The 71620-nt window shown below is 35.1% G+C and overlaps 5 protein-coding genes across 12 annotated transcripts in view; 3 read left to right on the top strand and 2 right to left on the bottom strand.

The window, feature by feature from the left end:
- LOC108333696 (uncharacterized) overlaps positions 1–2330 on the top strand; it is a 2589-nt gene extending 259 nt beyond the window's left edge. Inside the window, exons 2-5 of the mRNA XM_017569177.2 lie at positions 1–175; positions 933–1139; positions 1616–1807; positions 1894–2330. The exon at positions 1–175 is cut by the window's left edge and continues 12 nt beyond it. Coding sequence (XP_017424666.1) covers positions 1–175; positions 933–1139; positions 1616–1807; positions 1894–2037 — 718 coding nt within the window. The 3' untranslated portion in view covers positions 2038–2330. The remainder of the gene's footprint in view (positions 176–932; positions 1140–1615; positions 1808–1893) is intronic.
- A 10026-nt stretch (positions 2331–12356) lies between these two features.
- On the top strand, positions 12357–52232 carry LOC108342583 (peroxisome biogenesis protein 1). Of its 6 annotated transcripts, none has more exons than XM_052871989.1 (18): positions 12358–12652; positions 12737–12910; positions 14134–14233; positions 18348–18830; positions 19338–20072; positions 20670–20761; positions 21639–21712; positions 21822–22041; positions 29546–29639; positions 29776–29930; positions 30627–30857; positions 31433–31633; positions 31944–32069; positions 32145–32206; positions 32882–32999; positions 42999–43283; positions 51459–51534; positions 51956–52232. In XM_052871989.1, exons 1-17 carry the CDS (start codon positions 12461–12463, stop codon positions 51495–51497), a joined length of 3381 nt encoding a protein of 1126 aa, XP_052727949.1. In that variant the 5' UTR covers positions 12358–12460; the 3' UTR covers positions 51498–51534; positions 51956–52232. The 6 variants fall into 6 exon arrangements, 5 of the variants coding, with proteins under 5 accessions (XP_052727949.1, XP_052727948.1, XP_017435866.1 ...); XM_052871988.1 differs by lacking the exon at positions 51956–52232 and adding an exon at positions 51730–51863; XM_017580377.2 differs by lacking the exon at positions 51956–52232 and having other exon boundaries at positions 51459–51686.
- LOC128195039 (secreted RxLR effector protein 161-like) lies at positions 35555–36897 on the bottom strand. Its single transcript, XM_052871991.1, has one exon. The coding sequence runs from the start codon at positions 36706–36708 to the stop codon at positions 35977–35979; it is 732 nt and encodes a 243-aa protein (XP_052727951.1). The 5' UTR covers positions 36709–36897; the 3' UTR covers positions 35555–35976.
- Positions 52233–57122: 4890 nt separating the features above from the next.
- On the top strand, positions 57123–64990 carry LOC108345437 (cyclin-T1-4). 2 transcript variants are annotated; one of them, XM_017584040.2, is made up of 7 exons: positions 57123–57290; positions 60533–60776; positions 61245–61326; positions 62507–62641; positions 63177–63352; positions 63437–63588; positions 63853–64990. In XM_017584040.2, exons 2-7 carry the CDS (start codon positions 60547–60549, stop codon positions 64794–64796), a joined length of 1719 nt encoding a protein of 572 aa, XP_017439529.2. In that variant the 5' UTR covers positions 57123–57290; positions 60533–60546; the 3' UTR covers positions 64797–64990. The 2 variants fall into 2 exon arrangements, with proteins under 2 accessions (XP_017439529.2, XP_017439525.2); XM_017584036.2 differs by having other exon boundaries at positions 60478–60776.
- Positions 64991–66918: 1928 nt separating this feature from the next.
- On the bottom strand, positions 66919–69927 carry LOC108345456 (LOB domain-containing protein 4). Of its 2 annotated transcripts, XM_052874708.1 has the most exons (3): positions 69617–69927; positions 68520–68591; positions 66919–67788 (listed from the first exon to the last, which is right to left on the bottom strand). In XM_052874708.1, the coding sequence occupies exons 1-3, from the start codon at positions 69791–69793 to the stop codon at positions 67462–67464; spliced, it is 576 nt and encodes a 191-aa protein (XP_052730668.1). In that variant the 5' UTR covers positions 69794–69927; the 3' UTR covers positions 66919–67461. The 2 variants fall into 2 exon arrangements, with proteins under 2 accessions (XP_052730668.1, XP_052730671.1); XM_052874711.1 differs by lacking the exon at positions 68520–68591.
- Between the last annotated feature and the right edge of the window lie 1693 nt (positions 69928–71620).

Genomic DNA, 71620 nt, shown 5'->3' with positions numbered 1-71620 from the left:
CTTGGCATGGTGGTGGGGAGAGGAAACGATATTGGGTGGTAAGGATGGGCTCGGCGGTGGAACGTGGTTGGGTTCGACGAGAAATGGCAGGATCGCGTTTCTCACTAATTTTAGGGAAGTTGGGACCCTTCCACACCCCAAAACTAGAGGAGAATTGCCCCTTCTTTTCCTTCAGGTAAACGCTCGCATCTCACACCGTCTGTTTGTCCCTTTAACTAGCTTTCACTCAAACAATATCTTCATTGAATAAAGGCAAACGATGTTCTGAAAGATAAGGCCAAAGAGTTTATAGTGGGGGCAGTTGTCACTTTAGAAGTAGGATGTGAGGAAGTGTTAGGATTAAATTCTTGTTACCAGAGCCTATGGGGACCTTCCATAAATATATAATCTTAAGCTGTCACTTTACAATACTGTTATTTGAGGGTGAGTTATTTAGGATTCCAATTTGGGTCCCACATTGATGATAAATGGGCTTCAAATGTAGTATAGAAATTCCACACACTTATTGTATTTTAAGGTTTTGGGGTTGTAAATGCTCTCTGTAGAAATGAGAAATGAGCATGAAGAGCAGTATATAAGAAAAAAAGACTCAGACACTTTTTGTTTTAAGGTTTTGGGAGGGAGATCCACATACCTTTTGTCTTTAAGGTTTTAGGTTGAAATAGTGCCTAGGTTTTCTTTTGTGAAATGTCAATGGTTCATTGGTGCTCTGACGTTTCCCAAAGCTAAAAACCCAACAAGTTAGTCTTAAAGTCGTTCATGATGGAAAAAATGATTTGTTGAATATAAATGTAGAATAGCTAACTGAATAGAAAATTAAACTAGCTTATCTGCTATTGTTATTTGTCATGCTTCTTTTTCGTTTCTCTTTTGTTACTGTGCAGGGTGATGTTGCACTGGTTTAATCATAACGTGTGAATAAAATGCAACAGAGCAATAAGAGTCCCCAGGAGTTTGCAGAGGAAGTTGTGAGAGAGGCACATCAGTACAATGGGTTTAACCTTGTGGTGGCCGATATTTCCACCTCCACCATGGTTTATGTGTTCAATAGACCAGATCGAGATAACCCTTCTTTTTCTCTAGTGACCCCGGGAATTCACGTGTTGGCTAATGCATCTCTGGATGCTCCTTGGGCAAAGGTAACAGAACAACCCTGTTATTGTTTCCAGATTATTTTTAGTTTCTATGTGGGTTGGTTCATTTTATATCGGCTTAGTCCTCTTGTTTTATTGCCCTTGTAGCTATTCCTGTCAGTATGATTTATTTCATACTCAGAATCATATAATGATATGATTACATATGCAACAATTTGTAGCAACCAATATTTTTCGACTTAACCCACCCTGATAAGTAAATTAAAAGAGAAAAGGTCTTACTTGGAAAATACAATAATTCGTGTAATATCTCTATATAAAATAAAGATGGTTTTTTTATATATATATATTTTGTATTAAGCGTACGCAATTGTTCTTTTAATGTAAAAGGGGAAAAAAAAATGCTATTTTGACAAAATTAAAAAGGGATTGCTGTAGTTTAATTCTAAAATTTTACATTTCTTCTGAAAGAGACAACATGTATGCAAGCATTAACACCAACTTTGACAAAACCTTTTCAGGCTAAACGGATGCGCCAAAGTTTCGAAGAATTGATTGAGGAATATGGTGAAAGTGATCTTCCCATCAAAGAAATGGTTGAGAAACTAATGACAAACAGAGTGAAAGATGAAGAGTGGATGCTACCTGGAGTTCAGCCTCGTGAACGAGAACATCCTTTGAGTGCTATATTTGTTGAAACAGAATTGCCATCGGTAACCAACACATTCATTCCACTTGTCTACTTATCTGTTTAACCCTGCTTTTACATGCTTAAACTAAAAACTCGTTTTATGGTTAGGGACTTTATGGAACTAGAAGCTCTTCTGCCTTGTTGGTGAAATCAAACCAAGAAGTCACCTTCTATGAAAAATATCTGGACCTGAACCAGGACCCGAAGCAATGGAAAGATAAAATGGTGACCTATAAGATCAACGAGAGATGATAAAAGGCAGGGATATTATTGATTTATTTCGGCTGTTCTGCTTCAAACATTAAAATGGATGCAATACAAGCACAACTTACAAAAAGGGGAGTAAATGTTTAATGACTTCTGGTAGTGTGGTTTAGCCACCACTAGCACCGTTGTCCATCTGCATATTTACTTTTGCCAAACCAATCTATAACCTCAGTTACCTATTTCTTTTGTCGCTTTCAATATACTACTTGGACATTTATATTTTATTATTGTTGTATAGGTACATAAAAATATCTATTTACAGAGCAGTAATAGTAGGAGACCTTTAAGTTATAGCGTATCCTAATGATGACTTGTTTTCAAAAACTTTTATCCATTTAATTTTGAATTAATATATTACATAAAACTGAATAATCATGTGAATATAATTCTTACATGTAAAATGTGAACAATTTAAATTTTACAATATTAATTAAAAGGTTTAGTCAAATTTTAAATATTTATGCGGTAAAAAAGTTAACTTTGTTTGTAATGGCTTTTTTGTTATTGGTTCAAAAACTCTTTAAAAGTTAAAGTCTACAAAGGAAAAAAATTACTTTCACAATCCGCCTTTTCTCTTATATTGATTTAATAACTCTATATAATAATAAAAGTTTTAATTAAGATATTTAATTAAAATATTAATTAAATGATTAAATAAGAATAATGAAAATGGTTGGTAATATAAATTTTGAAAGGTGTCAAAATATCATATTCCCACATTCCTTCTAGAGATGCTTTATTTCAACTAGGTGAAAGGTACGTGATGCCAACGGTTTAGAGGTGCATGTCGTAGCCAGCTATTACTTGTCCTATATATTAGTTTGTTCATCAAAGTAAATATATTTGTAATCTCTTAATTTTAATATAAAATTGATTTTTTTTTTAAATTTTAATATAATTTGAGTTTCAAACTTTAAAAATGAATAGATATCAATTCAATCTTTTCATGCCAAAAGGATTGGAAATGAAAACTTGCATGAATTGTCGGAGTGTTTCTTCAAACTTTAACATTCGTTCATATTAAAAGGGTTGTTCTTGTTTTGGTGTTATTAAGGTGACCTATTTGAAGGTCTGACTTGTCTCATACTTGGATAAGACTTTTATCCTTAATTATAATTCATGTAATTTCCTAGTTGATCTTGATTCTCTATGTATTTTGCCTTCTTCTGAGGATGGCTTTGCATAGCACACTGACCATTAGCATGATCTCCACCACACAACATATAACTATGTACTGACTGGTGGTGTTGGGTTTGAGAGACATTTTGGAGTTCTTGTGGAAGTGCTGATAATGTCTTCATAGGAGCTTCCATTGTTAAGTCATCAATTTGTTTCGAGTTAACAACACATCTTGAGTTTGTAGCTCCAATACACATTTTTCCTACACTTGAGTTCTCTCGTTCTGCACTTCAAAGTCGTTGGATGTTATATTCTTCATCAATGCATTGTCCTCCTTAAGTGTATTTGACTTGATCATGTCTCTAACTAAGGAATTTAGCATCAATTTTTAATGTGCTCTCAATCCTCCCAAGAAGATGTTGATTTGTGCGGGTTCATCAAATCAACAAATAAGATTCTTCCTAAGCAATCCTTTGAATGTATCTAATGCTTGACTTAATGTTTCATCAAAATCTTGGTTGAATGAAAAAAATCTTTTGTTGTTTCCCTTGTTTCACCTTTTACTAAGGGAAAAATTTGTGAAGAAATTTTGTAATAATATCATCCCTAACAATCATACTATTCTCAAGGAAAGAATGCAATCGGACCTTTGCATTACCTGCCAATGAAAAATGAAACAAACTAAGACGAATCACTTCATCAGTCACCTAGTTAATATTAAATGTGTTGCGGATCTCAAGAATGTGGCCAAGTGAGTGTATGGGTTCTCATGAGGTAACCCATTAAATTGGTTACTCTGCACCAAATGAATAAGAGAAAGTTTCATCTCCATGTTAGTTGCATTCACCATCGGCCTAATAATACTATTTAAATTCAATGGTCTTATGAATGTTAAATTCTCTCCCATAGTACATTGTTTGTGATCTTGTCCAACCATATCTATGTCAAAGCGGCTGTAGCGGGATGGTTAGCGTGGAATAACAAACCAAAAGGGTTTTTAATACGAACGTGTGCCTTTTAATTTCTACTCAATTAAACTTACTTAGCAATTAATAATAACAATTAAATAGAGTAAGGTTGAGAGAAATTTGCACAGATGATTTTATCCTGGTTCGGATCTTACCAATCCTACGTCCAGTCGCTTATCTCAAAACAAGATAAACAATTTACTAATCACAAAACAATTACAAACTACAATCACAAAGATACAATTTGTAAGAGTTTAGAAACCACCTCTCTTGATACCACAAGAGATGAACCTACACCTCCTTTGAGTCTTCACAAAGGATGAACACCTCCTCCGAATACTTCACGAAGGATGAACACCTCCTCCGAATACTTCACGAAGGATGATTCTCTTCCGAACACCTCCTTAGACACACCAAGGATGAACCGGCTATTTCCTCTGTCACCGTAGCAGCACTTCACCAGCTCCACAGACACGAGTTTCACAAGCCGAACAAGAACACACAAGTCTCAAGAATTTCTGAGTATTTGAGCACAAGGGAAGAGTTTCTGTGTTTTTGGTTATTCTCTTGAGAGGAAATGAGAGTCTATTTATAGACTCATCCAAAGGCTCTTCCATTCTTCTAAAATAAGCCATCTGACTGTTTTAATCGATTAAACCAAGTATTAATCGATTAAACTGAGTACAACGGTTAGTTTTTCAAATCTGAAACCCCCAACGGCTAGTGTTAATCGATTATTCTCAGGTTTAATCGATTAACTAATCGATTATTTTAGGCTTTAATCGATTATTCCAGTGCAACAGCTAGTCTTCAACTCTGGAACCTCCAACGGCTCTATTTAATCGATTATTCTCAGGATTAATCGATTATGTAATCGATTAAAACAAGCTTTAATCGATTATTCCAGAGGCTATTTGGTTTTCAGTGTCAGCCTCGTTTTAATCGATTAATACTCATTTTAATCGATTAAAACAGTGCACTTTGGACTCTGGTTTTTGATTATATAGTATGGAATTACATGGAATCAAAAACACTAAATGTCTAAGTCCTAGACACTAAATTACAATTATTACAAAAGCTTTCCATAGTAATACAAGTCTTCATAACATCTTGAATCTTGATTTCTTCTTGACTTGATTTGGACATCATCAAAACTTCATCTTCATCATTTTGCTAACAATCTACCTCTTCTTTTTTATTTGACGGTTGAAAGTGAGAGACATTTGAGAAATCTGATACACTAAGTGCTTCTCTTCATGAGACTTCATGTGCTTTTTTTAAAAGTTTCTAACGTATATTGTTATTCCTCCAAGGTGTTTGTTTGTAAAGTAATTGATCCTCTAAAATCTTGTTTCTCATAAAAAAAACAAGGAAACACTAGAAGGAATGACTTAGTATTAACTATGTATTTTTATATAAAAAAGTTAATTATACACAAAAAGTAGAAAGAGAAATGTATAAACAAATTATAAACAATTTAAACCAAAAATGGTAAATAAAATACAATTTACTTAACAAAACACAAATCCCCAACAAACTTGTTAGAATATTAACAAGTATACCAAATCCTACAAGTAATAAAGTGAATAAGTTTAGATATCATTTTTCCAATAGATTTTTGTTGTTTAGAAAAAAACTATGATTACTTATTGATTAAGGCTTAAGAACTTTAAACTATTAAAAAATGTTTAATTTTTAATAAGATAATTCTAAATTCTAGAAATTAATTAAATTTATAAAGTAAAATATGCAATAGAGACTTCACATAGGGTAAATTTCATGTATTAAATACATATGAAAACATTAAACACTATAATTTTTACTTTCGCATTTACATCACATGTTATCAAACCCTAGTTTCTTATCGACAAGTCAGAACCTTAATAATAAAAACTCTAATCTCTTATTTATTTTACCAAAAGTTCACATTAAATTTAAACATTTAGATGTTTATAATGACTAATTGATTACACTTTATGTTTAAAGGTAAACTATGAGTTGTTCTATCTCAATCAAGGTTTAAATTATTTTTCAACAATTAGACACAAAAAATTATGCAATAAATAATCATCTTGTTAAAAACAAGAATAGAACACAAGAGTAAAGGAAAAGAAGTATATTGAATAACAAAAATCACAAAGAATGAAGATATATTACGTCCAATCCCAATGAATAAAGGAGTTAGTTATTACTATAAATTATGAACACCAAAAGTATATGATGATAATGGATTACTCCAACCTCTGGAATGCGTCTTTGTCATCTCTCTCTTAGGGTTAATTCCTTATTCCCCTAAAGGATTATTTAAAATTTTGTAAATTCTTCTACTTAAAGATTTCTATAATGCATAGTACGTTGGGCAACTAAAACTCTCCTCATTGGGTGAATTGGCTTAAAAATTATAAAATAAAACCTTAATTATATAAAAAGTAATAAATAAAATATTAATAAAGGATAAAAAATAAACATAATAAAACACATAATAATGTCAATTATCAAGATAGTCTCTTTTATCCATATTACCTTAGCCATCTCACCCTTATAACAATCTTCATGATGAAAATCATATATATTAAATGGTCTTCGATTGGACTTGCTATATTCTGTCGATAGAATTAAGATGAATCCAACGTTGAAGTCTTGATAATTTGAGTTTATACCCCGAGCGTGAGTGATCAAAGTTTAAAAAAAAATTGGTTGGGCTAGCTTTGGTTGCCTTGCTTGAAAACTTTATTGTCTTGCACACTTGCCTCTAGAAAGGCTTATTATGTCTCTTAATCCAGTGGCCCCTTCCTAGGGTAAACTGTGTAACATCCCGATTATATAATAACCAATATTATATAATAAAGACGTTTAACATCCAAATATAGAGAACAGTCGGAGTATGACGTGTAATTAAATATGAAATTACAGTCATTCAGGAATAACAGAAACTGAAAATTTAAACTTGAACAGTTGAAAGGATTAAACACTACAATTGTTTAATCAGGAGACTCTAAGAAGACTACTCCGCAACATCAGCAACCTCCAATTCTTGCTCCAAGGGAAACTCCACGACAAGATCTGCTCCCATCCAAGTGGATGATCATCGCTAAAGAAACATACCCAAACAGCACATAACGAAAACAATGCAAGGGTGAGCTAGATATAAAAAGCATGTTATACATATATCACAGTTAATCCATATCATCATACATAAATACATATAAAGGAACAATTAAAACTTACTCATTAAACCACAACTCACACATCTTTACACTCGCATAGTCTGCTGACACTTCCCAACATTATCCAAAGTAAATCCACACACGACTCATTTTATACTCGCATAGTTCAGCTGGCACTCCCCAACACAATGCAAGGTAAATCCACACACATGACTCATCCGGATTTGTATAACTGTCGAACTATCAGTCGTCTTTGCACTTGCATAGTTCAGCTGGTCTTTCTCCAACACTAGCAAGGTAAATCCCCCAATCTGTCTATGTCTAAATTCAAAGACTATAGACGAAGACCTCCCTCTACTCTCACCACTTACATTGTTCTCCTCTACTTGAGTATCAACAATGCTTTGAGTGTAGGGATAGACAGACCAAAATACAAAGTTCACTACAGTTATACAGAACAACAACAACACCCCACATAACACTTTCGTCCATCTCTCCCCGAGATGTCCAAATCATACTCAAATTCATCATTTGCATTTACAATCATAACATCCCAGTAATTTAATATATCTCATGCATTCACATACATTACATTACATCATATATTTCAAATATTTGTACACATAATTCAATTATAGGAACTTAGAACCCAACATTATACAGAACACTATTCATCCGAACACTATTCACATACTTCCCACATAAATCATATCATATCATGCATTCCAAACATTCCTCATACATGACAATCTGTTAAGCAAACAACAACAATCAATCCAATACACCTTACCAGACAATAACAGTCCTAAAAGAACCACTAAACAACACAAAACCCCGTAACTCATACTTAGACAAAGAAAATGGCTTTGAAACCATCACCAACAGTTCCGAAAGGGTTCAAAACCTCTAAAACGACTTAAGAAACGTCCAAAACGGACATCCGGAACCCCAGAAACTATCAAAAACAAAGACGAAACAATTTTCTGCGAACACCTCGCGCCCGGGCGCCATAAGAGGGGCGCCGGGCGCGACTTTCTGCGAGACTCTCGTGCCTGGGCGCCACCGGGGGCGCTGGGCGCAAACCAGAAATCGTCTAGCCCCATACCAGTTGACAACAACCATTTTTCACCTATTTTGATCAGTATGATGACTCTAACAAGTCACAAATGACTTACCTAAGATATCCCAACAGCCCAAATGTACTCAAAATCCTTACTTCTCAAAATCACTACCTCACTTCCTCTCAAAGTAACTCAAGACTCTATCAGCTTGTTCAAAACAGTGTATACTTTCCTTACCTTCCACTTGATCACCCCTCCAATAGAATACATACATCAACATACCAATCTCAAATATCATCTCCGCCCAACCACATACACAGTCACAAATTTCCAGCATACAGTTCATACAGAAATCAACACATGTATTGTTCATACAACCCATAGGAAAAGATCTAGCTCCCCTTACCTCTTGCAGACTTCCTTCAAGAACTTGATCTTCCACCACAGGTTCTCTCTTTGGTTCTTTTCCAGTGGAATCTCCCTTCTTCTCTGGTTCCCTTTTTCCCTTTTCCTTTCTCCTTCTGATTACTGCTTCCTCCTGGCCTTCCTCTCAGTCCCAACTTCCAGTGCTCCTCCAAGTCTTCAATACGTTATTCTACCTTCCTTTCTCTCTCAAGTCTCCCCTTTTTCTCCTGCTGATACCTCCCTTTTCTTTTCTCTGGATCCCCCCCCCCACATACCAACAAGCATCAGCGACTAAAAAGTTCCTCCCCCGTGAAGAGAATAAACGAGAGAATTTTGGAGATGCAGTTTTTAGAGTGAGTAAGAATGGGTTCCTCCCCTGTGAACTTTCCCTCCCCGTACCAAAACGAGACCCTTCATTTGCCAAGCTTCCCCCGTAAAATGCTCCTCTCCTTTTCTCCCTTCTCTTTCTAATTACACTCCAATAATGCACTCCTAATCATGCAAGAAGTGGGTGTCCCCACCACTAAGAAAATGAGGTCCTTACAAACTGGGCGCCTTCTAACCCACTCATTCAATGGCACCTTTGTTGGGTACAAAAAAAGTCCCACATCGGATAAAATAAGAGATGAACATGGGTTTATATACACATAACATACCTCCATTGTTAAGAGGCCTTTTGGAGTGGTACCAAAAGCAAATCCGTGAGGGCTTGACCCAAAGCGGAACATATCTTACACTGTGGAGATATCTATGTGTATGTGTGTGTTGTCCCTCCCTACAAATGGTATCAGAGCCCATGGTTCAGGTCTGGTGACCGGGCTCAGTTGAGTACGTCCCTCCATGATCAGGTGAAGCCTTGGCAGGTGGCCAGTGACACATAGCCTCGAAGTGAGTCATGAAAGGTGGAGAGCAAGAGATGCTCAGTGTTTGACCATGTATCGTGAATGAGAGAGTGTTAACCATGGTGTACTCGAGGATAAGAAAAAATACTTCCACTGTAGGGGAGGTGGTCCTTTGTTTGAGGGGAGGATGTTGGGTACAAACAAAGTCCCACATCGGATAAAATAAGAGATGAACATGAGTTTATATACACATAACATACCTCCTTTGATAAGAGGCCTTTTGGAGTGGTGCCAAAAGCAAATCTGTGAGGGCTTGGCCCAAAGCGGACAATATCTTATCACTGTGGAGATATCTATGTGTATGTATGTGTGTTGTCCCTCCCTACAACCTTTGCATGTGGGAATGAAACTATTCATCTAAGCTTCTTCCTTCTTTCAACTTTTAAAGTTTTTGCAACAGATCAATCAAACGCAATGTTGCACCTTGTAGCAGATCAATCAATCACATCTTCATCTTTCTCTTTCTTCCTAGTCAAGAAGTTCACTAATGATTCTCCTACTTTTGGATAAACTTCTTATTCAAGCTCAAACTCATCGAACTCAAATTCGAAATTCTCCTCTAATGTATTCACTTTTCACATGTCTTGAATTGATATTTTCAAAACTGATATCAACCATCATATTGTTCACATCTCCACCTTTCTCAACACCATCAATAATGTCGATAAGTGGCTCAACATACCCCACTTGGTTCTTAAAGGGGTAAGTGCCCACTTCAATCGAGTTCTTGTCAAATTTCAACCTCCCTTGATCGATAACATCTTGGATAGTATTCTTGAAATGTATGCAGTTATTAGTCATATGACCATAAACATTGTGAAATTTTAATACCTTTTTTCTCTTTCCTTGTTCTAAGAAGATAATTTATGAACACTTATTTTTTTTATCTTTCAACAAAACATTAAATATTTTATCAACTTTTGTTACATCAAATTTATAAATTCTATTTGACATTTTATCATTCACTTCACCTTTTTTGTAGTAATTTACATGTATAAGGTGACCTTATTTTTAACTTAGCTAAATTAAATTTTTCACGTTACTTTCAATATCCTCAACGATTTTTGAAGTTTTTGAAAAATTGCTTATTGAAGAATCCATATAAGACACTTTCTCTTTGTAGGTTTTTCAAATCTTTGATATCTTTCTTTTTCATATTTGATTTGATCGATTCTTCTTGCTTTGTTTGTCAATTGAGCCATGTCTCTTAATGGTACATTTACTAATTCTTTACGTATTGAAAACTTTAAACCAGATGATACCATTTTTACTAATTCATGTTTTAGAATTTGAGTAAAACCCCTAGACTTTATTTGTTGACATCTATTTAAATAATCATTTAGGTTCTCATTATTGAACATTTTCACATTCATAATATCAATTAGACTTACTTGAGTTTCTCCCCTAAAAAATTGTTCATGAAAATTCCTTTCCAATTGAACCTAATTATGTATTGAGTTTGGAAGTGCAACTATAAATAAAGTGAAAGCACTTTTTGTTAAACAACCGGAGAAATATTTTCAAGTTTTTGCTCAATGTTAAATCTCCATACTCAATTTGATGCCTCTTCACATATTCAAGTGTTGATTCCTCAAAGAATTTATTCAAGTGTTGATTCCTCAAAGAATTTAGAAAAATTAGGTATTTTATACCATACATGTAACTCTTAAGAACAAAATCTGGAAATAGATACATAAAATAGGATTGATTGTGAAGTCCAACCTCCATTGGTTAAGCTCCGAATTCCAATTAAACTACATGTTGTTTGGGTTATAATTATAACCAAAATATTCTTTCATATAGTCAATATTCCTTCTTTTATTATGCCTCATGTTTAGGATAAGACTAATTAACATTTTGATTCCTAACCATTTGGACATTTCTCATTTAGTTTGGCTTAAAATTAGTTGCATGTTCCTTTATTCCATGATTAATATTTTCTTGTTGCTTAGCATATTTGATAGTTTTTGACATTTTTTACTTGAAAGATTGTCATAGCATCTCCTATTCGACAATTTGTTACGGTGAAACCAAATGATATCAATTGTAATTTAAATCAAATGATTCAAAAAAAAGTGTCTTTTGACTTGATAACACATTCACAAACACAAAAACTACTTATTACACCACTAATTTTATATCTAGTATAAAAATAAAGACTTAAAAAATTCGTAATAATACTTTTGTAATTAAATGATCAATATCTAGATCTAGTAATAATCATGTTCATAAATTTATGTCTCACACTTAATGACAAAATACAAAATTACTCCTATAAAATATAAAGATTTTAAATCTCCAACCCAAATCTTAAAATTTAATTACATTATTTTGTTTTATCTTTTTCATCAGAAAATACAAGACCATATATCAGGTTAATCAATTAATGATAAAATCAAACCATATATATTCCATCAAAATTGAAAATTATAAAAATTTTTGGACACTAAAGAAATATATATAAATTCATAAATGATTTAAAAATTGTGTAAAGGAATAGAATAATAATTTAGCTTTAAACTGATGGAAAATTTTACATCAACACCAAAATGTTTTTCAATACCTATAATACACCTAATAAAACATAATATTTATGGTTTTTTATTTAATTCTTTGTAAATTATTTTATATTTTAAAATAAAAATATAATTTTACTGATTGTTGTACAGATGTAGAGTAGAAATGAGAGTCTTCATCTAGCATCCCTCTAAACTGAAACCTGGTTCGTATGAGAATGAGAAAGTGAATAATATGTGTGCTTAGGTTACATAATTTCATTCGGTCCGATGGAGTTCGAGGTGAAGGTGGTGGGAGGTATAGACTCCTGTTTCGTATCCCTTCCCCTCTCACTCATCCAAACTCTTCAGTCTACGCGCTCGACACCTCTTCCTCAAATCCTCGCTCTCGAGCTTCGCTCTCCTCCTCACACCTGGTTCGTCTCTTGGTCCGGCGCCACTTCTGCTTCTTCCGCCATAGAGGTGCGAAACTTCTCCTTTTGCACCTTCTCACTCACTCGCTTTCCGTTTAAATTCTATATGAAGCCTCCAAAATAACTTGTGCAGGTTTCTCCTCAATTTGCGGAGTGCATTTCCTTGCCGAATCACGCTATTGTTCAAGTGAGAGCTGCTCCCAATGTGCCGCACGCTTCTCTCGTCATCATAGAACCAAACACGGAGGACGACTGGGAAATCTTGGAGCTCAACGCCGACCTAGCCCAGGGTATAATCCTCAACCAGGTACGCCATGTAATTGGACACTCGCTTAACCCCAACGTACTACAATTCGATCGAAAGTAACTTAAAAGTAGGCATTGAAATTCAGTTGTATGTACTTGTTTGAAGACTAAAAGGTCACAACACACTAAAATGTCTGTTTGAATAAACTTATCTAGAAACATTTATAGAAATAGAAGAAATTAAGGGTCTGTTTGATAAATTTATCCTTAAGTTCAAATACGAGAAGGGAAAATGAAATAATTTTTGTTAATTTTAAAACTCCTAAAACTAAAACTATATTATGCAGTAGTTAATTGAAGAATCTCCCGAATTTAAGCTTCTGGAAAACTTAGTTTTAACTTATGATTAAAACCTTCTGAGAAAGTTCATTTTATTTTCTTATTTTATCTTTTACAAGTGCCTAAGGATAAGTTTATCCAAATAATTTTTTTGAAGTAGAACAAACTCACAATTTAAATTTATTTTATGCATAAATAAATTTTTGGAGAAGCTAATAGGAGAGAACTTTTACAAGTTAACTTATGCATAAACTAATTTTATCTTATGGAAAAGCTTTTTCATTTTTCTTTATTTTCTTGTGAGATTTTATGGATAAATTTATTCTATCAAATCCTAATTATGGATTGGAATGTTGCTATTGAGAATTTTGTCAGGTATGTCTCCATCTTCACTGTAATAATAGCGGCATATGTTTTTTCATTGTGAGTGTTTGTTGCTGCTCTAATGTGTCCATTGCCATTCCTATTTAGATAAATTTTCTATGAATTGTCTCAGGCATTAGTTTGATTAATAAAGAAGAAAAAAATATCTTACATAAAAAAAGATAAATGGGAGTGACAGTACAGGCATGGGAATGGAATAGACACTCCCTTTCTTCTTTGAAAGATTACTGGAGACCAAATGCTACTTTAACATCTAGAAAGAGAGAGAAAGTAGACATAATAGGTGATATCATGTGATAGGATGAGAGATAGAGAGAAGTAATTGGTGTTGAAGGCGAGTATGATATATAGAGGTTTTTGTGTACCACCGCTTTTCTTTATTTTCTTTCGGTGAACTTCTTTATGGATATAAATACTAATTTTCTATTATTTTAACTATATTCTTTTGCCTTCGCTTTTCTACCGGCTATATGAAAAGGAAATCAACCAGTATGAGAAGAAATGAATCTATTTGATCTCTCTATGTTACATTTATATAATGATGTGGGTAGCTTGATGCAGGTCAGGATTGTCTATGAAGGGATGAGATTTCCTTTGTGGTTGCATGGTCATACTGTCATCACATTTCAAGTGACGTCTGTTGATCCGAAGAATGTGGTAGGTAAGATGATACCTATTTCTGTCTCTATAGTTCTTTGGTATCATCACATGCTTGGTCTAAGCTGCAAATGTCATTAATGACAATGTAGTTTTTGCTTTCTTTTGATGTGTAAGCTGGAAATACCCTTTTGAACTATTGTGACAAATATGATAGAGATGTATTTATCATATAGATGCCAAAATAAAAGTGCAAACTATGTTCTTCATGATCAAGGTTTTCTCTTTCTTTTTAATCAAGGATATTTATTTGAGTTTGCACATGTGTTAGACACTATTTGATTTGCTTCTAATGCTGCTTGTTGAGAACTATCCCAAATATATATAGGAATTGGGCAGCATTGTTGCTTTAGTGTATGGTGGTGGTCATATAGTTTATATTTTATGTATTAAAGTATTCTGCTTATGAATTTATAGATCGAGTCATTTTACAGTATCTATCAAACATTTGGATAATTTATTATCGATGTCAATTTTGGTGTTGGTGGATTAGTTGCCTTGACTTGAAGAACTTGAATTAAGTAAAACAATGTATTTTCTTATTACACTGTTACAATAAACTGTTGTATTTGTAGAGTACAAAAGAGCATAATACAAAAGGTCAAGGCTCTTTGTTAAACCCTAACCTAATAGTTGGGTTGCCATACATAAATAATAATAATAAACATTACATTTCAACACTCTCCTTCAAGCTCACCAAACTTGTAACTTATAAATAGAATTCTTAGGCCCCCTTAGAGATTTAGTCATAATGTTTGCAAGTTGTTCATTAAAGCTGATAAAATCAGTAATAAGATCCTTGGACCGTAGCTTCTCTCTAACAAAATGACTATCAATTTCAATATGTTTTGTTCTCTAATGAAACACTAGATTGTCACAATACAACTTCATCTACTCATTTTCAAAAAATTTTAACTCTTGAAGGAGTTGTTTAATCCACACAAGTTTACATGTAGCTAGAGCCATAAATCGATATTCCGCTTCTGCACTATCGAGGAACAACATTTTGTTTCTTAATTTTTCAAGATACAAGGTTCCCTCCAAGGAATACACAATATCTTGTAGCCGATCTTTTGTTAATTGGACAATCAGCTCAATCTGCACCACAATATCCTTGGACTTGAGTACTTCCCTTGTTCTCATACAACAATCCCTGTCCTGGGTTCCCTTTTACATATTTAAGAATGTGAATCACAACATTCCAATGATCAATGTGTGAATTTTGCATAAATTGGCTCATAACTCCCACCGGATAAGAAAGACCAGGTGTTGTTATGGTAAGATAAATGAGTTTTCTTGCCAACCTTCTGTATCTCTTTGGGTTTGAGAAAAGTTTACCTTTGTCTCATTAACATGACTATATTTACCAAAACAAGCAACACTGCAAAGCTCAATTGGAAAAATTAATTATCATTCAGTTGTGCAAAATATAGTCGGGTTATGCAAAGTTTTGGATTGAAACGATGTGAGGCAGATCATTCAGTGTTTTATGGTCACTCTACTCTTGACAAATGTGTTTATCTTATGGTTTATGTTGATGATATTGTTATTTCAGGAATAATGTCACTAGAATTGTTCAATTAAAGAATAATTTGTTCAGCCATTTTCAGACCAAAGATCTGGGTCGTCTAAAATATTTTCTTGGCATTGAAGTGGCACAATCAAAAGTAGATGTCATCATTTCACAAAGAAAATATGCTCTTGATATTTTGGAAGAAACAAGCATGACAAATTGCAAGCCTATTGATAGGCCTATGGACTCAAATCAAAAGTTAATGAAGACCATGGTGAACTTTTCTTAGACCTAGAGAGATATAAAAAGGTTGGTTAGAAAACTTATCTATCTTACCATAACAAGACCTGATCTTTCTTATCCAGTGAGAGTTGTGAGCCAATTTATGCAAAATCTACATGTTGATCATTGGAATGCTGGGATTTGCATTCTCAGATATGCAAAAGGGAACTCAGGACATGGATTGTTGTATGAGAACAAGGGTAGTACTTGAGTCAAAGGATATTGTGATGCAAATTGGGCGGGTTGTCCAATTGACAGAAAATCTACCACATGATATTATGTATTACTTGGAGGGAACATTTTATGTTGGAAAAGTAAAAAACAAAGTGTTGTTGCTCGATCTAGTGTAGAAGTGGAATATCGATCTATGGTTCTTACTACATGTAAACTTGTGTGGATTAAACAAATCCTTCAAGAGTTGAAATTTTGTGAAAATGAGTAAATGAAGTTGTATTGTGACAACCAAGTAGCCCTTCACATTGCCTCCAATCCAATGTTTCATGAGAGAACAAAACATATAAAAATTGTTGTCATTTTGTTAGAGAGAAGCTACTGTCCAAGGGTCTTGTTACTGAATTTATCAGCTCTAATGAACAAATTGCAGACATTCTTACCAAATCTCTAAGGGAGCCTAGAATTCAATTTATATGTTCCAAGGTTGGTGCATATGATCTATATGCTCCAGCTTGAGGGAGAGTATTGAAATGTAATGTTCTTTATTATTATTTATGAGAATCCAACTATTAGGTTAGGGTTTAGGAAGTGCTTGACCTTTTGTATTCTACACTATTGTACTCTATAAATACAGGAGTAAATTGTAACAATGAACAAAAAGGAAAAATACACTGTTTTACTTAAATCTGAGTTCTTTAACTGTAACAATCATTATGACATAGAACTATTCAAGTGTTTGGACAACATTGAAGTCAAATGGGTCAGAATTGGAACAAATTCCAGTAAAAGGCAAGGGATGAATAGCTATAACAAGCTAAATAGGTGTGAAAACCCTTTATAATGTTTTATATGTACCTGATGTTAACCAGAACTTGCTTGGTGTTGGTTAGCTGCTTGAGAAAGGGTTCAAAGTTATCTTTGAAGATAAAAATTGCATAATTAATGATCAAATAGGCCTTGAAATGTTCAAAGTCAAGTTGAGGAGCAAAGTTTTATTTTTATCCAACAAAAAAGGAGCAAATTGCATTTTCAGTTATAGCAAGCTCAGTCAATCTTTGGTACAGAAGGATAGGTGTTAGGCATGGAAGTAATGAGAGGGTTAGGAAGAAATTTAAAGATAAAAGTAGTGAAATGACTAGTGTTTACAGGGGGGAGACCTTTTAGGAAAGTCTATATATTCTTATCTTGTGGGATGTTAAGGGACATACCTAGCAGTAGGTCATTTCTATCATTTGGGAATGATCTACATGCTGAAAAATCAACTAGTTCATGGAATTCATTCCATTACAGAAAAGCCAGCTGACTATGAAGCTTGTAAATTTGGGAAGCAAACAAGGAAACCATTTCCTGAAAGTAGCTGGAGGGTAACTCAGAAACTGCATCTTGTTCACACTACTGGTGGACCACAAAGAACTCCATCACTAAAAGGAAGTAGCTGCAGTATACACAATAACAAGAATGTGCTGGATTTATTTTCTTAAATTCAAATCAGAAGTAGCTGCAGTATTCTGGAAATTCAAAGCACATGTAGAAAATCAAAGCAATTGCTGTATTCAACTTCTAAGGTTAGACAATGGAAAGGAGTATATAGCTAATCAATTTCAACAATTTTGTGATGAAGTTGGGATTAAGCATACGTTGTTGACTCCTTACACACCTCAACAAAATGGAGTGAATGGAAGGATAAATAGATCAATCATGGAGATGGCCAAGTGTGTGCTTCATCGAATGTATTAGTGCTATCTGTTTGTCTATAGTGTTATATGTTGAGAACGCACCTTTAGATGCTGTGTACTTTTAGGAACTTTCCAGATTTGTTTCAGTTTTAAGTAAGCCAAGTTTATTCCATTTCAATTTGTTGTTAGTGGATTAATTATTCCCCAATTGTTTGCTAAGCTAGTGGCTAGAATCACAAGCTGATATCTTAGTTTGTTAATTTTTGAGTGTATTTAAATTAAGTTGCATTCTCAGTATTTTATTAGTTTTGGATCTCTGTTTTTATCTCTGTTAAGAACTGCCTTTGTTCCTAAAAATTCAATAGGTGGCATTACACCTAATTATTTATTATTCTCTTATTCAGAGGATTCTTACTGTTCTAATGTAAACAAGTTTCTTTTGATTATCAATCTAACACCTGAGACTTTGTCAGTGCAACTAATGGGAGGAACTAAAGTTGCTGTTGCTCCAAAAAGTCGCAAAAAAAGTTTGGATTCAGCAGGAGATTCACGCCAAGACTCCTTTAATAAAGAACACACTTCTAAGATGCTGCTTCGTTTACAAGATCCAAAAGGATTATGTAGTATCAGTACTCATGTCAAAGGAGTTGACCTCAATGTAGGGCTTACTACTGTTGCTTTTGTTCACCCAGAAACAGCCAAAAGATACTCATTCAACATGCTTCAGTTGGTTTTGATAGTACCCAGAGTTTCCAAGGAGAATGTTAATATTTCAAGAATTAATATTATGAAAAAAAGAGGTGGTTCAACTACTAATGAAGTTGAAAATGTAAATATTGACAAGACAGAATATCGACAAGCAATTGCTCAGTTGATGATTTCAGAATCTGTGGGTGAAGGACATGTGATAGTAGCTAAGTCTCTTCGCCTTTATTTGAGAGCTAGCCTACGTTCATGTATGTCAATTTATCCTAATATCCATCTTACCTGATCCTTTGTATTTAGCAATCAATTGCAGGTTATTTTCTCATGAATTTAATTGTGTGGAATATTGCACCTAGCAAATTATTATTAAATGTATTTTATGTTTGGTGTTAGGTTATCTGTTTCTATAGTTAGGAGAAAAGCAGTCTCTAATTGCATTTTGACTGTGCATCAAGCTGTCATGCATTGATTAAGGAATAAGCTGTTTTTTAGTTTGAAAAACCGTAGGTTAGCCCAGGTACATAAACTTAAAATATGGTATTTGAAGAAAATTACAGTGGAAGGGTCTAAGGAGGTTTGCTCCTTTTTTTTGGATTTGTTGGTTTTAGCAAGAGTATAATTATAGATTTTCCAACGATATTAAGCTTACTATCTCTGAGAATTTTTACTGTCCGTGTTCAATGTATATATCAGTTGAAAATTTACCTTTATTTTTTATATCTGATTTTAACAAGAATATTGCCTTTGTGATTGAATAGGGGTTTATTTGAAGGCATGCAATACTATTTTGGAAAAAAATATTCCTTCAACCTCTCTTTTTCCGTGTCAATTCAAACTACTAAGGCAGGAGAATTCTGTTGAGAAAGATGGTGTAGAAGTTTCTCATGGCCACAATCATCACATTGATAAAAAAGTCCAAGCGAAAGCTACATCAGGTTTCTTTGTGGATACTATAGATTGGTCAATCCAAAATAAAGTTCTAGAAGCTGTCTCTGATGAATCCAATCACAAAGCAGAGGAAGAGACTACAAATCAATCTCAGAATCCAAGGGAATTACAGAGTCTTGTAAGACTATGGTATATCACACAAATTAAGGCAATTACTTCCATTTCAGGTATGGAGGTTAGTTCCTTGATTATGGGTGATAAAACCTTGCTTCATTTTGAAGTAAGCTGTTACAAGCTTGGGAGTAATGGGAAGGCTCAGTTTGCCTATAGTCCTTCAGAGAACAGTGGCAATGCAGCTGAAATGTTGTTTTTATTGACATTTGGTGAAGAATATCTGCATAATGGGAAACTTAGTGCGTATGAAGTTGCTCTTGGTGGAGAACTTGATAACATTAGTATTGTGGACCTGAAGGTTTTTGAAAGGATGAAATTGTGTGATCCTGTGTCTATTGTTTCTATAGAAGAGAGAACCCCTGAAGACCACATTAGTTCAAATCTATCTCCGCTTGGCTGGATGGAGAAAACTGCGGATGATGTTATCAACAGTAGGTCTATTTTGGGAAGGGGAGGTGGATGGGTTAAGTGTCTGTTACTTTATCAATTGATTGTTCTCATGGCATTTTTTTCCCAATAAAATCTTAAATGGTCCTTCATGATCATTGTTGTTAATAGATGTACCAAGCCAAGTAGGAAAATTTCCAAATGATATGTACAACAGATATAACCCTTGGCAATGAAGGATGCAAAAAATGTTTGTACATAAAAATTAAACATGACCATAACCTTTGCATATGTTGTTATGATTGGTTGGCAAGGATACTGCAGGAAGTTATTTAGAGAGATCTCATGTGAATAATATCCGTGAGAATTTGATTTTTAATTGAGCTCGATGGTTCTTAATCCTGTTCTACCTGTTTTATCTGTTGAACTTATTTGTTGCGTAAGATTCCCTATTTTTTCCTAGTCACTTTGGACTGTTAATATGGAGGGTTTGTTAGAATTTGGTTTGAGGTATGCTGGATTCATCTGTTTTCCTCCTTGATGCTGCTCCTCATTAATTTGAATTTTATTCACTTAAATATCATGCATTCTTTGGCACTGAGATGCCCTTTGGCTTAATTTGCTGCTTTTGCTGACTGCAGGAATGTTGATATTGTTATGTTCTGCATCTGGTTTGTGGTTTGGCACACACAACTTACCACTCCCTGGACATGTTCTCATATATGGACCACCTGTGAGTACAACATAAACCTTCGTAAGTTCAATATAAAACATATATGGCTTTTAGAAAGTGGATTTTTAGTTGAATTTAATCTTATAAAACAATTTTTTAAAGTCAGATTTGAATCCACTTATATATTATAATTTTATCATATCCCGTGACTCCATTTTTCAATTTCATTGCTTGCTATCAATTTTGGCTAAAGTGTATTTTCAATTTAGGATATATTGATAACTTGATTGATTAAAGATGTGGTAGCCTGTTACCTTATACCAATAAAAACTAAATTGCAAAACATACCAAGAAATCTTTTTTTCTTTTGTATACCAATAAAAACTAAATTGCAAAACATACCAAGAAATCTTTTTTTCTTTTGTAATTTGTCTTTGATAAATTTTAAGGAAAGTGACAGTGTATAGAATAGTTTACACTTGTAATTACTTTAGTATGTGATAGTAACTAGCTAACTTATACTGACCGTTAGGTAGGTAGGTAGATGAGCTGTAGTCTAGGCAGCATAACTTGCTATGCAAGCTACTGAGTTTGTATAAGTACCTGTTCTTGTACTTAAACGAGTAATGCAAATTCATTTTCAATTTGTGTAAACCTTTCTCTTTTAGCTTGGCTTTAGTTTCTTCATGAAGTGAGTCCTACTCAACTCCCTCAAATTGGCTGAAGTTTGTTTTAGAGTTGCTTCATATCACATCACGAAAATACTGCCTGCTTTGCTTGTCTTTAAGTTGAGAATCTAGCTCTTCATATTGAGATTTCACATTATGCTTAGTGAATCTTTCATATGTACTTCATATTATTGATCTAGCCACAAGAAAAGGTTACCAATCTGACGAGTGAAATATCAATGCATTTGACATTTAAATATTTTCCCCAGGGCTCTGGAAAAACTATATTAGCAAGAACTGTGGCAAAATCTCTTGAGAATCGTGAGGACATCTTTGCACACATGTATTGATATTAATTCTAATTTAGTTGTTCCTTTATGATTTTCCCAATTATTGTAATTTTCAATTGCTCCTGTTTGGATTTAATAATTTCAGCTTTCAATGTTATGCAGAATTTTTATTTCCTGCTCTAAACTTGCCCTTGAGAAGGTCCCAGTTATTCGCCAAGAACTTGCAAACCATGTAATTGAAGCTGTAAATCATGCCCCTTCTGTGGTTATCTTTGATGATCTTGATAGCATAATTTCTTCCCCTGACTCTGAAGGATCTCAACAGTCAATATCTGTTGCTGGACTCACAGATTTTCTGGTTGACGTCATGGATGAATATGGGGTAAGAAATATGCCTCAATTGTTACTTAATGCGGTTTCTCTGGAATGTTATGCATATTATTGTTCCTTGTCACCAATGTTGTTAAACTTGAGAATTGTAAGGGGATCAAAAAGGGGATTAAATATCGTAAATCAACTTGTAAGAGTTACGAGTATATGAAAAGTTATTATCATAAATAGGTGCATCATTAAAAATAATATAAATGATCAAAATATCTCATACGTAATTCATAAAATGGTCAATAACAACTAAAAATAGGTTCATAATTCATAAGATTGTCATGCATAAAACAACTAATCAATTCATAAATGTTTAATACAAACAAACTATTCAAGAAAATCTTTCATATCTGTTAAATATAGTGATATAGTGAAAACTTTGTATGAGATTAATCTTCCTTGTGTTGAATGTATAATAGAAGGAAAATAGACTAAGCCCAAAATACAAATAAAGGATAATAACAAACTAATTGAAGATAAAAGATAAAGATAAGATAAAAATATATATCTAACAATATCAAATACAAGATAATCAATGTTATCCTCCTCATGATCTTCATTTCCATTAATGTCCTCTCCTGCATGACCTTCATCATTATAAAGAATTGGAGAAACCTCTAGATCATCCATAGGTGTAGCAACACCACCTCTACTAGCATCTTCATCTTCTCCAACTTCAACTAAGTTGTCTTCATCAGAAGCAAGATCATTAATGTTATAGTCCTTTGTTTTTCTAACATCCTTCTTCAATCATGAATTTCCCATCACAGAGACCACATCATTCATGGTCTTTTAATGTAATTGATTTCTTTTCTTGGTATGGACTTAAATAATTATAAAATTATTTAAACATCATAATAGCCTCTAAAAGATAACTATAAAATCAATTTCATAGATTTAAATTCTTACCCTCTCAAATGCACTCCAATTATGCTAAAAAAGTGGATGAACTTCAAGTCAAACTCTACTCTATAACTCTGAATGTTCATCACCATATGATTCCCACCATTGTGATGGGGATTTAATTTTTAGTGTACGTTGAGCTATTGGACTTGCCAAAAAATCCATATTTGCTTTTGAACCTATCCAATGTCTCATCAATGTCTCCCACCAACCTATCGAAACAATCATACATTCCACGTTTCACCTCATAATCAACTTTAAACTCAGTGCAACATGGGATTAAGGTAATAGCTTGCATAATGCAATGGCCTATGCAATAACCCTTTGATATTTAGACCAACATAGTCCCTTTTCTCAATATCTTTCAAACCAACAACCCTTTGATATTTTAGACCATATTTTCCTGTTCTGTTGCATGCATGCAGCAAGGGACTATCTACAAGGCAGGGGCATAATTATGTTTTTTTGGTATCACTGTCATGTTTAGCTAATTGCTTTTGCATGGGGCTATCTTTGGAATGACTAACAAGATTTCCTAGCTTTGCTTTGTGGATGCATTTTTCTGTCTTCTCTGCCATTACTTGTTACCTTTGGGAGTAGAAGTTGAAGGGGAATGGTGACTTTTTAATCTTTGCCACACAATTCACATGATTCTGTCTTCCTATTATAGACTAACTGATAGGTTTCTACTCAAGAAACCTCAACAAACTAACGCGATTCACACCAAACACACACACAACAAAAGAATAACCTCTTCTTGTATTGACAGTAACTAGAATACAATGTACAGAGAACCAAATGAGAGCCTAACCTCCCCCACAGGATTAACAATTCCTGTCAGAAACACAAACAGTTCAAAAGTCCCCCACTCAACTAAACAAATGTTATTTATACATTCTTATTCCCGCCTTTCCTAACTGCTAAGGCAGTTAGGCAATTATAGTTTATTTCTTCTCTCGTACACTCTCCATGTCCTAACATTACCCTCCGCTCCGTCAACAACCTTGCCCTCAAGGTTGAACTCGGGATATTGGTCCTTGATAGTACTCCTGTCCTCCCAGGTTGCACCCTCTCTTCCTCCTTCTTGCCATTCCACCAGGACTTGCTGCACCATCTCTTCTCCATGTTGCACTTGCCTGCTTTCCAGGATTCAAACTGGCCGGAAAGTAGGCCCTTCTGCTTGCAACTCAAGCGACAGTTCCTTCTCCACCTTCTTTTCGCCCACTGCCTTCTTGAGCTGGGATACATGGAAGACTAGGTGTATCCTAGCTGTTTCGGGTAACCTGAGTCTATACGCCACCTCTCCCATCTGCTGCACCACTTGAAAAGGGCCAAAGTAACGAGCTGATAACTTCGGATGGTGCCTTGTGGGCCTAGAAGATTGCCTATGAGGTCGAATCTTCAAGAAAACCCAATCCTCCACCTTTATGTTTACTGGACTCCTCTTCTTGTTTGCCTGCTGAGTCATTAAATCCTTGGCTCAATTCAAATGGAACTTCAGCTGTTTGAGAGCTTCATCCCTTGTTACTAATTCTTGGGCAACTGCCTTTACTGGTGTCTCCCCAGGTACGAACCTACTAAGTGAAGGTGGAGCCCTTCCATATACCGTCTCAAATGTGGTGCATCTGGCTGCACCCTGATAACTGGTATTGTACCAGTATTCAGCCCAAGGCAACATTGCACTCCAGCTTCTTGGCTGTTCAGAATAGAAGCACTGTAAATAACCCTCCAAAATTCTATTCATTACCTCGGTTTGGCCATCTAACTCAGGATGATATGTTGTACTCATCCTGAGTTGGGTTCCCTGCAGCCTAAACAACTCTTTCCAAAAAATGCTCAAGAACAAAGGATCCCTATCACTAACAATTGAAACTGGAATCCCATGTAACCTTACTATCTCCTTCACAAACACCTCCACTACTGTCTTGGCTGAATACGGATGCTTAAGCAACACAAAGTGGCCATACTTGCTCAGCCGATTAACTACTACCAGCACTGCATCATAGCCTTTGGATTTTGGCAGCTTTACTATAAAGTCCATACTCACTTCCTCCCAAACTGCGTAAGGTATGGGTAGTGGCTGTAATAGCCCTTGAGGAGAAGCTGCCAAATATTTGTGTTGTTGGCACACCAAGCAATTGACCACAAAATCTGTCACAAACTTTTTCATCCCTATCCAAAATAATGATTGGGCTATTTTTTGGTATGTTCTATACACTCGCGAATGGCCTCCTATGTTTGTTGAATGGAATTCAGCCAGGAGCTTGGGAATCCACACCGAATTCACAGATAACACCAACCTTCCTTTATAATACAATCGATCCTGCTCTAGGCCGAATGAGTATTGGGATCCCTCTGGATATCATTAATCACCTTCTTTAGCACCTCATCCTCCTGTACCTCCTTCAACACCTCTTGGAAGTCCTGCCAGTATGGTCTGGCTATCATCTTAACTCCCTTTCCTCCTCACCTCCTTCTCCTTTGCGGGACAGAGCATCTGCCACCCGGTTAGTTTTCCCAGCCTTATATAAGATCTCAGTCATAGCCCAAGAGTTTTGCCATCCAATTTTGTTGATTTTGGGTGGTTATCCTCTGTTCTAGCAGGTATTTCAAACTTCTCTGATCCGTATGCACAATAAGTTTCTGCCCCAACAGATATGGCCTCCAGTGCTGAATTGCCAAAACTAAAACCATCAATTCCTTTTCATAAATGGATTTGTTTAAGGACCCTTCAGACAATGCCTTACTGAAATAAGCAATGGGCTTCTTCCCCTGTGTCAAAACCGCCCCAAGACCTCCTCCTGAAGCATCACACTCGATATGGAATGTTTGCCCCAAATTTGGGAGCGTCAAAAGTGGGGCAGAGGTTATAGCCTCCTTCAATCGTGCCATGGCAGCCCTGGCTTGCTCACTCCACCCAAACTGCCCCTTTTCCAAAAGTTTTGTCAGGGGTTTTGCAATCTTTCCGTAGTCCTTCACAAAACGCCTATAGTAACCGGTTAAGCCCAAAAACCCTCTCAAGGCTTTCAAAGTCTTTGGTTCTTCCCACTCCAAAACTGCCCTGATCTTATCCTGATCCATCTCCACACCTTTTTCTAAAATCTGGTGGCCCAAGTATCGGATCTGCTTTCTCCCGAATTCACATTTCTTTTTGTTGGCCACCCACTTATGATGTTCCAATCACGGTAACACCACTTTCACTTGCTCCAAGTGATCCTCCCAAGTAGGGCTGTATACCAGTATATCGTCAAAGAAAACCAGCATAAACCTCCTAAGATACTGCTGCAACAAGCTATTCATTGCACTCTGGAAAGTGGCTGGCGCATTGGTGAGGCTGAAAGGCATCACTAAGAACTCAAAGTGGCTCGGGTGAGTCCTGAAGGCTGTTTTGGGCACATCCCCTTGTCCCATCCTAATTTGATGATACCCAGCTTTTAAATCTATTTTAGAAATATATCTAGCTCCTCTCAATTCATCTAAGAGCTCCTCTATCACCGAGATATGAAATTTATTTGGTATGGTTGCCCTGTTTAATGCCCGGTAATCCACACAAAAGCGTCAACTGCCATCCTCTTTTTTTACCAAAGTAACCGGGCTAGAGTATGGGCTAGTGCTAGGCCTGATTATTCTAGCTCAACATATCTGCCACCTGATTCTCCTTCTCTCCCTTCATGAGATATGGGTATCTATATGAACGCACGTTTACTGGGTCTGCCACTTCCTTAAGGGGAATTCAGTGCACCATATCTCTGTGCGGGGGCAGCCCCTGCACCTCCTAGAAGACGCTATAATATAGCTTCAGAACTTCTTCCAGCTCCCCCTTTTGTGCTTCAGTCAACTCCATCTGCCCCTCTCCTTCCTCCTCCTTCTCGACATGACCCAAATCCCATACTAACATCCAAGCTTCAACCTCTGTTAGCTTTAGCAAGGCTTTAGTCTCTACCAGTTGCCTGGCCAAAGCATATCTCCTCTAATATTCACCCTCTTGCCTCCTTGGCTGTAATTCATAGTTATTTCTCCCCAATTTAGCATCACTTCTCCCATCTTGGCTAACCATTCCACCCAGAATAACCTCAACACTGCCCAGTTCAAACAGGTGTAACCTCTCCTCAACGTCAGCCTCCCCTAAAGTGATTACCACCTTCTCACAACACCCGCAGGTCTTCTTTCTTTGCCCATCACCCAGACTCACCTGATAGGGTGGCGTGTCTTCTATGGGCAACTTCAGCTCCTCTGCTAATTTCGGCTGATAAAGTTGTGGCTTGCGCCATTATCTATGAGTACTAACACTTTTCTTTCTCCGGTCCTCCCTACCAATTTCATCGTTTTGGGCTGAGTCAACCCCTCCGCTGAAAACGCCGACAATTCCATGGGTTTCTGGTCCTGGTCTGCCACCTCTACACTCGCGTCTTCCTCCTCGTCCTCCGCCAGGAGTACCTCCCGTAGGCTCCTCTCTGGACAATGGTGGCCAGGTGCGAAAGGACCCCCACACCGAAAACATCGTCCCTCTTCCTTTCTCTTCAGAAATTCCGGATAAGGAAGGTTTCTCACCATTCTTCCCCTGTTGTCGCTTCCACTAGTATTGCTCGCCCTCGCGCTAACATTCGTCGCGACCCCTTCTCTCCTCACTGAACCAGTACTCTCCGTCCCTCCTGGCCGACTGATTTCGTTTCGCGACACTACTCCCGTCGCGGGCGACCCAAATTGAGTATTCTTGAACCCATTCCAACTTCCCCCTCTCACTCCACGCGTAGTGTCCTCCACTTCCCTCGCGATTCTCATCGCCACCATCAGCTCTTGAGGATCGTGAGTTTGAACCTGCCCCTTAATGTCCTCGCGCAGTTCGGCGAGGAAGTATCCCAGTATCTGCTCCTCCGAAACGCCACGGGTTTGCCCCACCAAGATCGCAAACTCTGACATAATCTTCTATGGTGTCCTCCTGTCGCAGCGTCACCAGCCGTTCAAACACCGTCCCATCTACCTCCAAATCGGCCGATCATGGCTGCCTTAAGGCCCTCCCAAGAACGATTCTTGGCCTTTTCTTCCAAAACTTGAACTAGTAACCCGTGCTGTCTTCCATGCTTATGTGCACGAGTTTCACCTTCTCTTCCTCCGCCACACCCTGAATGTCGAAAAACCTTTCCGCCCGATTGATCCAATTTAGAGGTTCCAACCCTTTGAACGTGGCTAAGAGTTGAAAATAAGACTTATTTTATTATTCTCAATCATGAAAAATACATTCTCATACCCTTTATTTGTAATAATCTAGTTCTCCTAAAAGGGAAATAGGGAAACTAGGAAAACTAGGAAAAATAAAATAAAAGATTATGTATCTATTTCCTCTAATTAGGAAGATTCTAAAGATATTATCTCAAATTACAACAGTATGTCTACCCTTTTCCTCCAAGTATTCTGCATCTCCTGGTGATCGCCGCCCCTCTTCCTCCAATTTCCTCCTCGCGCCTCCGTTGGGTGTCGTTGACGGAGGTTTAACTTCCGTCTGAACGACCATCATTGTTGTTAGCCTGCGTTCCCATCATACTCATTAGTTGTTGCATATCCTGGCGCACTGCGACGGATTCCGCCTTCATCCCCTCCATTGTGATCTCCAGTGCCTCCAATCTTCCCTCCGTGCTTCCCTCCATTCTTGTTTCGCGCCCAATTTGGAATCCGGTAGGTTAGACCAAATTGATAGGTTTCTACTCAAGAAACCTCAACAAACTAATGCGATTCACACCGAACACATACACAACAAAAGAATAACCTCTTCTTGTATTGACAGTAACAAGAATACAATGTACAAAGAACCAAATGAGGGCCTAACCTCCCCCACAGGATTAACAATTCCTGAAACACAAACAGTTCAAAAGTCCCCCACTCAACTAAACAAATGCTATTTATACATTCTTATTCCCGCCTTTCCTAACTTCTAAGGCAGTTAGGCAATTAATGTTTATTTCTTCTCTCGTACACTCTCCATGTCCTAACACTAACGGTTGGAATTTCAGGAAGAAAAGAAAAACTATAGAAAAAGGTTCAACCCTGAATTTATTTCTGGAATAAATGAAGCAAAACAGATTAGTCAAAGGAGTTGTCCCCTTTCCTACTGGATAACCCAGTCGCCACAAACTGTTCCAAGATTATCCCACTAAAACAAACAAAAAGTCTATTTATAAACATTCTATTTTTAAACTTCCTTCTATAGTAAAGTCTCCTCAACTGAAATTGTCTTTTCTAAGATGAACAATAGTCCCTAAAGGAGGAAAGCAATCAATTTTGGATCTTCTAAATATTTGAAGATATTTATTATTTACAACCGAATGCCTTGCTATTTCTTTTTGTACTGCCCTCTTATTTTTTTCAGTACTTCCTACAAAATTGTTTCTAAAAGTGGACTTACTTTACTAAATACAATTACTTTCCTCATCAAGACACTCTAGATAAAAGTTAGAGTTATTCTACACCTAGTAGAAATAAACATTCTTTCTGAAGCACATACTAATCGCAAAAGATTGTCTTCTCTTTGTTGCTAAATCAATTTAGTACACACTTTTCTTTCCTGAATACCATTTTGAATCTATTTCCTGTTGCACACTGAACAGGAGAAGAGGCAAAAGTCATGTGGATTTGGACCAATAGCCTTCATAGCTTCCGTACAATCACTAGAGAAGATACCACAATCTTTAAGCTCTTCAGGTTTGATATTTTGTATGTAATATGTTTGTCACATTATAGTAAATCTGAACAGAATATTGACCATTATCTTTCATTTCTTATATCCTTTTTATTTCTCATGTTCAGGCAGCTGATTTCTTGATTCACTTTTTATTAGGAAGATTTGACTTTCACATAAAGTTGCCTGCTCCTGCAGCCTCTGAGCGCAGGGCTATGTTGAAGCATGAAATACAGAGGCGTCACTTGCAGTGCAATGATGACATCCTGCTTGACGTGGCTGTAAAATGTGATGGTTATGATGGTTATGATCTGGTATTCTACCTTTTAGATCTATCATGTAGAAAGTTGTTATTTATTTCGCTTCACTGGTCTAAAAATTACTAAATGTCAGTTTTGTGAATGTTGTAGCATGTGGTTCTTTTTTTTAAGTGTGCATGAGTAGAGAAATTTAGAAAAAAAAACAGGAAGTCTATGCATTTATGATATAAACATTCAGCTGCAGATTTCATGCTTTATATCATTAACGAGTTAGTTTTTTTAAGACAAACAAGAATAGAAAAACGGCATAGTTTGTGTGATTAACGGAAGCCCTTTTATGAGTTAGGGTTGTTATATTTTCTTTTAGTTACATTGTCATGGTGTAAGCCCTATTATCTGTGGTAGAGGAAGAAAGGGGGTGTTGGTGCATTTGTTCTCGAAACATTCATTGAAATATTCCTCCACAAATTTCATTAGCATATGATCTAGATTAGAGTTAAGGAAATTTCAAATTACATTATCATAGCTTGAATAACATAAAAAGATGTTTGTGTTCCTACAAAACTTAATCATCATCATTATTATTATTATTATTATTATTATTATCTTAGTGGCATCATTTACATTTGATGAACAACAGTTGCTTATGTAGAACTTTGGTTGTCAATTTGAATAATATTAATGCATGAACTGTTGATTACTATGTCTCAGCTGCAAGTATGCAAATATTTAATTTTTCATTCCTTCCAGGAAATATTAGTTGACAGAGCTGTTCATTCTGCTGTTCGCCGTTTTCTGCCTTCTAATGCTTCCATTGATGTACATGAGAGTCCAGCTATACTAAGGGAGGATTTCTCTCAGGCAATGCTTGATTTTCTTCCAGTTGCAATGCGTGATATCACAAAATCAGCTTCTGATGATGGCCGTTCTGGATGGAATGATGTGGGTGGTCTTGTTGACATTCGAAATGCTATTAAGGAGGTATGACTTAGTGAAATATTAGAATCTTGTTCTCTCTCTAGATTTTATGTATCATGTATTTTTCAGTTCCTCCCTTTGGATTCAAATATAAATAAAAATATGATCATGTTTATGGGACTTAGATATAAGAAAATTCCAATGAACTCAACCTTATTTAATGTTATTATCTCAAAAATACCCTTATGTTTAAATTGGGGCATCATCTCAATAAATATGACTAAGGATAATGTTGAAAATGTACTTTATTTTGTTGAAATTAAGAACATTAAATGAACATAGCAGACATTCTTAATCAGTGTAAAATTAGCTAGTTTTGTTATTATATTTAAGTCCACAGGTAGTATTATTATATTTGTAAAATACTTGCGTATGCCAAGTGGAGGACGGATTTAATCCCACAAAACTAGTTATTAAGGTGAGGCCTTTCTAAGCTTATAAAACTAATGTAAGTCATGTCTCTAGTTGATAGAGTAACAATTAAGGCAGCCTAATAACAATATTTTTCTCATTTGTTGTATGTTTACTCTATACTCAGACATTTGAATGATCTTACACTGTTGGTTAAATTATTTCAGATGATAGAGCTGCCATCAAAGTTTCCAAAAATTTTTGCACAAGCACCTTTGAGGTTGCGGTCAAATGTCCTTTTATATGGTCCTCCTGGTTGTGGCAAAACTCACATAGTTGGTGCTGCTGCTGCTGCTTCTTCACTTCGATTCATATCAGTAAAAGGGCCAGAGCTGTTAAACAAATACATTGGTGCTTCTGAACAAGCTGTAAGAGGCCAATAAGAACTTCTCTGGGTTATTATTGGTGTATGCTATTTTTGAATTTATTTATATGCTTTTTAATCCTTATATTTTCTCAATTACTCTGCATAAAATGAAAGGTTTTTCTGAAGGTTATTACATCTCAATTGGCTAACTAGCTTTTTATACTGTCACTGTGAGCCATTTGATGATGGATGTCTCTTATTAGTTGACGTAGGATGTTTTTTTTTTTGTTTTGTCTATAGTATATTGTAATCTTTCAAATTAAAATTATTGATTTTGCATACTAGGTCTGGGTGTTGAATGCTGGTTTCAGGTTAGGGATATTTTCTCTAAAGCAGCAGCTGCAGCACCATGTCTACTTTTTTTTGATGAATTTGATTCCATTGCCCCCAAGAGAGGGCATGACAATACTGGAGTAACTGATCGAGTTGTGAATCAAGTCAGTAAATATTTGTTGCTTTTTCAACTTTAACTTTACTGAATAAAATCTGACTTCAGATGTTTCAATTTTCAGTTTTTGACCGAGTTAGATGGTGTGGAGATTTTAACTGGTGTATTTGTGTTTGCTGCAACAAGGTTAGTTTCTCAATCATGTTTTCATTTGTCAAAAATAAAACAAAATTTTGATAAAGTGTCCATGGATGAAAGACTAGCTGAAAGGATATAAAGTTTAACGAAGACTGAAATTCAAAATTTATTTGCTTTTTGGCTTATACTTGATTTAGATTAGTTACGTAGACAATTTCTGGTACAGGCTTTAGGATTAGTTTGGATAAACTTTTCAGCAAGCATTTATAGAATAAAATAGGATGCTGAATGAAGTAAACTTTGTAGTCCTACAATCGCAATATCTTATGAATCAAAGAAAGATTTTATTGATGGAAAAGAGAAACGGAGAAAGAACACTTCTCCAGTAGTTTCCCTTTCACAAGGGATTCTTCCTTTTACAAAGAGCAAAGCTTAATTATCAAATATTACCGACAAAATAAATTTTCCCCTTACATCCTCCTACTTATTTAGCTCAGTAATTATGTCAACTGTTGCATCTTATTCTAACTCCTAATAAATTTTGATATATATGAGATATTTTTCATGTATCGAGCATCTCTTCTAAGCTGTAATAATGATTTGGCTACGATTAGTTTACTATTGGTCCTTGTTTGTTCTGACTATTTCTTGTGATAGTAAGAACATATGGAAAATGGATATTAATCATTGGCTATTATAATATCTGTTTTTCCTGGAAAGCAGTAGACCAGATTTACTTGATGCTGCACTGTTGAGACCTGGTAGGTTAGATCGTCTTCTATTCTGTGACTTTCCATCTTGGCACGAGAGATTGGAAATTCTTGCTGTACTTTCTAGAAAGGTATGTGTTAGCATGACTCCTATGAGTATTGTCAATGTTTTGTTTCTTGTTTGCAAATTGCTCATGATATCTTGTTGGGGTTCTTATATACAAGGTAAATAAATGTTTTCGATTGAATGTTTTACCTGTTCATATTGTGCAATGGAATCAGGGTTATAATGTTAGCAAAAGCATGAGAAAATATTATATGTATCTGATGCCTACCGGTTTGCTACATCCTCCTAGTGTCAATAATAGTAATTGTTGGCCAGTTAAAGAGAGAAAGGGACTTGAACTATGTAAGGAAATAAAGAATTATTTTAGTTAAGGAAGTGGAGTTTAAACTTAACTCATTTTCATAAAACTATCTTGATAAGGTGAGATTTGCGTTCATTATATACTGCTAGGATATAACCTCCTATTACAACGGTCTATTAAAGAAGAAATAAGGGTAAAGGAAAATACAGTTGTTTGTTTTAATTAAAACAGCTTTAAAATCTGTTAGTAGTTATGTTTTTTGGAAGCTTGTATATATAGGTGTGTTTTGGGGGGAAGGACAGGAAAATGAGTGAATAATAGGAGGTTTCTGGACCCTCAAAGGGCCAGAGGTGTTTCTGTAATAATTCTGAAACTTCTATCCGAAATTCTCAGTTTTCTCTGTTTGAGTTTCTAATCCAGTTTCTATAATATAGTATAGTTTGGCCATTTCTTTAATCGATGTGGAATCTTCAATAAATAATGATCATACGGATTACATTCTCATTACCTCTATTTGTAATATTCAAACCCTTTAAAATAAAATAATTATTCTCAAATGAATATGAAGATTATAAGATATTTTCTCTTGATCGCTATGGAGATATGGAGGATATATTTTTATTCTATTAATAATCCATTATTTACAATACTCCTCATGTTGGTAAATGAATATCAATCATTTTCAACTTGCCTACAAGATCCTAGAGTTTGCCCTAAGGAAGTCCTTTAGTGAAAATGTCCTCACATTCAAACCCTTTAAAATAAAATAATTTCTCTAAAATGAATATGAAGATTATAAAGATATTTTCTCCTAATTGCTATGGAGATATGGAAGATATTTTTATTCTATTAATAATCCATTATTTACAATACTCCTCAAGTTGGTAAATGAATATCAATCATTTCCAACTTGCCTACAAGATCTTAGAGTTTGCCCTAAGGAAGTCCTTTAGTGAAAATGTCCTCACATTCAAACCCTTTAAAGTAAAATAATTACTCTGAAATGAATATGAAGATTATAAAGATATTTTCTCCTAATCGCATGGAGATATGGAGGATATTTTAATTCTATTAATAATCCATTATTTACAATACTCCTCAAGCTGGTAAATGAATATCAATCATTTCCAACTTGCCTACAAGATCCTAGAGTTTGCTCTAAGGAAGTCCTTTAGTGAAAATGTCCCCTATTTGAAGTCTTGTAGGCACATGGGTTGTAACCACAAGACCTCTGTCAAGATTATCTTTGATAGAGTGTTTGTCAATTTCAATGTTTTATCTTATCAAGTTGTAATGAATTATGGACAATATTTTAAGCGCATTACTTCATGAACAATTCTAAAATGAGACAAAAATGTGGAAAGTTCATAATTCACATATTCAGTACCACACTACCACATCTGATTATTTTGATGTATTTTTTCCAAATTGATTCTAGACAATATGAGAAAAATTAACACTAGTATAATCATCAATAAAAGTAATAAACCGTTTTACTCTAGAAATAGATTCTAAAACATGTCCCCAAACATTATTGAGAATTAACTCAAATGGAAAATTACTCTTTTTATTAAAGATGAAATAGGATGCACGGTGATACTTTAATAGTTAGCAAAACATCACATTTGAAAACTGAACATACCCTTTGTTAAACAAACAAGGGAACAAGGACTTGATAAGGTTGAATGATGGAGGTCCAAGCCTTCTATGATGAAACCATATTTGGGAACTTGCCCATCTTTCTAATGTTGCTTGCTCATTTATGACCTTTAGTTTGTTTTGGTCCTTATATTCCAATAGGTACAACCCACCCTGCACCTTAGCAATTGAAATCATTTTTCCTGTAGGAAGGTCCTGAAAATCCCAATAATAAAAAATCTACTGAACAAATAAAATCTTTTGTAGCCAGTCTTTTGTAAAAAATAAAACATTGCTTAATACAATAAATGATTTTAAAGTTATATTCCCCAGACCCACATGTTGGTACACTATCACCACTTGCAACTACAATGAGTTGTTTTGTAGTTATTTTGACAAACAAATTGAAGAGCTTAGGAAATGGAGGCATGTGATCAGTTGCTCCTGCATTAAGAATCCAAAGACCTTGAGACAAATGGCCAATAATATTAAATATACCCTTACCTTTCATGGACAAATTATATGATCCAGAAGAGGTAGTTATTGATTAAATCATTCTTCTCAAACAATCAAGTTCCTCTTTATAAGTTTTCATACCAAACATTGAAAAAATCACAAAACAAAGACATGAAATGAATAAAACCAATTTGGCAAAAGAACCAAAAGATTTAGATATATTCTGTTAGGAAGTTGCAAGTTTATGAAAGAAGGAATAAAAGGGGAGGGAAGTAAATAGCGGGAAAGGTTGTTAGTTTGTTAGGGGGAGAGAGAGAGTATAAAATAAAAGCTGAGTTGTTGAGGAGGGTATCGGATATTATTTTGGGTTTAGACTGGACCTCTTGGCCAGTGGAGGAAGGGAGGCTTCCTTGGGGGAGATCTATACTTGTATTTTTCTTTCTACACATTACAGAGACTTGAAGATTTAGAGAGAAAGAGATTAAAACAAAACCTCTATTATTTCTTCTTCTTTCCTAATACATCACTAATGATACTTATACAAACATAATCAACAGTGAAAGTAGGAACAGTGAAAACAAAGGAAAAACATAGAAGACTCCTAAGGAGTCTATATCTAAAACATATTACATTTCAACACTCCCCCTCAAGCTGGAGCATATAAATCATATGCACCAAGCTTGGAACATATGAATTGAATTCTAGGCCCCCTTAGGGATTTGGTCAGAATGTCTCCAAGTTGTTCATTAGAATTGACAAATTCAGTAACTAGTTCCTTGGATAATAACTTCTCCCTAATAAAATGACAGTCAATTTCTATGTGTTTCGTTCTCTCATGAAACACAGGATTGGAAGAAATGTGAAGAGCTGCTTGATTGTCACAGTACAGTTTCATTTGCTCATTTTCACAAAATTTCAATTCTTGAAGAAGTTGTCTAATCCACACAAGTTCGCATGTAGTTAGAGCCATAGATCGGTATTCAGCTTCAGCACTAGATCGGGCAACAACATTTTGTTTCTTACTTTTCCAAGATACAAGGTTCCCACCGAGTAAAACACAATATCCTGTAGTCGATCTTCGATCAATTGGACTACCAGCCCAATCTGCATCACAATATCCTTCGATTCGAGTGTTTCCCTTGTTCTCATACAATAGTCCCTGTCCTGGGCTTCCTTTTATGTATCTGAGAATGCGAAGCACTGCATTCCAATGATCAACATGTGGATTTTGCATAAATTGACTCACAATTCCAACTGAATAAGAAAGGTCGGGTCTTGTTATGGTGAGATAGATGAGTTTTCCAACTAGCCTTCTATATCTCTCTAGGTCTGAGAAGAGTTCACCCTGATCTCTCATTAACTTTTGATTTGGATCCATAGGACTATCAATGGGCTTGCAATTTGTTAGACCTGTTTCTTCTAAAATGTCAAGAGCATATTTCCTTTGTGAAATGATGACACCATCTTTTGACTGTGCCACTTCAATACCAAGAAAATATTTTAGACGACCCAGATCTTTAGTTTGAAAGTGGTTGAACAGATGATTCTTTAACTGAGTAATTCTGGATATGTCATTTCTTGTAATAACAATATCATCAACATACACCATGAGATAAACACATTTGTCAGGAGAAGAGTGACCATAAAACACTGAATGATCTGCCTCACATCGTTTCAATCCAAACCTTTGCACTACCTGACTAAATTTACCAAACCAAGCTCGAGGTGATTGCTTCAAGCCATAGAGAGAACGACGTAACTTACAAACCAAGCCAGACTCCCCCTGAGCAATAAATCCAGGAGGTTGCTCCATGTATATTTCCTCTTCCAGATCACCATGAAGAAAGGCATTTTTAATGTCTAACTGATAAAGAGGCCATTGACGAATAGCAGCCATAGCAAGCAAAATACGAACTGTACTGGTTTTAGCCACAGGAGAGAAAGTATCACTATAGTCAAGGCCATAAACTTGAGTATAGCCCTTAGCTACTAGCCGAGCTTTAAGACGATCAATTTTACCAGTAGGACCAACTTTAATAGTATATATCCATCTACAACCAACAGCCTTCTTATCAGGAGGAAGAGGGACAAGATCCCAAGTGTTATTGTGTTCAAGTGCCATCATTTCATCAACCATGGCTTGTCGCCAACCAGAATGACCAAGTGCCTCATGAACATTATTAGGAACTTTAGTGGAAGATAATGAGGAAACAAAAGAGAAATATGAAGGAGACAATTGATGATAACTCACAAAATTATAAATAGGATATGGATTACGAGTAGACCGAATACCTTTCCGAAGGGCAATGGGCCAGTTATCATCTGAATCAGTAGAAGGTGAAGAGGATGAAGGATCCATGGTATGATGATCTGATGGAGGAGGAACTGAGTCTCGAGGATCTTCAGTGTTTGGAGTTGAAGATTGTGTCCAACGCTGATATGTGATAAGAGGTGGAGGAACAATGTCATTTGGATTTTGAGTTTGAGGTACAGAATCAGGAATAACTAAAGGATCACGTGTTGGCAAAGGAAACATTTGTTGAACATAAGAACGATCCTCCATGGAGGAAGGAAAAAATGGTTTATCCTCAAAGAATGTGACATCTGCTGACATATAATATCTCCCGGTGGAGGGAGAATAACATTTATACCCTTTCTGAAGACGAGAGTATCCTAAGAAAACACACTTGATAGCTTTTGCTGAGAGTTTATCAAGACCTGGAGAAACATTATGAACAAAACACGTACACCCAAATACTCGTGGGGAAACATGATACAAAGTGTCATTGGGAAAAATGACAGAGTGAGGAATTTTATTGTTAAGAGAGGAAGAAGGCATCCTATTGATAAGAAAACAGGCAGTAAGGACTGCATCGCCCCAATGATGTACAGGAACATTAGTATTCAACATCAAGGAACGTGCAGTTTCAATGAGATGTCTATTCTTTCTCTCTGCAATGCCATTTTGTTGTGGAGTATGAGGACAGGTTGACTGGTGTAAAATTCCTTGGGAAGATAAGAGAGAAGAAAATGCTGCAGAGAAATATTCCTTAGCATTATCACTTCGAAGAATTTTAATTGTCTTCCCAAATTGGTTCTTAATTTCATTAAGAAAAGACTTAAAAATAGACAAAAGTTCAGATCTCTCTTTCATTAAATAAACCCAAGTACACCGAGAGAATTCATCAATGAAAGTTACAAAATAATTAAAACCAAATGACGTAACACGACTAGGTCCCCAAATGTCTGAGTGAATAATTGAAAAAGGAGAATTACAATGTGTCTCAGATCTTTTAGGATAGGAAGATCTAACATGTTTTCCTAATTGACAAGACTCACAATCTAAGACTTGAATATTTCTGAGACTTGGAACCATCATCTTCAACTTGAGCAAACTTGGATGGCCTAAACGATCATGCAAAAGTTTTGGGGATGAAGAAGTAAAGCAAGAAACTGAAGAACAAGATTTTAAGAAATAAAGTCCTTGAGACTCATGTCCTTCTCCAATCAGACGACCTGTCCCATGTTCCTGTATAACAAAGGAATTAGCAGTAAAGGTTATGGAAAAATTTAAGGAACGAGTCAACTGACTTAAGGAGATTAAATTGTATGGACAATGGGGAACATATAAAACTGAATTTAAATTTAGTGAAGGAGATAAGGAAACTTTGCCAATTCCTTGAGATGTCACTTTCGATCCATCGGCAACAGTAATAAGATGGTAAATTTTTGGAGAAGACATAGAAGAAAATGAAGAAATGTTACCAGAGATATGGTCAGAGGCACCAGAGTCAAGAATCCATGGATTATGACCTTCCACAGATTTAGATAGGTTGGTTGTAGGCACACTGGTCATGGCAGAAGATTGACCAGGATTAAATGATTTTCCAGACTTGTATCTGAGAAATTCTTCATATTCTTCATTTGAAATTCTGGATTCTAGATCACCAGCTTTAGAAACATGAGCAACTTTGTCTGGATATCCATGTAAAATATAACATTTGTCCCGAGTATGACCTATTTTGTTACAATATGTGCATTGAGGACGTATACTACGACCACCACGTCCTCGGTTGCTTCTGCCTCCTCCTCTCCCTTGTGGCACTCCTCTTCCTTGGGGTATTGTCATGGCTGATGTTTCAATAACCTCAATTGGATTCTCATTTTTCACTGATGTAGGTACTCGAAGAAGTCGAGTAACTAAGCCATCCATTGATGGGATTTGATCACCAACTAAAATCTGATCACGTACATGATCATAATCTGAGTGTAAACTTCTTAGAATTAGGACCATGTAAAACTTGTCAAGCTTTTTATTGATCCCTTCTAATGAATCAGCTATAAAGAAGTTCTTTAATTCTTCTATAGCAGCCCTAGCCTTTACTATATGAGAAACCATGTCATGATTGACTTGCTTTAGAGATGCTGCTCTTTGAGTTGCATCAAACAGACGTTGTACATCATTAGCAAATATGTCTTGTGCCCTTTTCCAAAAGGATGAACAAGTCTTATAGGGTCTTAATATATCTAGAACTTCTTGCTCAACTGACTGCCACAAAATTGCACATAACTGAAAATCCAATTTTTGCCATTGGGATTTTTCGTCGTCTTGAATCATAGAAATGTCTTGTTCAAGATGATCATGGTGTCCTTGACCAAGAAACCACAATTCCACAGCAGAAGACCATGATAAATAATTTCTCCAATTGAGCTTTGCAGATGTGATGATTGGAGTAGCAGATAGAGAGGAATTAATTCCAATAGGAGATGCCATGACAGATCTGTAAGAACAATCTGGAGTCCAGAATCAGAAATGGGATCTGGAAACAGTAAAAGATAAGAGCCAACTTGAGGGGGAAACCCTAGGTATCAATTACAGCCCCTGAAACAGTAAAATAAGAGCCAAAAGAAGCTCTGGAAAGTCAGACGAACAGGACGACAGTGGTCCGATGATCGTCCGGCAAGGATAAGGCGGCGCGTGAACAGTACGCGCTTGACGTCTGACGGAGGAAGGAGGCGCGTGGCGGCGCGTGCAGCGGAAACAGGGAAAGCGACCACTAGGGATGGGTCGCGCTCGAGCAGGCGCACAAAACCCCTAACTTCGCCTGAGAAAATGAGTCACCGGCGGCGGCGGCAGCGGCGGAAGCAGCGGCAGCGGCGGCGGCGATCGGTAGTCAGACAGAGAGCCCCGGTGGTTGGCTCTGATGCCAACTTGAAGATTTAGAGAGAAAGAGATTAAAACAAAACCTCTATTATTTCTTCTTCTTTCCTAATACATCACTAATGATACTTATACAAACATAATCAACAGTGAAAGTAGGAACAGTGAAAACAAAGGAAAAACATAGAAGACTCCTAAGGAGTCTATATCTAAAACATATTACATTTCAACACAGAGGAAATAAAAATACGCATACATACAGTTTCTCTTCTTCTATTGAGTGTGTGAGTGAGAATAGAAGCTGTTGTTCGGTTCTTTGAATAAAAGAACCTAACATATTCAAATTAGAGCCAAATGAGATGTCACCATCCCTTGGAATGGGCTTAGGATGTTTCAATGATCTTGTCTGTGCATGTGGTGGTTAGCAAGGTAGTGGAAATAGGGCCCTCAAGATCAAGAGTTACGATAGCAAAGCAGTGGTAATAGGACTCTCAAGATCGAACTTGAACTGTGTAAGGAAATAAATAATTATTTTATTCATAACAATCACATCAATTACATTCTCATCATCTTTATTTGTGATACTCAAATATTTCAAAATAAGGAAATAAAAATATGTTGAAATGAATAGAAAGATTTTGAAGATATTTTTTCCTAGTTACTATCGAGAATATTTTATTCTACTAATTTGCTATTTACAAAAATTAGAATAAAAATATTTTTAGTATCTCTATAGTAATTAGAAAAAATATCTTTGGAATTTTCTTATTCATTTCAACACATTCTTATTGCCTTATTTAAAAAAAAATAGTTGATTATTACAAATAGAGATGGTGAGAATCTAATTAGTATGATAGTTATCAATAAAATAAACCTTTTTTTCCTTACATAGTTCAATTAATACACCATAAGATCTTTAGTCCTACACGATCTCTTAAACTACTTCTGAATCCTATCAAAAGATAACACCCTTGACAACCCTAGTAAAAAACTAAACACCTATAGAATTACAAAGTTAAGGAACAAGGTCATTTGAACAAATTTCAAATCAAAATATTGTAAAGAAAAGAAATGGTGATCTTCTCAATCTATTACATTGAACCAGATAAAAAAACTCCAAGAATTGTTTTTCAACTAGCAACACTAATCTCTATGTTTTAGAAAGGTTTTTGAACTTTCATAATTTGATTGCATGAAGATGGCTAGAGATTACTTGTTTACATAGCTAATAGTTTAAATGGGTTAAAAACTGTTTTAATCCATTAAAACAGAACTTCGAGCCTTTTTTGTTGATTTAATTCATTAAAACATGTTTTCAATACATTAAAATCATTTAAATACTTTAGTGATTTTAATCAATTGAAATGTCGATTTAATTGGTTAAAACATATTCAACCCCGCAAATGTTTAAGTCAAATTAATATATGAAAACAAAGTTTTAATTGAGTAAAATGCTCTTCCTTACAAACCTAATAAACTTAAAAACATTTTAACATATTAAAAAGTACTATAATCCATTTTAACATATTAAAAAGTACTATAACTCCAACCAATGTTCAAACACTTACTAAATATCCACTTAGTCAAATCAAGATCAATGATAAGTAATTACTTAGAATGCATCTAAACGATATATTACAACCCAAAGCCTACATCAAACACAAGATCAACTCTCCAACACTTGCATCATCATCAATGTACAGGTTGGTAGCATCAAATCCTCAATCTCCATTCTGGCTTCAAGCATCTATACCAAGAAAAAGTAAATATACAATCTAGTTCTCTGAGGCCTTTGTGGTTGAATCTTAACTTTTTCACAATTCATATTTCATTTGTTACTGAATCCAAACTGTATATCCCTCGTACCAAATTTTCTTTATTCCCTCTTGTTTTAATCACTTCACTTGAAAAATACTTTGTGACCTCCATTCTTGTGGTTGTCACCACTAACGTTGTTAGCTCCAACGACCAACTTACTGATTTCTCCACTAAATTTCTCAAAGGATCTCATGTATTGGTAATAAGTGTGGTGCATATAATACCCAGGCTTTAGGAGTGTCAAAGATATGAAAACCTATATATGGAAATATGGAAATAGTGTGTAGCTGTAATTTAGGGATTATGTTATATGTTTCTTTCTTTCCCTAATTGTATGTTAATGATGTGTGGTCTAATACGCACAATTCCTTTAATCAATTCTATAGTTGCCATGGAGAGTCAAGCCCTATTGAGGTTCCTGTGTGGAAATTTTATTGGCTTTCACTTCTCCAGATGAGATAGGATTGAATTCCACATAAGATATGTGCACATTGCAAAATGTGAAGTTGGTCATTAACCTACCTTAATTTTGAATTTTAATATTTATTACAAGGGAGGATTATTGTCAATCTTATGCCTTCTATTAGTAGTGGGAAGTTACACTTTCACCTCATATAATTAACATCAATAATTTATCAAACAAAATCCTTTTTCGATTTAATTAAACTGAATCTTTCTAATTATTGCAGTTGGCAATGGACAAGGATATTGATTTGACTACAATAGCTAATATGACTGAGGGATTCAGTGGAGCTGATCTCCAAGCTCTCCTCTCAGATGCGCAGCTTGCAGCAGTTCATGATGTTCTGGACAATGAGGATGGTTTAAGGACGGAAAAAACACCCATTATTACCGATGCTCTTCTAAAGTTCACAACATCCAAGGCTAGACCATCTGTTTCAGAAGAAGAAAAGAGAAGACTCTACAATATATATCACCAGTTCCTGGATTCAAAAAGATCTGTTGCTGCCCAGGTTTTTCCCCTCTCCCGTGAACTAGTATTAGTTTTGCTTTTATAATTTATTCAGTTTAACAAAATTGTGTTCGCTGTGTTTTGTGGATGAGTAGTTGGTTGTAGATTGTTAGGTATATTGATATCCATGACCTTTGGTTGATGTTGAGTAAACAAGTTAGCTCTGGTAATTGACAACTATATCATCTGTGGGGCAATTGCTTCCTGCACCTTCATGTTTTCTTCCTCCCCCTCCATACATTGTGATAAATGTCAAAAGTATTCATTCATACGCAATGCAGAAGTAAAAACTTTTGAATTGTGCAATTTAGAAATGTATAATGGATTGTATAATCTGAGAATAAATTCAAAATCAATTTTTTCACTTTTGAATTCTGCAATCCAGAAATATATTTTAAATTACACAATCCAGAGTTAATTTTTTTCACTTTCAGGTTGTCTAATCTATAAATACATTATGGATTACACAATTTGGAATTGAATTTTCATTTTTGGATTGTGCAAACCAGAAATACATTATGATAGGAAACTACTTGTATATAGAAGAAGGAGAAACGTTACACAGCCTAACTGCCAAGACAGTTAGGGTTGGGGTGTTTGGGGAGAGTTAGTTTTGGAGTCTTATTAGTTGACAGGAACTCTTTTGTCCTGTAGGGGGAGGTTAAGCTCTCTGTATCCAATTGTATCCTGTATTCTTGATTGTTTGGTAATACAAAGAGGTTATACAGTTCTAAGTTGTGTGTTTGGCGTGTGTAAAGTGTGTTTTCTATAGGTTCTTGATTAAAGAACCTATCATTTGGTCCGACCTGCCGGATCAAGAAGGGGGAAGAATCAGCGATGAATAGCCAAACGGAGGGAAGATTAGATAATCTTGAGATTACGGTAGAGGGAATTAAGGAGGAGATGGCTGCGATCCGACGCGACCTACAGCAAATGATGAGGTTGATGGGTGGAGGTCAAAATAATCCGGAGGGTGGTTCTGAAGGGAGTAGCAGCTCTGTGAATGATAACCCCGAAAGACGCGACAATGGGGGAATACCACAGAATTGGCGGAAAAGGGTGGAATTGCCATCGTTTGAAGGGGTGGAGCCGCATAGTTGGATTAAGAGAGCGGAACGGTTCTTTGACATCCAGAAGGTGGCTAAGGAGGATAAGGTTGAACTCGCCTACATTAGCATGGAAGGGAGCGCGAGTTATTGGTTCAAATATTGGAGGGAAAAAACCAAGAACCGTTCTTGGTTGGGATTGAAAGCTGGGCTGATTAATCGCTTCAGAGGTGGTTTCAGGGGGACTGTGTACGAACAGATGGCAACGCTGAGGCAAGATGGGACGGTGGAGGAATATGTTAGGAGTTTTGAGATACTTTTAGGTCAGACCCAGGGGCTATCAGAGGAGCTGATATTGGGATTCTTCCTAGCGGGGTTACGAGAAGAGATCAAAGGCCAAGTACGAATCCAAGATCCTCCAGATTTGATGATCGCGATAAGGGTTGCGAGGGATGTTGAAGACGCAATGAACCGAGCACGCGGAGGAGTCTGGAACGGGGTGAAAGTGAATTCCGTGGGCACGCGAGTTGCTTCGACGATCGTTAGAAGCGGCGGTGATCGTAACTTCGCGACGCGGACCGGTAGGGCAGAGGGAGTTGGTACGACCAGAAGGGAAGGATCATCGACGGCGAGTAACACCAATGCGAGAGGTAATACCACAGCGGGAGGCGATAGCAGGGGAAGAATGGTAAGAAACTTACCTTATCCCGAGTTTCTGAAGAGGAGGGAAGAAGGTTGGTGCTTTCGGTGCAGGGGCCCATTTGCTCCGGGTCATCGATGTTCGGAGAAAAGCTTAAGAGTTTTGTTGTTAGCGGAGGACGAGGAGGAAGAGACGGTTGAAGATACGAACCCGGAAACGAAGCCCATGGAGTTGTCAGCGTGTTCGGCGGAGGGGCTGACGCCTCCCAAAACCATGAAGTTGACCGGTTTGATTGGGGAAAAGAGGGTGGTAGTCCTCATCGATAGCGGGGCCAGCCACAACTTCATTAGTCGGAACGTGGTGGAGGAATTGGGATTGTCGGTGACAGACACGCCTTCATACGCTGTGAGCCTCGGTGATGGGCATAAAAAATTGACGAGCGGACGCTGCGAGGTTAGATTAAAGTTGGGAGACGTCACCGTGGAGGAAGAATTGTATGTGTTTGAACTAGGGGGTGTCGATGTGATACTGGGAATCGCATGGTTGGCGAAATTGGGGGAAGTCGTGATCAACTGGAGAGAGATGTCCATGAAGTATGTCGTGGAGGGCGAAAATATGACTATAAAGGAAGACCCAGCTCTGTCGAGACAGCTGGTAAAACCAGAAGCACTGTTGAAGATAGTGGACGCTGAGTCATGGATCTTGGTGTGGGATTTGGGCGTAGTGGAGCAGGAGCCAGTCGGTGAGTTGACGGGTGAACTGACAGAGGGGCAGAAAGTGGAGCTCAGAGCAGTTCTGCAGGCCCACTATCGGGTGTTTCAGGAGAGAGAAGGGTTACCACCCCATCGAAACGCACAGCCCCGAATTGTGCTTAAAGAGGGAATAAATCCTATAAATGTCTGACCATATAGGTACCCATATCTCATGAAAGAAGAGATTGAAAAACAAGTCACTGATATGCTGAAGGCGGGTATTATACGGCCAAGTCAAAGCCCATACTCAAGTCCCGTGATTTTGGTGAAGAAGAAAGACGGGAGCTGCAGGTTCTGCGAGGACTATAGAGCGTTGAACAAGGCCACCGTTCCAGATAAATTCCCGATACCCGTTATTGAGGAGCTGCTGGATAAGCTCAAGGGTGCAAGGTACTTGTCCAAGCTAGATCTGAAGGCCGGTTATCATCAGATACGAATGGGTGAAGAAGATAGTCCTAAAACTGCATTCCGAACACATCAGGGCCTTTTTGAATTCTTGGTGATGCCCTTCGGGTTAACAAATGCACCGACAACATTCCAAAGCGCTATAAAGTTACCCAAATCCCACGGTTTTGACGCGATACTGGTGATGGTCGACAGGCTGAGCAAATATGGTCACTTCATAGCGCTGAAACATCCGTATTCAGCTCACACTGTAGCAGAGGCGTTCATCCAGGAAATAGTGAGATTGCACGGGATCCCTGTGTCGATTGTCAGTGATAGGGATCCCCTATTTCTAAGTGTGTTTTGGAGGGAGCTTTTCAAAATGCAGGGTACCCACCTCAAAATGAGCACGGCCTACCATCCAGAAACAGATGGCCAAACAGAAGTTTTGAATAGAATCCTGGAAGGGTATTTGAGATGTTTTTGCTCAGAGCAGCCTAGGAGTTGGAAGAAGATGCTATCGTGGGCCGAATACTGGTATAATACCAGTTATCAAAGTGCAGCAAGGTGCTCCCCTTTCGAAATCGTATATGGGCGAGCCCACCAGCCTTGAGTCGATTTATTCCAGGAGAGACGTCGGTGGAGACCGTGGCCCAAGATTTGATGACAAGGGATGAGGCTCTAAAACAACTAAAGCTACATTTAAGGCAGTCACAGGAGGCAATGATTAGACCCCACAGACAGCCGTCCATGCTAGTCCAATTACATCCAAAACTCTCAGCACGCTACTACGGACCTTTCCAGGTGTTACAATAGGTGGGAAAAGTAGCTTTCCGTTTACAGTTACCCGAGGCAGCCCGAATACACCCAATCTTTCACGTATCCCAACTGAAGAAGGCGGTGGGAGAGAAGAGGGTTGAGAAGGAACTTCCAGCTGAGTTGCAGGTAGAAGGACCCATGTTTTGGCTTGTAAGAATTCTGGACAGAAGGCAAAGACAACTGAGGGCAGAAGGAATACCTCAGGTTTTGATCGAGTGGCAAGAGGGGGGACAAGAGGGCGCGACTTGGGAAGATGTGGCGACTATTCAGGAACAATATCCTGAATTCAACCTTGGGGACAAGGTTGTTGGAGAGGAGGGGAGTAATGATAGGAAACTACTTGTATATAGAAGAAGGAGAAACGTTACACAGCCTAACTGCCAAGGCAGTTAGGAAAGGTGGCTAGAAGTCTGTATAAAAGGGGTTGGGGTGTTTGGGGAGAGTTAGTTTTGGAGTCTTATTAGTTGACAAGAACTCTTTTGTCTTGTAGGGGGAGGTTAAGCTCTCTGTATCCAATTGTATCATGTATTCTTGATTGTTTGGTAATACAAAGAGGTTATACAGTTCTGAGTTGTGTGTTCCGCGTGTGTAAAGTGTGTTTTCTATAGGTTCTTGATTAAAGAACCTATCTAATTATGGATTGCATAATCCGGAATAATGTTTTTCTTCTGGATTGATTATTCTGGAATTAACTCTTTTTTCTCACTTTTGGATTGTTGAATCCGGAAATTAATTTTCTTTGATTTCAATATTTGATTAATCCGGATGAAAGCCCTAATGGTTTCAATCCAAATGTATGCTGAATCTTTGATTAATCTGGAAGAGTGAAACCGTTTCCTGCATCTATTGAAGCACTTCACCATTACTACTGTACCAGCACTTCACAAGATTACCCCGCTAAAAGAAGCACAAAATATAAATTACACGGGACATAGTGGGTGTTTCAAAAAATTGAGATGTGAAAAGTAGTTGCCCAACATCAGTTATAATTTCGAAGGGCCTGCATAGCAATTGTAGCTTTTTCATTAGTCAAGAAAAAGGAAAAAAGAACTTCATGTAATTGAAAAAAAAAATGATTAAATATATTTTTGGTCTCTATAGTATTTGTTAAGAAGGAGATTTTAGGTCTAACTCAACCTCACAAAATCGGCTTATAAGGTGAGGTTTGCACGTACTTATATATCATAAATTGACCTTATCTCTTGTCGGTTCCAACACACCCCCTCACGCTGATGTATATACATCTCGAGCGTGAGACTAGACATTAATAGGTGGTCCAATAATTGCCCGATATCGGGTTGAACAATATGCCCAACAAACAACAAATATCGTTAGGTTAGGCTCTAACCTGACTCTGATACCATGTTAAGAAGTGGACTTTAGGCCTAACTCAACCCCACAAAACCGACTTGTAAGTTGAGGTTTGCACCCTCTTATATATTATAAATTGGCCTTATCTCTAATCGATGTGAGACTTCCAACTGTATTAGCATTTTTTATTTAGTTCCTAATGTTTTTTAAGTTTGCTTTTGAAGTTTTAGAATGTTGGTTTTAGTCTTTGGTGTCATGCTCTATTACAAAAATGTTTACGGTGATTGTGTCTTGTCGATGTCATAATGTTGTTATCAGAGGCTAAACGCATAAGTGACATGTTTACATGGACCATAAACAAACAAAAAATTTCAAGGACTAAAAGTGAATTTAAATATTTGCATGAGAAAGATATTGTGCCATGAAAAAACTACTATTGCAAGGATAAAAACAAAAATAAATATACAGGAACTGAACCAGAGCTTGTGCAAACAAAACTTCCATTCTAAACTTCTTTTAAGACAGTGGAGTATCAACATTTACGTTTGTTAAACGATAGATAAAACTTAGATACAATACCATAAATATTGTTTGTTGTTCTACAATCATATCGGAGTTGGATTTGCATAATAATTAATTTCATCAAATGTCTATGTATTTTGTCGGAGTGAACTCCAATCCTTATTGGAGAAGAGTACAACTAGTATCTAGGTATTGGATCAGAGTTTTGTCACAATAAGCTAATGTTGGAGTATCATGTGATAATTTTAATCCGGGGTGTCTATATTCATAATCTACATGTCAAATAGGTGAACCTCAAACTCATCTTAGACTTATAATAGTCACTTATTCAAATAGTTTCCTGTTCAATTAGATTGTATCTAACTTTTCAGTCCAACTACAGGAATATAGGATATTATAGCTTCTTTATGCTCTTGCTATCCCAAATGGTTAGTGACTTGTTATCTATGTGACTCAATTTTGTCTTTATAGATACCTCATTGTCAGTAATGAAGTTTGGAGTTACTATGTTCAGACTGTTAGAATCTAGATAATTTTCTGCCTCAATTAGGACCAGATAGAAGGAATGAAGTTTATCTAAGGAAAAAAGAGATAGGTGTATAGGTGGAGATGATAAGTATATTAATATTTAAACATTTTTCCTTTAGTTCATGTTTTATTTTATTATTTAGTCCATTAAATTTAGGTTTAATTGTTTTATTTGTCCTTAGTTTCGTTGCAGTATGTCAAGTTAGTCCTACCTTTTAAAAAAGTTTCAATTGCGTCCACATCTTATAAAATTTGCCTTAATCAAGTATGTAGAAATGACGTTAACTTTGTGCTGACATGACAAAAAAGTTTGTCACTTTTTTCTCTTTTTGCTCTACTCCTTTGCGCCCATTTGTTTCTTTCTCTTCTCTGCCACATTTTAGTTTTGTTTTTCTTTCAATATGTTTTTCCTGTGATTTTTTAATAATTCAAAATACCATAAAGTTTAATTTAACTAATTATCTTATTAAGAACAGTACTTAAATTCATATTTTATATTTCATATTTTGGCTTATGTAGTAAAGACATAAATTTATGAGAAATATTATTTTAGTTTAGAAGTAATTATTAATATTTTTATAATAAAATTAAATAAATGAATGATAATAGTTCTTGGCCTCCACCTTCTTCTTCACATCCTCATCCTCTGCCTTGTATCTCTCATCGTCCTGCACCATTCTCTCAATATCCTCCTTGCTCAACCATCCCCTATCATTGGTGATCGCGATCTTGTTCTTCACCCCTACAGTCTTGTCCTCAGCAAAATCATTCAAAATCCCATTTGCATCAATGTCAAAACGCACGTTGATTTGAGGAACTCCTCTAGGGGCTGTATGGATGCTAGCAAGTTCAAACTTCCCCAACCGGTTGTTGTCTTTGGTCCTTGCCCTCTCACCTTCATACACTTGAATGAGCACTCTTGGTTGATTATCAGCATAAGTAGAAAAAATCTGCTCCTTCTTGGTGGGAATCGTCCTGTTCCTCGGAATCAACACTGTCATCACACCCCCGGTAGTTTCAATCCCAAGGCTAAGAGGAGTAACGTCAAGAAGAAGCAAGTCCTGGACCTTCTCGTTCCCTTCGTCGGTCAAAATAGCAGCCTGCACTGTAGCACCGTATGCCACAGCCTCGTCGGGGTTAATGCTCTTGAGAATGGCACTGGCGTTAAGCCTGGCAATTGCCTCTAAGAATCATTGAAGTAGGCAGGGACAATGATGACGACATTCTTCACGCTCTGCCCAAGGTAAGCCTCCACGATCTCCTTCATCTTCGTCAACGAAATACATAAAAAAGTGATGGATGCAAAGAAGAAAGATCAACATATGGGCGCAAAAGAGTAGAGGAGAGAGAAAAAAGTTGCAGACTTTTTTGTCATGTAAGCACAAAATTAATGTCCTTTCTGCCTGTTTAGCCTATTTAATAAAAGAGACTTGATTAAAGTAAATTATACCTAAGTGTGGATGAAATTGAAACTTTTTTAAAAGATAGAACCAACTTGACATACTACAATAAAACTAGAGACAAAAAAACCAATTAAACCTTAAATTTATTATTGTTTTTAATCCATGTATATGTCACTTTTCGTTTTAGTCTCAATTATGTCAGCGTGATGTCATCACCGTTAATCACTTCAATATTTTTGTAATATTGGATACTAATGATAGGAACTGAAACCAAGAATTTTAAAATGACAAGAACAAAAAATCAGATTTTTTTAGGGACAAACATTTAATCTAATCCTAAAGGCTCTAATATTTTATACTTGTCTAAACCATCATTAATTTTAAAATCACTAAATCTGTCATGAATTATCTTGAGTGACTGAAAATGATGATGTAACGTTTAAATGTGAAAGTAGATGATAAGCCGTAGTGTGATATTGACCTGAATTCTGGTAATGGAGTTGTTTTTGTTTGATTTACCAAATTACACTTCTATATATGAAAGCTATGTAAACTCTTAACCACAAGTGGTTTAGATGGCTAGGCGTAATTCATTTCTTTCGAAATATGTAAGTGCAAATGTCTTATTTCCACGATTTTATTCGGTAAATAATCATATTATGCTATCTATGTTTTTCTCTTTAACCTTGTCACTGATGCAAAATAAAAACTTAGCACCATCACTGTTATAATTATTCCTTGTTATAATTGGTTAACAAATAATTTCTGCAGTCAAGAGATTCGAAAGGAAAGAAGGCAACTTTAGCTTGACAGTCAAAGATTCATGTTGTGGAGAAGATGTTCTTTGGTATTAATTTCTCACGAAGATGTCTTCTCTTTTCATGTGCACATCTTTAATAGTAAATTTGTATAGTTCAATTGATCATTTGTTGTATTTGATAATGTAAAATCTCCTAGCCATATTACAAATAAAATATGAAAGGAAAATGTTTTCGGTAATTATTTTTTTCTCAAATTTTATATTTGGTTTGTGAAATTGCAGGCAGCAATTGAAGTTCTTAAATGACCCTCCGTCACTGTGTATATATCGATAAATTATGACAAATTACACGATAGAAATGTATTTTTGTTGTAGTCTCAAAAAGATTGTCAAGATATGTAGCGAAAATGATTTTTTTTATCATGTATTACCCTATTTATTGTTATACACGGAAAAATTTTCTACTGATGGATATTTTTATTGGAAAAAAATTGAATGGTAAATGCAGGGTGGCAATAGCGTAGCCAGGATATCTGATTAATTCGCATCATGCCACGCACTTATATTGGACCTGTAATTACTTCCTACACTTTAGAGCTAAGGAGGATGATAGGACCTAAGAGTTTATTTTAAGAGTTTATGTTAGGAGAAACAGAGAAACCAGAACAATAGCTGTCAGAGTTAATTATTAGACAATGAGTTGTATGGGTTGTAGGGGATAGGATGTTGTGTATATAAAAGGGGAGAGGGGTCTTAGAGAGGAGAGTTTTGGTTGTATTCTTTGTAAGACAGGAGCATACATCCTGTGAAGAGAGGATTGTTCCTTAGAAGTGTTGGTACATCTTTTATCAATTTAATAAAACAGTTTTGTTTTATTCTTTTGCTCTATGTTAGTGAGTCAGGATCAGGCAGGCGTGTTTGCTTGTATGGGATGTTTGGTCTCTTGTTCCTAAGAGACGTAACAAAGTGGTTCGACTTGCTTGATCAAGAAAAGGGAGAGTTGTGCAAGGTAGATTAAATGCTCTGGAGGTTTTTAGAAAAGAAACTAGGGTAACCCTTTATGAACTTAAAGAAATGGTGGCAAGGCTAATGTAGAAGTCAAGAAACTAAGATAGGAGTAAAGAGGGCAGTCAAGGTTTGGTTGATGGAAGAGGGGAAAAAGACGCGAATTTGAGGAGGATAGTAAGGAGGAGAAGGTGGAGATACATAGGGGCGGGATGAAAAAGGTAGATTTACCTACCTTTGAAGAAGTGGACCCTATGGGATAGATAGCCAGGGCTGAGAATTTTTTTGAAGTATTGACAATCAGAGAAAAAATGAGATTAGACTGGCTTTCATTAGTATGGAAGGGGAGCCAGTTATTGGTCCCGTTTTTAGAAAAAGAAAGTGAAGAACACATGGTCATGTATATTTTTTTTTCTACTTTTATCCTTTAAATAACCATTTTTTAAATTTTTATAATAATTTATAAAATTCGTAGTGGACACACATGAATATAACACATATCTTTACTAGTATACAATAAATTAATCAAATTGTTAAATAGTTAACACATTAGTTACTTATTTTATTTATATTTTTTTAACAAATATGATAAAAAATAATTCTCTTTGTTATCATGCAAAAGAAAAAAAATGGAAACACCATGTGTTTTCACACTAGTCATTAATAACCAGATTATCCTTTTTGTGTATATAAGTTTTTTAATTTTATCATTCAAATAACTTTCTCTTTTTTAAAAAAAAATCAAGTACTCAATAAGAAAATCATTTACACAATAAATATTATATTTATACTTTTATACTATTTATACTACTATATATAAAAAATCATATTTTTTTGGTGTATATTTTTTTTTCTCAATATTACCCAATTTATTCTTTAAGTGATTTTTTTTTAAATTCAACTTTTATTTTTTACATTTAACCATTTTTTCAAACTAAAATAACTATTTTTATAATAAAATATTACTTATGAAAATAAACAGAATTATCTAAGTAAGAACCTAGAAAATAGAGTATTAAAGTTGATAGATGTTTCAAAATAATTGAGATCAACAGTTTTAAAGTTAAAATAATTCAATTAAAATAAATAGAATTTCTTAAACACATCTCATTACTTAAAATTCAAATGATCTCTCTAAAATATTTTCTCTTAACTTCCTTTTACTTCTCTATTAAATATCTAACTTCTCGATCATCTGTTTGATAATCAGGAAGTTCTTAGGAGATCACCGTTGAGTAATCTCCCCTTCTATCCGATCAATTTCTAGTATAGAGTAAGTAAGTTTTGACTTTTTTTTTCCTTCCGCTATATGTTCCTAAAATCATTGGTTTAAGGGGTGACACATGTGTCGTTCATCTCTCTTTTCTTGTTCTTTGCTACTCAGTGGTCCTAAGGACTCACATTATTTTCAATTCTATGGTTTTTAGGTGTTTCTAAGATTCCTTGAGTCAGAAGTCAGGGGTGTTAATGTTTTAGAGCTCTATAGCTTTGGTGTAAGGTAAGGAAAGCTAGTTTAATTAAAGTTTGTTTGTTACTCAGGTTATAATCCATGATTGTATGATGATGATGTGATTAAATTTTACTATTAAACTGAACTGATAATTTTAGTATGTTGAGTGTTTGAAATTGTTATGTTATGGTGTGAAAATTATGAAATTTGGTATATGCTTGTTCTATTAAGATTAAAAGTTGTTATTGGGTGAGCTAAGATGGTATTTTGGGTGTATTCGAAGTTGTTAAACTGTTTTAAATAGTTGAGTGGCATTTAGTAGAAGGAAGAAGTAGGTTTTTGGTCTAAAATGGAGGTTTGAGAGGTGATTTATTAAAATCTTGGTCTAAAGCGGTGATTTCTGGTTTAGGATAGTTTATTTGGTCTTAAGTAACTTGTTTAGGGTGAGAGTTAGCTGATATGTTGTTTAGATTGGAATGGTAGTCATCTTAGTGTGTTTACAATGGTGTTTTCAAAGTATGTTTAGTGGTTTTGATAGGTAAGATTCTAAATTAAAAGGTATGTGCTATAAGGGATAGTTTGTAGTCTGTTATGGAGTCATTTATAACTTGTTCAATCCTTTAGTTTGCAAAATGTGGTGTTGGAAGGTATAGAATTGAGTTTGGGTAAGTTTAAAGTAGTCAAGCTGGGTTTAAGGTAGTTAGTTGAAGTAAGAAATGTGTTTTCAGATGTCTTTCAGTGCCTAAAAGCATTTCAATTTTTTGTATGACGTTGAGCGCCCCTGGAGCGCCCTCTCAACACCTTGTTTACGTGACCTTTAGTGTTGAGCGCCCCTTTTAAGCGTTAGGTCCTTTTTCAAGCTTTTGGGTTTTTTAGTTTTAGCTTGTTTTGTGATTTCTAATGCATTCTTTTGAATCCTTTGATTTATGTGCAATGATTTTATATAGGTTCTATTGTGATACATGAAGCGGTATGTATAGTTATATATATTGAATGGAAAGTTATGGAAATGAGTTCTAAGAAGGATCTTCTTGTTGAAGATTTCAAGTATTATTAGTATGAATGTAGGAAGCTCAATCTTGGAGGTTATCCTGACACTTTAATGATCATTCATTCTTAAATAGAAAAAATTGACATATGTGGTGAGAGTAGCAGAAGTTTTTAGTCTAGCCGCTTCCAATATAGCCTAAGACGTGGTACAGACTAACCTTGTGAGTGTGATAGGGTGAAACCCATTGATAATGACTTTGCCACTAGTACAAAAATAGCGTACAACGTCAAATATTTTGGTCCTTTCACGTTGAATTCGAGGACGACGTCATATCGAGAGACGTTAAATTGACGTCGAATTTAAAAAATTCGACGTTAAATTTAACGTCGAATTTTATCAATAAACGACGTTAATCAATTTTTTTTATTTTTTTAAATTAATTGTGATCCTTTTTTACAACTCTACGAGATCTGAAAAGCAGAAAAACAACAAATTTCAGTTTTTGGTATTTTGTAAAGCATGAACTATGAATGTGTAATATAGTATCAACAACAAACAACAATGACAAACAACAACACAAGTCCAATCAAACAACAAACAAGTTCAATCAAACAACAACAACAAACAAGTTCAATCAAACAACAACAACAAACAAGTTCACCCAAACAATAACAATAAACAAGTTCAACAAAACATAACAAGAAACACGTTCAACAAATAAGTTCTTCAAAACGAAAACAAAAACTAACCTTGGTTCATCCGAGTAAAGTGTTGCCACACGTGAGAGAGAAAGCAGAATGCGCCTATGAAGGACAACAACACGAAAATAATCGATCAAAACAAACAAAAATCATACCTAAAGTAGTAAATTAACATGCATTTGTATCAAATGAAAGAAATATTACATGTGATGGTCGTCAAACTTCGTTTGAGAAAAGTTTGAGCAGAGAAGAGCAGATTTTGGACGGAGGGATGACAATTGCCAAGTTTTTTATAGATTAACTATAAGTATATAATTTTGTTTTAATTGGTCTTTATAAAGTCAAATTTGTAGTTATGTTGTGTATAATTATAATGAAAACTTTTACTCTGTGTCTTGTTAAGTGTTCTATTTTATTAAACATGTGGTAACTCCTTTATAATTTAATATTATATTTTTAGAATTTACAATCCACAATAAAATTATAAAAAATATTTATATTTACTTCTAAAATTATGACTTTATTATTTTTGTTTTCCTTAAGAAAATAAACACAAATGTGCATAAGTGTTTTTACTAGTAAAATTATAAAAATGATTATCATTCTTATAATCTCTTTTTAGTAACATTTGTTTTATAGTTTTATATCATTAATAAAGGAGATCTTTTGTTTAATACAATTTTTTTTTTCAATTTTGTTTTTATGTATTTATTTCTTAAAATCCAAATAATTATTCATAATAAAAAATCATTTACATATTAAAACAATTATCTATAAGAAAAGTTAGTTTTAAATTTGTACGTGATCGTTTGTTTTTCTTTATATTAGAAAATATATGTTATATCAAAAGAAATTTAAAGATTAAATAAAAAATAATAAATATTTTTAAATTTATACATAAGTTTTGGATAAATATAAATAAAATAATAAATTAAATTTCTAAAAATACGTCAGTAAAATAAATAGAAATAATAACATAAGTTAACAATATAAAATTATTAAACAATCAAATTTTAGGACACGTTAACACAATAAACATAGATAATAAAATAAATTTTTTATTAATGAATTATTTAAAAATAATTTTTAAATTAAATAATATTTTCATTTTAATAATTAAGCAATAAAATACGTTGCTATAATAAAAAAGAGTATACCCATGCAGTTTCCATTAATTAATGTATAGCTAAATACGTTATTAATGTGATTGTTTATTTTTATCAAAACTAATTAAATAATATTTTAAATAATAATAACCATGTACATTTGTCTAAGTAATTTAACAGAATTATAAAATTGTTATCATGATTATTATGTTTTATTAATTTCAGGAAATTGATTATATTTTATAATTTATATATTGAAACCAGTGACAAAAAATAATTATTAGAACAATTAATGTTTTTCCAAAACATTAATTACATTGTAATTGAATAGTTTAAAAAGTAACTATATTCCAATTAATGTCTTTGATGATTATTGGACAATTTGTGTAAGATAATCCATATTATTATGCTCTGAGGGTGAGAGAGCCAAAAAAACAAACACGAAGGAAAAATAAGTGTGGGGGGAAACAAAGAACCGTCGAGCTTGGGGTTCTTGCAACCTGCGAGTGCGCGAGAGAAAATCGAAGGTGACAAACCTTGCATCCGATTCTGGGAAGACGAGGGTTCTCCACCTGGTCGCTCTACAATCTGTAAGTCGCTGTGATTTTCTTTCTTTCTTTTTCCATTTCCCTTTTCTTGTTTCTCGCGTTTGATCGATCTATCACTTTCCCTATTTTCTTTCCAATTCACTTCATTTTTCGTCATTATTTCCCTCCTAATTTCACTTTTATCAATTGGTTTATTCAAACCCTTTTGGAATGCCATCCAATTTGGTTGTCGCTCATATGTTTCTGTTTTTGCTCGTTTTCAAACTAAACACTTTCTCTCATTTTGTACAAATTAAACGGAGAATTTTAGTTTTCTTGACTTATCTGGGTCATTTTGAATTGGTATTGTACTTGTTTTGTCGGTCTTTTTCGTTATGTTGCAGTTTCTTTGGATTTGAAAAGCATATTAGGGTTCACTCGTGAAAAATGAACAGTAAGGAACGGGAAATTAAAGCTTTCTTGTTGTCCTCTCCTCTTTTGAATGATCTCGCCGTTTTCTATGTGTGAATGTGAGGATACAAGATGGGGTTCTTTTTATCATTTGTTAAATGGAGTCAAAACCATCATGTAACCTAATTGTATTATGTACGTTTGGGCTGTTAGTGCTTCTTGCCCTTAACCTATGCCTGGACTAGGTTTTGGGTTTGCTGGGTAAGTTGCCTTGTGACCAAAACTCCTCCTTTCTGGTTGTGATGGCTAGAGTGAATCGTCGATGTTTACCCGTCCAGAAAAGCTAATGTTAGACTAGACAGAGGGGAGAACTGGAAGGTTTTACGTTAGTGGTTTTTGGGAGTCATATATGAGGTTGCATTTGTATAGTGTTGGACGAGGCTTCTGTGGGGGTATGAGATTATGGCATTGTGGGATGTTTGTTGGCTGAGGTCCTAATAGTGCGCATTATGTGTAGAAGGAGGCCAACCATGCAAACCATCTCATCGTGGCATGGTGAGATTGCATTCTCTAGATTTTGCCATGTGAATGGGTTGCATGGCTTGGCACTAAAAGTAGATCTGGATTATGGAACTGTTTTGCTCCCCCCTTAAACACCTGGTTATGGGCTGCCCCTTGGTTAAAAAGAATTAGGTTTTTGTTGGAAAGCCTTCTTAATTGTAGTTATTCCTAGCTCGCTGTAATTGCAGCCTCTTTTGAGACTGCCCTAAATTGAAATTTTATGTTGGTATTTAGTCTCTCATCAACTAGAGACATGGCTCAAATAGAGCTTATAAAGCTCGGGCAATCCTCCTCTAACAAGTCCATTTTATCGGGATAAGTTCAACTTTAAGTATAACACTTTGATGGAATTAGACAAGGTAGTCAAAATCATGATAAAAAAATGTGAAATTGCACGATTTCAAAATTATGCTCCCCATGTCCAATTTAAAGCCCATGCAAGATTGTGCCAAGGTGGAATTGTTGTCAAAGATTGTCGAAACAATGGAATTACCTTGTGTTTTTTTGTCTGCCATGAATTTCCGCCATAGGAAGCCGTGGCATCCATAATATTTATATGCCAGAGTTTTGGCTGGCTCACGCTGTTATTAACTATTCATAACATTAGCTGAGTTAGGCCTTAAGCCAAATTCTAATAATTTTATTATTTGCTTTAAATGGATAACGGATTTAGGTGCTCTGACCTCATTAAAATGCCACAGGTCAGAAGTACCGAATATCTTTTGCTTTTTTAATATTTTTCCTTGAATATATTTTTTGTCTCTAAACATGCCATTTATCCAAATTAGTTCCTATTTAACTTTCAGTCATTTTTTACTCCTGCTGACTGGAACATAAGCAAATAGAATTTGGTATTTGTAACTGAGAACATATTAAGCATAAAAAAAATCAAAGCATTTGCTATCTGAGAGAGCATACTCTAGTTATTATCACTGCACATGCTTAATGTGCCTGTGTCTTGGCCGTAAGTTAGGATGTTACAGAAAATAATCAATTGGTGTTGTCTGTGACAATTAAAATCTAGGAAGCACTAATACCCCTGTGGAACCTGTCGTACTTTTCAGACACTATACCTGTTAGACAGACTTTGACACTCCTCATCTGTGTCGCTATTAACCTTTGTCCAGCTCAGACACCTTTTTGACACAGTTTGGCCTCCTTTCCAACTCAGTTGAACACAAGTAAAGAGAGTGAGCTGACATCTATTATTGGCTAAATGCTTCTTAGAAACTTATATCGTTAAAGTTAAAAGAAATAAAAGGAAATAAAGTTAAGGCTCATAAAGTTCTTTTGAGGCTTGTTTCCATAGGACATGACTAGTTGTTTTAAGTTATAAGAGATATGTTTCTTAATATTGTATTTGTGAGGGTCACTATTATATGGAAATTGGTCATGTTTGATTTTTGAATTTGATTTATATAAATTTTATTTCTCAATTTATACTTTTGTCATCTCGTTTATATTTGTATATCTAAGTGGTGAGTGTTTCCATGTCACTATTATATGAAAATGGACAACTTGATTTTAGAATGTGATTTATACAAATTTTAATTCTCAATTTTGGATTTTTTTCGTGTTGTATATTTGTATACATAAGATATGAGTGTCCCCATGTTCTATATTTTGGATGTTGGCCGTGTCCCAGTGCTTGCGTCATTTTTGTGGCAGAGTCAGAGCTTCTTCATGTTATAACTGGTCCGTGCTGCTAGCACTCAATTATAAACTGTGATGATGATAACCTGGATCTTGGACCTAAGCCATTGGGACTGAACAGGGGCAAGGGTTAATTGCTGGATCTAAGACCAAAAGGAATTCAGGATCTTGAGGTTTATAACGAAAGGAAGCATAATGAGTAAGAGGAAATTAATTAGCTAGCTGATATGCCATGCTTGTCATGTAGGGGAAAGGCTGGAAGTACATCAGGAGGAGGTTTAGTAATGCTGGGTAGTTCTTTTAGAGGAAGAAAGTTTATAGAGTTCTCTCGACGGAGCTACTGGCTCTAGTTTTATCCTCATGCTTTTGCAAGCTCCTTGTTCATTACTATATTGATAGATAGCTTTCCTTTCAGTTTTGACCATTCAACCTTGGTGACAGGCTGAACATGATGCAAAGAATTTGAGAACATCTGAATACCCAATTTAGATCCTCTTTATTATCCTTTGGTGCCCTACATTTTTCTTCCCTCACAAGATTTACCATGGATTACAATTTATGCATTTCTTTTTATAGTATTCATGATTCCAGTTACATGAAATTCTTTTATTTTTATGTCTTCCAGAATCTTTCTGCTACATGATGTTGAACAAATGATACAGAACTTATTCTGTGCACAGAAAAACTGGTATATATGGCAGGACTTATGCCTGGAGAGTTGCCAAATCATGGACCATCTGATGGCAACTCGGGTAAAAGTTCTAAAGACAAGCAGGAGGAATCGTTAGGTCGCTGGTATATGTCTAGAAAAGAAATAGAGGAACATTCCCCATCAAGAAAAGATGGGATTGACTTGAAGAAAGAGACATATCTGCGCAAGTCATACTGCACATTCTTGCAGGATTTAGGCATGAGACTTAAAGTGTGAGTTTGCTGCTACTGATATTATAAATAATTATTTCTTTCTTGATTCACTTTCTTGCTTTGTGTGTGGGTTCCTCCAATGGATGTATGCTTCATTCTGTTGTTTTACTTTATCTATATTTCCTTTTCACTTCCACAACCTTATTTTCTTTCCAATTTCTTAACAGTGATGTTCTTTTGTGAAACCATTCCTACTGCTGTTGATCTGAACGATATACCCCACCAATGCTAGATAATGAGAGCATTATGAACATATGCTTAATTTTTTCTGCAATTTAGTTTATCCTTTTCTGCTTTACTTGGTTCGTTGATATCTTATAATCATATATTTGGAGTATTTGCAAGATAGACATATTAATTGCATTTTAAATGCAGTTGCTTTTATTTTCACCATGTTGTAAATATTTATATCCTATTTTCAAAATTCTGTTGGAGGTTTGCATATTAATGTAATGTTGGTCTGTGCAGGCCTCAGGTAACTATAGCAACTGCCATAATATTTTGTCATCGATTCTTTCTCCGACAATCTCATGCAAAGAACGACCGAAGGGTGGGTTGTTTCTCTTCCAAATGGATATTATGTAGTAGGAATTTTACTTCTCCAAAGTTTAAGTTGCAACATAACTTAGTTTGCTATGTTTGTGTTCTTGCGATTGTGGATAGCCATCGTAAGTGTCATAGACTAATATATGACCAGTTAGAAGATAGTTTGTGTTGTGCGGAATTATTTTCCTTAATTGGCTGGCAGATAATCTGTAGGTCTTTATTGTCTATAATATTGGTTTCTATTGTTTAAAAGCATATGCTTGACTTTCGATTTTTTTAAGTGAATTAAAGCTAACTAACATGATATGAACACCTAGAAATTGTGGCGTTGCCAAATTTTTCTAGATGAAACTTGTAATTAATAGAGTAGAAGAAGAGCCCAGGCTTTACGAAATTGGAGTTTGTTCATATGTCAGCTGTGTTTTTGGTTATTTCAAAACATTGTGATAACTATTCCTGGACAGGTCCTGCTGTTATGATTTATGTATGTCTAACTATAATATACTACTCAATATTTAAAATGGTTTGGGTGCACATTCAACCTAGAAAATTTTCCAAAGTTCTGGGAAGTTGAAAGTTTACATGGGGGAGCAGAGTAACAGAAAGAATGAAATGATAGAGAGATGGACATAGAAGAATGAGTATTGATACTGAATAGAATTGGTCATAAGTTGAAAGGACTTATATATGGTTTGGAAGATGTCTGTATACCTGAGTGTAGGATTTATTGTTTCTCAATAGGGATTTGTAGTTAAGAATTTATATTGTCATTTTTGCAAAATATTATTATTTTAGGTGGGTTTTTTATTTTTTATGCAATCTGGATTGGACATGCAATCTTTCCATTTTGTAGTTGAAGATGAATGAATATTCTAAATTTGCAACCTTGGAAGTTGACATTTCTGTGAAAATTTGATCATATATCTCAATTTACTATTCCATTTAACTGTCGTATCTTATATTTTATTTTGAATTCCAACTGCTACCTAAACTTTTGTATTTAGTGAACTGTCAAATCCGTAAAACATCTGTGCTTTATTATTTGAGTTCTATAATTATTTGATGTAAGGGAAATGTAGTTATGTTCGAAATTTATATTACGAGAATGGTAGATGTGAAAGCCGTATAGTTTTAAAGATTATTTAATCAACATCTCATAATTCACTTTATGAACTTTTTTGCAGACCATTGCAACGGTTTGCATGTTCCTTGCTGGGAAGGTTGAAGAGACTCCTCGGCCACTGAAGGACGTTATTCTTGTTTCTTATGAGATCATTCATAAGAAGGATCCTGCAGCTGCACAGAGGATTAAACAGAAGGTGTTTTATTACTGATGGTGTTTTGATCAGTTCACTCCTATACGTCAACATTTTGACTTAGGATTTAGTTGAAATCTATCACAGTCTGTCATCTTTCACCACTTGTCTAAGGGACTAGGTTTTTTCCTATTTGCTTCAAGACTGTGTCTCCCTCCAACTTTGTCAGTTTATAGCCAAAAACACCATCTGTCTAGGTTATAATATCAAACATGGTCGATGTGTCCTGAATATTGAAATCCCCTAACTTGTTTATCTGCCTTGTAAATTATTTATAGTATCCAAGTTTATTTTTTGAAGTTGTGTGCTTAATAATTAGTAAGAACTGGTTGCCTGGAAATTTTCTAAATTTTATCATTAAGGAAATGATCTTTCCCCTTTTTTTGTTGATCTGTTTCCATCTCCAACTGCTGTATATTGGTAAAGTATCTACATGGTCCCTTTTCGACTTCTTTTCTTACATCTCTTTTATTATGGTTCTTTTTCCTTTACCCTTGATATCTTTATATTTGTTCAATGGAAATCTTAAACGATGCAGGAAGTGTATGAACAACAAAAAGAATTAATTTTACTTGGTGAGAGGGTTGTGCTTGCCACTTTAGCTTTTGATCTGAATGTTCAACATCCTTATAAACCTCTTGTGGAGGCCATAAAGAAGTTCAATGTTGCAAAGAATGCCCTTGCTCAAGTGGCGTGGAACTTTGTTAATGATGGGTATGATTAAGTTGCCATTTGTTTGATTTTAACCTTGTTAAATTTATTTAAGTATATTGTTCACACACTGGAAGTGGCTTTCAGGCTGAGGACATCGCTCTGCCTGCAATTTAAGCCACATCATATTGCGGCAGGTGCCATTTTCCTTGCTGCCAAGTTCTTGAAAGTGAAGCTTCCATCAGATGGTGAGAAGGTTTGGTGGCAAGAGTTTGATGTCACCCCACGTCAATTAGAGGGTTGGTGTTATCCCCTCAATTCATTTGCATGCAACAAAATTGATCTGATTGGATGGCCTTTGTATTCCCTTGGTTTTAATGCATTATATGATTTCTGCCATTATCAGTTATCTGGATGGTTTTGTCCCTGTTTACTAATCAAATTTGGAATTTTCACTAGGGAACCCAGTTTAATGCTATGAGTAGTTTAACAATGGGCTGTCCTTTTGTGTGTCTATGCTTCTGTATATTCTTCTCAATCCTTGTTGCTATTTTCTCTTGCAGAAGTTAGCAATCAAATGCTGGAACTCTATGAGCAGAACAGAATTCCACCAGCACAGGGAAGTGAAGTAGAAGGAAGTGCTGGAGGAACAAGATCTGCTACAAAGGCTCCTGCGCTAAATGAGGACCAGGCGTCAAAGCAAATATCATCTCAAGCTCCCCAGCACTCATCTGTGGAAAGAACTGTGGTACCGCAAAGAGGAACTGAGAACCAAAGCAATGATGGAAGTGCAGAAATGGGCAGTGATATTACTGATCACAAGATGGACTTGGATAATAGGGAGTCTCAGAATTCGGAACAGTTGACTCAGAAAGAGAACAAGAGAGAAATGTCAAATAGATCTAAATCTGGCTCTGAACGAATAGTCGCAGGAGACCAAGAGAGAATGGTTGGGACTAAGGAGGGTGCAGAAGTTGGAAGGAGAGATGAATCAGCATTATACAATACTGGCAGCAATGGTGGTAGAAATATGGAGCGTCGCGAAGGCCCTATAAGTCATTCACCGAAAGAAGCAATCAAGATGATTGACAAAGATAAAGTAAAGGCTGCGATGGAGAAGAGGAGAAAGGAACGAGGGGAAATGACAGTAAAGAAAGATGTGATGGATGAGGATGATCTGATTGAGAGGGAACTAGAAGATGGAGTTGAATTGGCAGTTGAGGATGAGAAAAATAAGCGAGAGAGAAGACAGAACTGGTCAAAGCATGATGGTGAAGATCATCATGGGAAGAATCATGAGGAAAATAGAGATGGAAGACACACGAGCATGAAGGGGCAGTTTCAGAAAGACATGGATGAAGAGAATGCAGAGGAAGGGGAGATGATTGATGATGCTTCATCATCGTTGAACAATCGAAAGAGAAAAATGGGAAGCCCTCCTCCAGGGAAGCAACCAGAGATGAAAAAGCGGCCAGATTCCAGTTATCACAATGATCCTGCTGAATAAAGGAAATGGGATGGGGATGGTTGGTTTTGTAAGACAGGGAAAACACAAGGAATGAGGTGAATATTCTGCTGTCCTTTATTTGCCTATTGTGATTTGGCTAATTGGTTGCTAAAGAATTATTCATTCTGAACGCTCTTGTTTGCCTTATACATTTATTATTTAAGGAACGGGATGCCTCAATTTTGGTAGTGCCATTAAAGGCTTATTATTATTATTATTATTATTTTTTGCGGGGGAGGGCAGGGGGTTGTATGAGAACCTTATGCTATTTATTTAATTTAATACATATGAATATATTTACCTGAGTTGCGTTGCTAAATATTTCTGCAATCATCTCAAAAGACAATTTTATCACCAAAAGAACTTAAAAAAACTCTACAAAAAAAATGGAGATGGTGTCATTGACCTTGATTTTAATAAGGTGTTCGAGATATGCGTAATCTTCTAGGAACCTCACCTGGAATACGGGAGAATAAAATCTATAAACCCTTATTTATTTTATTGGTTTCGATTGACTCTGATTTTATTATGATTTAGATGTGGTTTGTTTCATTCAGATTAATTGGATTCGATTATACATAAATATAAATAAAAAATTTAAGACAAATATATCATAATTATAATTGGTTTACGTCAACTAAACAATTTAGATAAACAATATCTTTTATTCTAATTGATTTACATGAACTAAATAATACTAAAAATTAAAAAAACACTTACAATTATATTATAGACCCTTTATTTTATAAAATATTAAAGTTTAGCTCCTAATTATTGTCTAATTTAATTTTTCTAACTTTTAGTTATTAAATTCTTTTTCACGCATTTAAATAGACTCAACTTAAAATCCAAAAACATGATTTTGAATTTGGAACAAATTTATTTGAGTACACTTAAAGTAATATAAATTTATATTATTATGAATGAAATTTTACAACATGGACTTTTTGTTCAAGCTTTAGATAAATTATTAAGTGAAAGAAATGAAGTAATCTAACTTGATAGATGCCGTGTATGTGAGTGAGTGTGAAATCTAATTAGATTGATTGTTCAAAGGTTCAAAGGCTACAATAATTTTTTTTCATCTTTTTGAGGACAAAATTGATTGACTTATAATATATATATATATATATATATATATATATTATACTTATTAATTGAACTATTTACTTAAATAAGATTTTGTAATCTTAAATAATTATTTTGTTGAGTCTGGCTAATTCAATGATAATCGTTCAGGTTAATTTTGACATAAGACTATCAAATCGATTCAATGGAGTAATTGGCGAGATAAATAAAACTATACTATCTTATAAAAAAATTTGATCGGTCATTTGAGTTACTAATCAAACGTACACCTAGCATGATTAGGAGTATTTATAGAGATTAACACAAATCAAGCTGGTAATTACAATTAAAAGGTGATTAAACCGTAATTAGGTTTAAGGTAAATAAAAATCCATTACAATTTATATAAATAAAAGGTTCATATGAGATAGTTATGATAATTGATCGTTGCATTTAATATTACATTGGTGTGTGACCAAACTCTTTCTTGTTTAAGCATTATAATACCTTACTATTTGAGTAAAGACTACATCAAACTAAAGGGAGCTGAGGATTTAACACGTGGAGAAGAAAAAAGTTAAAAACTAAATCACTTGAAAGTTATTACTTAACCGACTAGGTGGAGAGAAAAAAAAGTTGGAAACTAAATCACTTTAAAACTATTCTCAATCGGTCGCGTAAAAACATATAGAACAATGAAATATAATCTATATATATTTACTAAAATATAGAATAATTTTAATTAATTAATTAAATTCAATAAGAGTATTATATTTAATGAGAAGACACAAATTATCATTACTTGTCTTAATCAATACCACTGTACTGAAACCCTTTTATATTATTTACAGTGGGGTGAATAAGTTGTCATCTTCGGCCACAGATTTTGCTTTTAAAAGTAAAAGAACATCCATTTTTCACCTTTTGCTAATCATGGGTAGCCCATCATGCAGTACTTTTGCTTTTTAATGCTAAAAGTGGTCTCTAACAAAAAATTAGAGGAAACTAAAGACAAGAAAAGGAGAGAGAGGAAGGGAGAAAAAAGCGATCGACATTGATACTAAAACATAAAAATGATATCTTGTATATAGTGAAGGCCCCAACGTAGTACAAATGAAAATCAATGTGTCTATAGGGCACCACAGAAAAACAACATAAAAGTCCACGAAACCTTTGTCCAGGAGAAAAGTCCCTTACCACATAACCATAATATATACACCACATATATTGTCAACAGGTAATCAAGAAAAATCTATTTTCCAAACCAAACTAATTAAGCGGGCGAACAGTGTCCGCCACAGCTCTCACCGCCACCGCCGCAATCACCACTATTTCTAGAACCCTACTTCCATTCTACAATGAGAAATCACTTTTCAACATTAACACATTTCTTATTATTGCTTAAAATCCATTAGAAATCACAAAAACCTGTGAAATTTTTGCGGTTTCCAACAAACTTTATAACGATAATAAAGAAGGCATTGTTTTAGCAGTGATGAAAGTAAAAGTATAGAGAATGCATTACTTTAGTCTGATATAGGTTTTGTGTCTAAGTATTATATAATAGTAAGAATATAAAAAGAGGTGGTAGCATGGATCACCAGATTGAATCAGTGTAGGTGGTGTGGTCGACGACCATGTCCATGTCGATGTCAAAAATAGGTTTGGGTTGTGAGTGAATGATCTTGGAAGATGGAGAAGCAGTGTTGGTAGGGCTAGTGGGGCTGTAGAGAGATGCATTCTGACGCACTCTGAGATGCACTGCTTCGGCTTGAGCCACTGCCAATTGGGTCTGCAACACATCAATCTGTTGCTGAAGAGATGAAATGGCCCCCACACACCCATACACAGGGTCCCTCACTCTTGCATTTGCCTCATACACCATGCTGCTCACTGCATCTCCTCTCTGATGCTCTGGTAACTCCTGTAACACACACCATCATAAATTTAAAACTTATAACATTAATTTAATCACCATCAATTTTTCATTTTGTTAGCCTCCAAATTATATATACTCATATACCAATTAAATAACTGATGAAGAAAAAGTTTCTGATATAACATTAATGTCACTTTCACTGGTTACTTTTATAACTGTTTGATCATATGCTTGAACAGTAGTACTTTCACCTTTTTTGGAGTTTTTCTGGATACTTTTTAAGACGTTCAATTTATCTTCTGCGTTAAACTTTTTAACAAAAGCATCCTTAATTACTTAACAATTCTTTTTCTAGTCAGTAAACTATCCTTTCACTAGGTTTCATTTATTCGTATATAATATAAAAAGTCGTTGCTGAAGAGAAGGGACATGAAGAAGATCAAGAGAAAAAGGTTCGTCAAATTTTAAATATATATATTTTTTAAATTTCTCAAGTTTAACTGAGTACTTAGAAGGACCCGATAAGTAGTTAATGAAATTGTTTTAGCAATAAAAGCATCTTAAAGGATCCGATAAGTTACAATATTTGATGTTTGACAACGAAATGAGTAATTTTATTGAATGGATTTGATTAAAAAATTTACGACAAAAACAGGTTCACGTGGTGCAGAAGCAGGATGTTACTTCAATAATTTGTTTTTCTTTTGGTTTGTGACAAGAGAAGGTGAAGTGGAGTTTGGATTCTTAAACGTGGTTTCACACAATCACGCACGTACGTTGCTTGTTAAGTTTCGCTTTGTGTTGTGCTTGACCCTGACTTTTGGTGACAAAACCACGTTTTGAAGCTCCTATTGGGTGGCCCAAGATACGATCCATGAAGAAAGAGATACAATATTTTAGTTTCTCAAAAATCTAAATAAATATAAGGCTACACATAAACTTTTTCAAATAAGATTTGTTATTTTTTTAATTTTCATTTGTCTTATTCTTTTTTATTTTTAACGAACACATGGCAGACCAAAAGATGAGACTGACCTAATATTGAAATATGAATGAATGGAAAAGCAGACAAAGGGATTAGGACGTGAGATGTGAGGTTTGAAGGCGCCGAATGCCTAATCTTCTCCACCTTTTCTAATTTTTCAAGGGCTACTTAGAAAAAAAAAAGTATCAATTCGTGGTTTTTCACAATCACTTCTCTCCAAAGCTTAATTCAACGTACCAATAATTCTATATTATATTTTCCACACACCGATACATACAACTTTGTCTAATGCATACAAATAAATAAGCTAGTATTATTTTCAAACTTTTTCACACCAAATCATTTTCGTATATCATATTACGGAATTTCTATATGCCATGGAAAATAATCGGCAGAAGATAGAAACATGCCATAAACAAATGTACTAGCTACCATGTATATATATGATGTAAATAGTTTAAAGTAAGAAGAAAAGACAGAAGCATGTTAAAGCTTACAAGAAAATAATGTGAAAGATTGAGCAATGGTCAAGGAAAGCGTCGCACTAGTCTGCAAGGTTGTTGATCTTTATACCAAAAACAGACACCATAAATTCGTTAAGAAAGTCTGCAGTCTTTGAACCTAATAGAGTTCATATGCTTGAAAGGTGGTTGAGAAAGAGAAAAAAAAAACTGTTTTTTGAGTTATATACGTTATTATTTTTTCATTTTATTGAATACTAATTTTATTCAGAAACTTGACTTATCAATTTCAATATTTCTTAGTTACATTTTATTCACTAAAAGAATTGAAAGAAAAAACTAAAAAGCGACCTAGGAAACAAGATCATAGTTGCTGAAAAGTAAAATGTTGAAGGAATGAAGCATTTAATATAAGAGAGGAAAGAACCTGAAGCATCTTATTGACATTGCTGGCACCAAAGACTCTGTGAACATTGGCAAACTTGTGGGGTTCATCAGCAGGAAAATAAGGAGCAAAAACACAATCCTGAGCACACCTTCTCCTAAGGAGCTTGCATGCAGCACAGGGTGAGGGTGCACCCTGCTTCCTACCTCCATCTTTCATGTTTCCCTTCTTCTGAAAGTTCTAAAAGGACATGAGAATGGTAGAGCAACAAAAGAAGGATTTATAGTTGAAAATAAAGTAAAGAAAAGGAAGAAAAGACAGAGGGCGTGTGTGTGTGAGAGAGAGAAAGAAAGAGAGGGTGGTGGGGTTAGGGAATGGAGGAGGCCTGCATTATATAATAATTAAGAAAAAAAAAAAGAAAAAGAGCAGCAGAGTTGTGCATTACTCTATGTAGAATTCATGTGGGTCCAATTAATTAACACATAAAATTAAATTAATCACCTTTGGTTGTTCTTCACATTTTCATCGATGTTTCGTTGGGTCCTCAACATCTTCTTGTCCCGTACTGCTTCATGCGTGCGACTCGCAATTTATGTTATCAATGAGTAGGTCTCACTAGGGTTATTATTATAGTATCCTATCTATTTTAAATAATTCTATTTCATTAAAAATATGTATGGTTTATGGTTATACTATAAAATTTTAATATTGGAAGTGTTAAAATGGATTGATTGCTAGCTCAATTAAATTTGATTGCTTTTGACATGGCCTGTTTAGTTTGTCTGCATTTCTAATAGGTTTATGTATGCTAGGTTAGTCGACAGTCCTTTTTAGATATATTTACTTTTAACAATAATTATTATATTTTGGTTTAATTAAGTTTTTGTACCTAACGTTTACAATTATTTTAGTTTTGCTACTTAAACTTTTGTTGTTATTTTAATTCTTGACAACTTTTTTAAAATCATCCTTCTTATTAATTTGACGTCAAAGTTAAATTTAGTTGTATTTTGTAATATCATGTACATAAAGTTATATATTTATTGAAAATAAAATAAAAAAGTAACATTTATAGGAATTAAAAGAAAACAAACACTTTTTTTAAATGAAAATAAAAGAAATAATATATATATATATATATATATATATATATATATATATATATATATATCATAAATAACATCTCTACAACCACTAAAAAAACTGAAATGATTGATGGCCAATATCTACCGAAAATTATAAAAATTCGTCGATAATCATTGTTTTTCGATAAATTACAAATAGAAATTTGTCGATAAAAATGTTGTAAGTAAAATTTATCAATAGATATCGTTCATCAATAATTATCGAAGAATATATATTTTTGTAATTACATATGGATGAATCCTATCAAAGGATGAATCCATTAATAATTACATGAATAGTGTGGGTGATTACTGACGAATTTATCCATCAGTAAATTATGTCGATAAATGACATGGTAGTTTCTAATGTATTGGATTGTATTTCTTACTTACCACACAAACATCCTGGACATAAACAAAGGCAATACAAATTGGAAAAGCCAACCAGACAATAAAATCCAAACAAACATTAATACAATATCAGAACATCACAAACATGTTTATAAGGCAATTTAGACAACCATAAACTTTTTAAAAGTATCTATAAGTAACAAAGTCCTAATAAACTACGTATCCATCATAATTTTCTTCTTCTTTAGGGTTTTATTGCTACTGTTGGAATTGTAGCTGGAGTGGGGTGGGGTAGGTTTTTACTGAGTTGTTGATGGGACGATGTTGGGTTGGACTAAGGCTGTTGAAGACAACTCTGTGCTTCCGGAGACAAGAATCTCATGACCATATTTTGCAAAATGGCAAACTTGCGACTCAAATCATCATAAGCCTAATCACGTGCTTCTAGTCGTTGAGTGAGGTGGATAATAACCTCTTTAGCACTGTTGGAAGAAGATGGTTGATGCTTGTGAATGCCTCTTTTAGTAGTGTGATTTGAGTAAGTTGTCCTATCCCATATAGCTATCCTTTA

The sequence above is a fragment of the Vigna angularis genome, chromosome 1 (assembly GCF_016808095.1).
Source record: "Vigna angularis cultivar LongXiaoDou No.4 chromosome 1, ASM1680809v1, whole genome shotgun sequence".
NCBI lineage: Eukaryota > Viridiplantae > Streptophyta > Magnoliopsida > Fabales > Fabaceae > Vigna > Vigna angularis.
This window is presented reverse-complemented; position numbering and strand designations above follow the sequence as displayed.

Bases quoted from the DNA above. Each gene is read 5' to 3' on its own strand.
- LOC108342583 (XM_052871989.1), top strand. From the start codon at position 12,461: ATGGAGTTCGAGGTGAAGGTGGTGGGAGGTATAGACTCCTGTTTCGTA. The intron at 14,234-18,347 runs GTAAGATGATAC...AGACTTTGTCAG, and splicing joins TGATCCGAAGAATGTGGTAG to TGCAACTAATGGGAGGAACT. The intron at 20,762-21,638 runs GTGAGTACAACA...TATTTTCCCCAG, and splicing joins TTCTCATATATGGACCACCT to GGCTCTGGAAAAACTATATT.
- LOC108345437 (XM_017584040.2), top strand. From the start codon at position 60,547: ATGGCAGGACTTATGCCTGGAGAGTTGCCAAATCATGGACCATCTGAT. The intron at 62,642-63,176 runs GTGTTTTATTAC...TAAACGATGCAG, and splicing joins CACAGAGGATTAAACAGAAG to GAAGTGTATGAACAACAAAA. The intron at 63,589-63,852 runs GTTGGTGTTATC...TTTCTCTTGCAG, and splicing joins CACCCCACGTCAATTAGAGG to AAGTTAGCAATCAAATGCTG.
- LOC108345456 (XM_052874708.1), bottom strand. From the start codon at position 69,793: ATGAAAGATGGAGGTAGGAAGCAGGGTGCACCCTCACCCTGTGCTGCA. The intron at 68,592-69,616 runs GTTCTTTCCTCT...GCCACCCAATAG, and splicing joins ATGTCAATAAGATGCTTCAG to GAGCTTCAAAACGTGGTTTT. The intron at 67,789-68,519 runs GTACGTGCGTGA...TGTGTGTTACAG, and splicing joins AGCGAAACTTAACAAGCAAC to GAGTTACCAGAGCATCAGAG.
- LOC128195039 (XM_052871991.1), bottom strand. From the start codon at position 36,708: ATGGATCCAAATCAAAAGTTAATGAGAGATCAGGGTGAACTCTTCTCA.